This window comes from Ranitomeya imitator, chromosome 4, assembly GCF_032444005.1.
Source record: "Ranitomeya imitator isolate aRanImi1 chromosome 4, aRanImi1.pri, whole genome shotgun sequence".
Lineage (NCBI taxonomy): Eukaryota > Metazoa > Chordata > Amphibia > Anura > Dendrobatidae > Ranitomeya > Ranitomeya imitator.
The window spans coordinates 30,590,562-30,651,509 of record NC_091285.1 but is presented as its reverse complement, the minus strand read 5'-3'; the positions used below and the strand labels follow the sequence as shown (position 1 = coordinate 30,651,509).

Genomic DNA, 60,948 nt, shown 5'->3' with positions numbered 1-60,948 from the left:
AAAAAAAATGGCCTTCAGCAATCCAAACACTACAACACTGGTTCAACGCATGCGCGTTGCTAACGCTTGCAATCATTGCAACTATCAAGAGACAGCTGGTTGGATCCAGGCAGCAGGTTAGGCTGAGCTCCGCACTATGAATGATCATCTTGGCTTGCGCCTGCGCAGTCCGCCTTGTACGTAAGCGAACTAGGTAGAACCGTGAGCGGCAGTAAACGAGGGCTGGTCAGTGCGCATGCGCAAATGAGTATGTAAAAGGAAGAGAGGGAAGAAAGGGTTTTTCGCTTGCAACCTTAGCCGTAGTTTGCTTTAGCTTCTGCTCAGAGATGGACATGGACGTGCTGCTGACGAGAATCCGGCCGGGGAACGATGCGGAGACTGAAGCTGCCCTGAGACAGTTCAATGAGCTGGTGAGTGCAATAGCTTGCATTGTGTAGTGTGCAGCCATGACATGGTATATACAGTGTGCAGGGCTGCAGAGGGGTCTCTGGGCCTCAGGGTGGGCCCTGCCCAGTGCTAACATCATAATGGCTTCATTTCCATAGCCACTACCTAATTCCCAGTGCTCTACCAGCAGCAGACGTGCACCTACCTGTATATCTCCTGTTTCTGTAGCACCGCCATATGCTGTGGTGCAGTACAGGATGGGGCTTGTAATGTCATCTGTGTATTATACACAGGGATGCCATTCTCTTATAATGGGGGGGAGGGGAATAAACTGCAAGGTGGTGTGGGGGAGGGGTGCAATCCAGCCTCAGGTGGGATTTGAACCCAGGACCCCGGAGGGGGGTGTATTGGATGTCACTGCTGTGCCCTCTTTGCCCCTTCAATCGTTTCTGTGATGTAATTCCTGCCTACAGTACCAAGAACTGGTGTGCGGACGGGTGGGTTTCAGCATAAACACACCTGCACCATCTGCCCGGACTAGAAAAGTCTGATCTTGGCCGCGTTCACACTAGCGCATGTCCTGGCCTGACTGACTGCAGGTGTCCTGAGCCGACCTGAGCGCACAGCCTCGTAATGACATGTGACAGCGACTTATCTCGGATGCTGTTCACCTCTGTTATGTTATAGGGCCAGCAAAAAATGTGGGGGGGGGAAAAGAGGAACCCACTTTTTTTTTTGTTTTGTTTGTTTTTTTTTGCATATTTAATCACTCCATTGTTAAAAATAAAAAAAAATCGCTTGGTACTTACTCATTTCATAGAACTCAAAGATTGGGCATGTTGAATTTCAACATGCCCGATCTTTTGTCTTTCTGGTAATGACTGTCACCAGAAGTATTGATCAGGGGCTTGTGTGTGTGTGTTTTTTTTTTTTTTTTTTTTTTCTCCGCTTGGATAAATAATTATGGGCATAATCTGGAAAGGTTAGGTTTAATGTGCGGTCTGCGTTTATGGGTTTTTCTTATATACTGCTGACACTAGAACCAGTTGTTCTTTCCTGGCTGATATCTCCTTGCATTCATGTATTATTAAGGTGAAGGATCCAATTTCCAGGAAGAGACTGACTTGCCTTAAAGTATTCACGTACATGAGTACAAGTGCAGTTCCAAAATAAACTTCATGCCCTGGATACAAATCTAATTAGCTGGACAATTTTCGGAGTGACCCAAACTTCTGGTACTGACAGCATCTAAGTTAGTTCTTTTTCCAATATGCACCTATTGCCTTTTCCACTGCAGTAAACTCCATATTGAATGCGGATGGCCATCACCCTAGACGCACCATGCAGGCTATACCAGTAGGAGAGATCACATGAACTGGACACAGTTGCAATCCAGAAGATTTCTATATAGATGTTCAACAAATAGAACCGAGATTTAAAGGGGTTGTCTGGTCTAGAATGACTGTGTGACTGCAGATTTGCGAATCCTCCAGTGCAAGTACTAGACCGGTTCTGCCTGAGTATGCAGATCGTGTAACGGACATTCCCGGCCCAGACACCACTGCGAGGATTCGAGAGTCTGCAGTTTTGTTTTTCTAGACTGGACAACCCCTTTAAGCTGTAGAGGCTACCAACAAAACAAGATGCTCAACACCACAAACATAGTAACGCCGAATAAATCTATAAATTCTAACACAAATATCAAAACAACCAATGAGAATTTGCTGCCATTGGTATTGCAATATAGTAATCAACTTCAGAAAATTAAATATTTAAAAAAAAAAAAAAAAAAAAAAAAAATCTTGCAGTTTTGGAGGAGGGTGAAAACCAAGAATTACTACCAATGGGTGTCGGGTTGTTTCCAAATGTGCTGTTTCTCTGGGTAATATTTTCTCCTAGTATTTTAAATGGAACCAAACCTTTTAAAGGGAACCTGTCACTTGAAAATAAATAAATGATGATTTATATTTCTGCCAATATAAGGTTAATAGCATTCTGAACCTGCCTGTAATTTTTCCTTATGTAAAAAATCTCATGGTTTACACCCTTGTAAAATATGTACAAATGGTTTTTATTAAGTGCAAATTAAAATTTGTAGGTTGTGCTACACGACAACTAAAATTTATGTTTTAGCATAGCATCCTGAAAAACAAACTCCTAATAAGCGACAGTTCACACTCAAATATTTGGTGAATATTTTCTGCGTTGGTTACATGGACATGTTATGTGACGTATATGCCAAGCACTGTTTCACTTTACATTTGACAATTCTTCCAGTTCTGCGTCTTGCATGCTCCGCTATTTTGAGGTCTAGACACAGATTTTCAATGATGTTCATATCAGGGGACTGTGAGGGATCCAGAAACTGAACACTCATATTTTAGTGATGGAATATTTTTTTTTTTTGTGTGTGTATTTTAAAGGGTATTTGTCACCAGGTTTTTGGTCACCCAGAATGATGTAGGGCAGTGTTCCCCAAGTCCGGTCCTCAAGAGCCACCAACAGGTCATGTTTTGAGGCTTTCCTTAGTATTGCACAGGTGATTGAATGCTTGCTTGTCCAGGTGATGCAATTATCACCTGTGCAATACTAAGGAAATCCTCAAAACATGACCTGTTGGTGGCTCTTGAGGACCGGAGTTGGGGAACACTGATGTAGGGGATAAACCCTGATTCCAGTGATTACTGTATATCACTTACTTAGCTGCAGGTTGTGGAGCCCTATTTAATCCTGCCCATTCCACTGATTGGCAGCTTTGTGTACACTGGCAAAATATGGGGGTGCTGTTATACAGTGCCTGCTTTTCATTAAATCTACAGCAAGCAGCCCATTAACTCACACATCACTGTAATCTGGGTCCCTTTTTTCTACATTTTCCTGCTCTCAGATTAGCTGGCAACACATTCTCTTACAGACGTCAGTACCTCTTTATAATGCTGTTTGACAACCCCCCTCCCTGATACAACAGCATGTTTAGTTTGTGCACTCTTATTATTGATCGACGATGATTCTGCTTGTGGATGAATTCTACAGACGTCAGTGCTGCTTTTGCATAGAGGAAGTGTTTGATCTGTGCCAGATGACGTACTTTGTGATCTTTGCAAGCCCGGCCTACACCGTGAGAAGCTGCCATTTGAGATCCTGAATACCTATTTCCATAAAATATACGGTATATACTTTTATTTATTAATGTCTTTTAGTATTCATTTAGCTGGATATTTCCAGGCTTTATAAAGAGGAAAAAAAAATACTGTGTTAAATCTAAATGAACAGGTGATGAATATTTCAGGAGGATGTGAAACGTGTGGCTGGAATATACAGTGCGCTCTGCGGGGAGGACTCCTCTGTATAAATAAGTAAACAGGATTTTGGAATCCACTTTCATACTCTGTGAGAACTTGGCAGCGAAATATACTTCGGCTTGGCACTTGGATTTGGCTCTTTTTAGTTTTGAGGCTATGTGCACACGTTCAGGATTTCTTGCAGAAAATTCCTGAGAAAAACCTGAAGTTTTCTGCAAGAAATCTGCATGCGTTTTTGGTGCGTTTTTTTTTTTTTTCCAGACATTTCCAATGCATTTTATAGTGGGAAATCTACAAAAAAACACAATTGATGAACATGCTGCATTTTTTTTACCGCAATGCGGTTTTTTTTTTGCAGAAAAAAGCACATCATGTGCACAAATTGCAGAATTCATTCTAAATGATGGGATCCATATTGTATGCTGCTTTTTTTTGCGGTTTTTTATCGCAAAAAATGCACAAAAAACCACACAAAATCAGCAACATGTGCACAGCCTAAAGGGGAGGGGGTAAAAATATATATACTGTGTGTATAATTTTTTTTTTTTTTACATGACTGTATTGGAATTTTACCTCTTTAAAATGGTAACCAATAGAGCATGTGACTGGGGCCACTGCATGTGTTTGTAGTTTTCTGTGGCTGACATGGTTCTTACTACTTGGGTCTAAGTGCTGGGTTGTTTGGGAGGTGAAGTCATGTCTGCTGACATCGGTGGGCTCATGGGTGCGAGTGAGGGGTATCTTGTGTACCTGTGCTAGTTGTTATAATTGGATAGGTGTGCAGGGACCACCGCCGCTAGGCCTCGGCGCTCGCTCACCCGCTGCTTGCTCATTCGTATTGCCCATTAAAGAATTCTAGGTGCCCCTACACCAAAGTCTGAAATACCTCAAAACCTTCTTATCCCTTCACGCTTCCTTTAGGCATAGTTCACTATTTTTATTTTTTTATTTTTTTTTTTCCTTCCACTTATTTGGTGTGGTGTTCTCTCACTGGTGGCCGTTCAGACAACTAGTTGACATCACCTCAGATGCCATAATACAGGCTAGCTTCTTTGCCCCCTGCTCTGTTTACATTTTCTAATCTTTGCTTCTAAAATGGCCGCTGTCTGGTTGCTATGGGCAGTATCATGGATTCAGTCGCTCTAGTTTTCCTACATGGTTGGGGGGAGTGGGGCCTTGGTGTGCCTGCAGGTTTATCCAAAAATATTCGGTCTAGCTGCTGGGTCCCAGCCTATAACCCAAATCTGGGGAGCTCGCTGCACCCCTCAGGTCAGACAGCACCGCTGCATAGGATATGACATGGACAGCCGTTGTCGCTGCAAAAGGGATGATTTGAAGTAACTGCATCTAGTCTAAATTCCTTTAGTTAAGAATGTGGTAAAAAGACATCAAATCCATTCCCCATTATTCTGAGATTGTGTACAAATCCTACTTGCTTTATAGCAAGAATATAATATCAAGGGCTTAGTCCCATTTATTGGATATATTAATGTCTGGACGTTTACAGTTTAAAAAGGAGACTCGGTCACAGAAACCTATTAAGTGTTATCACTAGTAATTGATGGACTGGAAATCAGAATAACTGTAAAATGACAGCCTATCCACTCTCCTGACATGTCTGACATATAGAGGAGAAATTTTTATTCCTCAGCAAATTGCTGTTTCTCCTTTATTTCTCGGAGGGGAGGGAATATATATATATATATATATATATATATATATATAATTTTTTTTTTTTTTTTATTTAGCAGCATGGCTAAAGGGTGTGTAGTCGACAGGAGGTATGTCACATAGGTGGCTTGTCGCTGTGATGTAGCCTGGAGTATTTCTTTATTGCACATAACCGTGTGTGTGTGTATGTGTGTGTGTATATATATATATATATATATATATATATATATATATATATATATATACACACACACACACACACACACACACACACACACACACACACACACACACACACACACACACACACACACACACACACACACACACACACACACACACACACACACACACACACACACACACACACACACACACACACACGGTTATGTGCAATAAAGAAATACTCCAGGCTACATCACAGCGACAAGCCACCTATGTGACATACCTCCTGTCGACTACACACCCTTTAGCCATGCTGCTAAATAAAAAAAAAAAAAAAAATAGATAGATAGATAGATATAGTTATAGTTTCAGGACCTGTGGTGATGTCAGACCACATGGCTAATCATGTGGTGGGTTCCTGGGTGTGGTTATGACAGGCTAACGCTTTACACAGCAGATGTGTGGAGGTGAAACCCTCCTGAGTGTTAAGGCTCCAGGACTGAGCCTGAAGGACTGGACACTTGTTTTCTTCCCTGAGCCAAAGGCTGTTTGTTTTCTGTTATTTTTGCCATATGGTTTATGAACCAATAAACCCTGTGAACTTTTAAAGGAACGTGCCTCCTGAGTGGCAGCCGGCGCACCTGAGTGAGTGAAATCCCTACAATATATATTCTCTTGCTAATCTACTATTATCTCTCTATAGAATCTCGCCACATTTGATTTTGATCCTACCTATGAAGAACATAGAAAGGTGAGTTGCTAGAACAGTGTCGTTCCTTGGCATGTTTGTAAAAACTGTTCCACTTTTACTTTGATGGGTTTTTCTATGCATCTTTCAGAATTGCAGTATGCTGTGCATCTGTATTAGAATTATAAATGGGGTGTCCACCACTTTAACATGGCCTAGCCTCATGAGTCACTTGCTCCTGTACAAATGGGAGTGTCATACATGGCAGCCCAGACACCTCGTAATTCCCAGTTGAGAGACTGGAGAGATATATATTTAAATTTTTTTTTTTTTTTTTTCTTTTCAATCTTGCAGAAACTTTGTGAATACATTTTTGTAGTCCTGGATAAAGGAGCCAGTATATCCTGCCAGGTGAAGTGTTTGGAAGCTCTCCGCATCCTCTCAAGAGACAAAGCTATCTTGGCTCCAGTGGCCACAAAGCAAAATATGGAAATCCTAATGAGAAAGGCAAAGCTGGATCCCGAAACCAAAGCTTTGGGAGATGCCGCTGCCTTCCCGGTCATTGTGGAGGCTTTGAAGTGTCTGTGCAATATCGTCTTCAATAGTCCCGTTGCACAAAAGCTGAGTCTGGAATTAAACTTTGTTAGCGGGCTTTGCAACGTGTTGGAGATATGCATGGACCAAAGTCTGGTCATCAACATCCGCTGCTTCGATCTACGGTTGCTCTTTCTGCTTACGATTTTGCATACGGACATTAGGCCCAAGTTAAAACACGAACTTAAAGGGCTGCTCCTACTGACAAAGACCATGGAAAGTGTTCTGAATATTCAATGGGCCAAGAAGTATCAGACAATAACTAAAGAAAATGCCCCTGCGATCCCTCTGCAGGAGACGGACTGCACCATAGAGGCTTTGAAAGCGCTGTTTAATGTGACGCTGGACAGCTATACCATCCACAGCGAGGTACTGTATGGCTTCATTCTTGCACCTCTAATTGGCTGATAAAGGAGATGACACGGTACTGCAGATGCTCTCCTGTATTGGCCTTTGCAGTACCGCTCATGGCCACTATGTGAAGTCTTGCTGCACCAAAATTGTCAAATCTATCGTTGAGTGCCAACCGCCTATATAATGGTGTCCTGGGGGAGAAGGCCTTTACATCTAGCTACCGCCATCCTATTCTTGAAGACTAAAGGTCTCTACATGTTCATTAGAGGATGGCTTATCCTGCAACAGCACTCGAATTTATACGTAGGTGCGCCCCATCTGCACAGTATACACCTCACTGAGGTCTGTCTGTCCAAGTATATGGGATCGTTTTAATTCACAGTGAGGAAGAAGCGTGCCGGAGTACAGAATTGTCACTGTCGTAAATACATCTGGCTTATAAACAGGGCTGTGGAGTCAGTAAATCAAACCTCCAACTCAATTTCCATGACACCGACTCCACCAAAATGGCCTCCGACCTCACAGCCCTGCTTACAAAACTGCCACCCTTTAAGCACAAATTTCTAAAGGCACTGTTACACTTAACGATTTTACCAATGATCACGACCAGCGATACGACCTGGCCTTGATCGTTGGTAAGTTGTTGTGTGGTCGATGGGGAGCTGTCACACAGACAGCTCTCCAGCGACCAACGATGCCAAAGTCCCCGGGTAACCATCGGGTTACTAAGCGCAGGGCCGCGCTTAGTAACCCGATGTCTACCTTGGTTACCGTTGTAAAAGTAAAAAAAAAACACTACATACTTACTTTCCCCAGCATCAGCTTCCCTGCACTGTGTAAGCGCTGGCCGGAAAGCAGAGCGGTGACGTCACCGCTGTGCTCTGCTTTACGGTCGGCTGACACTGGGGGACGCAGGGAAGCTGAGGGAACGTGACAGGAATGTAAGTATGTAGTTTTTTTACTTTTACAATGGTAACCAGGGTAAACATCGGGTTACTAAGCGCAGCCCTAGTAACCCGATGTTTACCCTGGTTACCAGTGAAGACATCGCTGAATCGGCGTCACACACGCCGATTGAGCGATGACAGCGGGGAGATCCAGCGACGAAATAAAGTTCTGGTCATTCCCCAGCGACCAACGATCTCCGAGCAGGGGCCTGATCGTTGGTCGCTGTCACGCATAACGATTTCATTAACACGTCACAAAAAGCAACGATATTGTTAACGACATCGTTATGTGTGAAGGTACCTTAAGTGTTGGCCAATATATCTTCTTGTTCTCAACTGGCTGCCAAGGTTAACTTATCTCTAGCAGCTGAGACAAATTAAAATGAGTGGGGGTTTGGTCTTTGGCTCTGAAGTGGCACTCCTGACTAACCTTTTTTCAATATCTTCCCCCCCCTCTTAACCCTTTCTAAAAGGTCTAATATAGTTGTAGTAGAATATTGCCTGTTTGCAGCGTTGCTCCTCTCCTATGCCGAGATGGTTGTGCAAGTCTGTGCTTCCATCCATGTGAGGTTATGGACCCTCGGAACAATTCTTCATAGACTTGCATTGAAAAAGCTATTTTTGGAGCACAAACTACTGTCATCTGGCTAGACTTTTTGAAGTCGAATGAATCTGAAGAGGATCTGAGTGGCGCTGAAAACTGGAGAATATGGCAACGAACAAGTATTTTACTAGACCCTATTTAGTGGATAACACTTGTTGTGGGTGGTTTTTTTTTTTTTTTTTTTTGGAAGATGGACATAACATTACTGACTCCAAACAATCCCAAGGCCATTCTTCCAATATCTCCCTTCTCCTGTGATATTATTTATTTATTTTCCTTTTCTCGTTCTTCCTGTTATGGAGTCAAGGAAGTCATTGCTATGACCTTTCTGTACCACAGCCTAGCATTACATAACAATGGCAGTCTGTGGCACTTTCCATGTTCAGATTCCTGTTTATAGTGATACATACGGTAATTAATGCTTTTCAGTGTTTTTTGTCATAATGAATTCATATATCGTGTTTTTTTTTTTTTTGTTTGTTGTTTTTTTTCCCCTTTCCCCACTTTATGCTACAGGTTGAAGCTCATCAATTCCGTCTCCTGGCTTCCATTTTGCGCCATATTTTACTTTCCCGGGGTCCATCTGAACTGAAGACTGAGGAGCTGCATAGGTTGGTGTGAATTGTTTGACAATGCTGGATTAACAAAAAAGCCGGAGCTCGCTCATTTCACCAATTTACTTCTGGATTGGGAAGTGAGGGGCTGCTATTAACCCCTCTGTGACCTTAGACGTACTATCCCGTCGAGGTGCCCTGGGCTTATCTGACCCTGGACGGGATAGTACGTCATAGCCGATCGGCCGCGCTCACGGGGGGAGCGCGGCCGATCGCGGCCGGGTGTCAGCTGCTTATCGCAGCTGACATCCGGCACTATGTGCCAGGAGCGGTCACGGACCGCCCCCGGCACATTAACCCCTGGCACACCGCGATCAAAGATGATCGCGATGTGCCGGGAAGCACCGCGCAGGGAGGGGGCTCCCTGCGGGCTTCCCTGAGACCCCCGGAGCAACGCGATGTGATCGCGTTGCTGCGAGGGTCTCACCTCCCTCCCTGCTCCCTCCAGCCCCGGATCCAAGATGGCCGCGGATCCGGGTCCTGCAGGGAGGGAGGTGGCTTCACAGAGCCTGCTCAGAGCAGGCACTGTGAAGGCTGCAGCGCTGCATGTCAGATCACTGATCTGTGATGTCCCCCCCTGGGACTAAGTAAAAAAGTAAAAAAAAAAAAAATTTCCAAATGTGTGTAAAAAAAAAAAAAAAAAAAAAAAAAAAAAAAAAAAATTCCCATAAATACATTTCTTCATCTAAATAAAAAAAAAACCAATAAAAGTACACATATTTAGTATCGCCACGTCCGTAACGACCCGACCTATAAAACTGTCCCACTAGTTAACCCCTTCAGTAAACACCGTAAGAAAAAAAAAAACGAGGCAAAAAACAACGCTTTATCATACCGCCGAACAAAAAGTGGAATAACACGCGATCAAAAGGACAGATATAAATAACCATGGTACCGCTGAAAGCGTCATATTGTCCCGCAAAAAAAGAGCCGCCATACAGCATCATCAGCAAAAAAATAAAAAAGTTAGTCCTGAGAATAAAGCGATGCAAAAATAATAATTTTTTCTGTAAAATAGTTTTTATCGTATAAAAGCGCCAAACCATAAAAAAATGATATAAATGAGGTATCGCTGTAATCGTACTGACCCGAAGAATAAAACTGATTTATCAATTTTACCAAACGCGGAACGGTATAAACGCCTCCCCCAATAGAAATTCCTGAATAGCTGGCTTTTGGTCATTCTTCCTCACAAAAATCGGAATAAAAAGCGATCAGAAAATGTCACGTGCCCAAAAATGTTTTCAATAAAAACGTCAACTCGTCCCGCAAAAAACAAGACCTCACATGACTCTGTGGACCAAAATATGGAAAAATTATACTCTCAAAATGTGGTATTGCAAAAAAAAAGGTCTTTATCGCCTCTCATTGGGGGACACAGGAACCATGGGTGTATGCTGCTGCCACTAGGAGGCTGACACTATGCAAATAAAAAAGTTAGCTCCTCCTCTGCAGTGTACACCCCACCGACTGGCATTAAACTCTTCAGTTTAGCTTAGTGTCAGTAGGAGGTGGACACGGGTCTTTCATTAGACCCTTATCTACCTCAATGTGCGTCGTTTCTTTTTCAGGTTTTCGGAAGGGATACAGGGTGAGCAGTCACACCTGTAATCCCACAATAAGGACTATGAGTACGGTGTGTACTGCCACCCCGTATCCTCATAGATCCCTATCCAGGACCAAGATCCTAGCACACAAGCGTGCTCAGAAGTCCGGTCCTGGCTCCGTCCCCCACCCACTCTCCTTCCAGAGCCTGTCGGTAGGAGGAGACGAGGACGTCCATCAGCTCCAAGGACGTCTAATATCTTCCACGGTTTTTAAGGTTAGTAGACGGCGTGGGATATTAGGTGAGTATTTGGGGGGCCTCGGGATTCCCTTCTTCCTGCTATTTTTTTGCGGCGAGGCGCCTTACAGGCAGCCGCACTGCTAATTCTGCGGCCGCACTGCTATCCCTGCGGCAGCACCCTTCCTGTAGGCAATTAGGGACAATTTCCGGGGCCCATCTTTTGCGCGGCGGCTCTTAATTCCGGCCGCGCTACCTTCTCACGGTGGCTCTGCACCTCTAATCGGTACCGCAGACCCTTTCCTCTGCGGCGCGGCCACCACTACAGGCAGCCGCTCTGTTCTTATCTCCACGGCGGTATCTTTTTAAGTTTGCCGCGGTCCCTCCTTTTCAGCGGCCACGGTCGTCTCCTGCGGCGGCCGGCTTTTAATGTAGGCCCCGGCTCTTCCCGGGGGCCTACTTCCGGCGCCGACACCAGCGCTCCTCTGTTCATGCGGCGGCTGCCGCGCCTGTCAGACGGGACGCCCGCACCTTTTCCTCGGCGCCGGCACTCATTTCTGCAGTCACCGGCTGCTAATTTAGGCCCCGGCTTCCCCCGGGGCCTACTTCCGGTGACGCGCTCCGTCACTTCCGGTATCATCGGGCGGGCTTTCTCCCGCCCGACAAACTCTGCCCGGCATTCCCCACCCACCGGCGCCATCTGGGCTGGCTCCGCCCCTTTCTCCACGCCGCTGCTGGACGCTCACGAGTTTTCTTCATCGTGCCACGCTCCTGCGCCGGGGGAACTTCGCAGAGCGCTCCTTCTGGGAACACAGCACGCCATCTGCGCTGGGGATCCCCGCATCTTCCTTCAGGCCTGCAGCTCCTGGTATCCGGGGTTTTTTTCGTCTGCCGTGAGTAGCTCTGCACTGCAGACTGACACCCTCCTCTGCCCCACTGTCCCCTAACCTGCTGGCATTTTCTTCAGGGACCTCTTCAAAATGTCTAACCCTAAAGGGGGCCGCTCTCGTCCTCCGACTTCTTCATCTTCTGCCTTAGTCACGTACTTTGCATGTTCGTCCTGTAACAGCAAACTTCCCTCAGGTCAGTCCTCCCCGCTGTGTCAGTCCTGCAGCAACCCGATTGTTCCCACCGCCCAGGATCCCCCGGCTGTTCCGCCCGAGAGTGATCCCCCCCATCCCAGGCTGGGCCGCCTCTGTCACAATCGGTGGCCGATTTAACACGGGTATCTCAAACCCTAGTGTCCGCGCTGGATCGGTTACCCCTGCAGACCCCTGCAGTGGCCAGCGGGTCGCAGGAACCGCCGCCCGAGCCCTCCTTGATAAGCCACAAAAGGTCCAGACAGGAACGTCGGTCTGAGTCCTCTTCGCGCTCCATCTCGCCGCTTGGCCCTCCCCCGCGGTTGGTGTCCCACCGATCCTCCTCCCCTGAGTCGGGCGAGGCATTATCTGATGCGCCTTCGGAGGATATTTCGGAGCTGGATCCTAACCAAATCGCCACCATGAGTGAGACAGTACAGAACCTCATTGGGGCAATAAACCAAACCTGTGGCATCAAGGATCCCTCTACGGAACCCGCAGATCAGGCGGTTTCGTTTAGACGGGCCAAACCACCTTCTAAATTTTTCGCTCCTCATCCTGAATTCGAGGAAATCTTGTCCAGAGAGAGAGAGAACCCCACCAGGCGTTTTCAGAGGGGAAAACGCCTGGGTGTGCTATATCCTTTTTCTCCAGAACTTACCGCCAATTGGACAGTCTCTCCCTCAGTGGATCCACCTGTGTCCAGGCTGTCCACCAACACGGTGCTTCCTCTGTCCGGCGGAGCATCTCTGAAGGATTCTAACGACAGAGTTATAGAATCCTTCGCAAAATCTGCTTTTGAAGCGGCTTCAGCAGCTCTATGTCCAGCTTTTGCGTCCACTTGGGCTTCAAAATCCATTTCAAAATGGGCCAAGGATCTTCGGCGAGGGATCCTGGACGGGGCGCCTCCCGCGCAATTAGCGGAACTTGCCAACCAGATTTCCCACGCTGGTGAATACCTGGTTTCCGCCTCCCTGGATGTCGCGTCTTGTGCGGCTCAAGCTTCCAGCAATGCCGTTGCCATCCGCCGGACCGTTTGGCTCAAGGCCTGGCAGGCGGACTTATCCTCCAAAAAGTCCCTCACTAGTCTGCCCTTCCAGGGCTCTCGCCTCTTTGGTTCCCAGTTGGACCAAATAATTAAGGACGCCACCGGGGGTACAAGTTCTCTTCTCCCCCAGGCTAAGCCTCATCGCCCTCCTCCTAGACGACAGTTTCGTTCTTTTCGGCGCTTCGCTGCGTCAAACTCCTTTTCCCAGCAGCAACAGAGGCCACAGGCACGTCAAGAGAAGAAGGCGGTGTCCTTTAGGCCCACTCCGTCCTGGCGTCCTCGTTTCTCCCAGGGCAGATCCTCCAGGCCCAGGACTGGAAGATCCACCTCGGCATGACTCTCGGCAAGACTCCAGCCCAACTCCCAGATTGGGCGGCCGTCTTCTCCTTTTCAGGGACGTCTGGATTTCCGTAGTAGAGGATGCATGGGTCAGGGAAGTTGTATCCTCGGGATACAAAATAGAGTTCGCTTCCCGACCTCGGGATCGTTTCTTCCAATCCCGTCCTCCAAGAGACCCCGCTCTTGTTCCGGGCTTCTTCTCAGCCATCGCTTCTCTGCTCGAATCCGGGGTAATCGTTCCCTTCCCAGAAAAAGAACGCTTCACGGGTTTCTACTCGAATCTTTTTGTGGTACCGAAAAAAGACGGCAAAGTTCGCCCCATCCTGGACCTCAAATTGCTGAACAGGAGAGTTCGCCTGAGACACTTCAGGATGGAATCCCTTCGTTCAGTAATTGCTTCCATGGAGGCTCAGGAGTTTCTATGCTCAATAGATATCCAGGACGCCTACCTCCATGTCCCGATATTTCCCGGACATCACCGTTTCCTGCGCTTCGCAGTGCAACGAGATCATTTTCAGTTCGTAGCCCTGCCGTTCGGTCTCGCAACCGCGCCAAGAGTGTTCACGAAGATCATGGCGGCGCTGATGGCCATCTTGAGAGTCAGAGGCTTGGTCCTATTTCCATATCTCGACGACATCCTCATCAAGGCTCCGTCCTTCGCTCAGGCACACGAAAGCCTGTCCATTGTTCTCGACACCTTAGCCCGTTTCGGGTGGCTGGTAAACCGGAAGAAGTCCTGCCTTATTCCTTCTCAGCGCATCATCTTTCTGGGCATGCTTTTCGACACTCGTCAGAGCAGAGTCTTCCTTCCCAAAGACAAGAGATCCACTCTTTGTCGGGACATACGCTTGCTCCAGGGTCCTCGACCTCCCTCCCTCCGTTCGGCCATGAAGGTTCTGGGGAGGATGGTAGCTACATTGGAAGCAATTCCCTTCGCCCAATTCCATTCGCGACCCCTTCAGCAAGCCATTCTGTCTCAGTGGGACAGGTCGGTCTTCTCCCTGGATCGACCGATCAAACTCTCCTTTCGGGTCAGGCGGTCTCTCAACTGGTGGCTGACGTCACCTCTCATCTCCCAGGGCAGGTCCTTTCTTCCGGTTCACTGGCAGGTGGTGACAACGGACGCCAGCCTGATCGGCTGGGGTGCGGTTTTTCGCCACCTGACGGTTCAGGGCCGTTGGTCGCCGCAGGAGTCCTCTCTGCCGATCAACGTCCTCGAAATTCGGGCCATCTTTCTGTCCCTCCGCCACTGGGAAAGGATCCTCAGGGGCCTTCCAGTCCGGATCCAGACGGACAACGCCACAGCTGTGGCATATGTCAACCATCAGGGGGGGACTCGGAGCTCCTTGGCCCTTGCCGAGGTATCCAAGATCCTCCTTTGGGCAGAGGCAACGGTTCCGGTGATATCCGCGGTGCATATCCCCGGCGTGGAAAACTGGGCCGCCGACTTCCTCAGCCGCGAGGGCCTCGCGGCAGGGGAATGGTCCTTGCATCCGGAGGTCTTCCATCAAATTTGTCTTCGATGGGGAACTCCGGATGTGGATCTCACGGCGTCCCGAGTCAACAGGAAGGTTCCGCAGTTCGTCTCCAGGTCCCGCGATCCTCTCGCAGTGGGCGTCGATGCGCTGGCCATTCCTTGGTCACAGTTCGAGCTGCCCTACCTGTTCCCACCCCTTCCATTACTTCCCAAACTGTTGAAGAAGATCAAAGCGGAAGGGGTGCCGGTCATCCTGATCGCCCCGGATTGGCCCAGGAGAGCTTGGTTCGCGGAGCTCATCAACCTTCTCACGGACGCTCCCTGGAGCCTTCCAGACAGGCCCGATCTGCTGTTCCAGGGTCCGATCTGCCACCCGAATTCTCGGTCGCTCAGTTTAACGGCGTGGCTGTTGAGACCGCGGTTCTAAGAGCGTCCGGCCTTTCGGACCGGGTGATTCACACCATGATTCAGGCTCGGAAGCCTTCGTCTTCCAGGATCTACTACCGCACCTGGAAGGCCTACTTCCGTTGGTGCGAGTCCAACCGCGTTCCGCCTATGGTTTTTTCCCTGCCTTCTCTTTTGGCCTTCCTTCAGGCAGGACTGGATTCGGGCCTGGCTCTTAGTTCCCTGAAGGGTCAGGTCTCTGCGCTTTCCATCCTCTTTCAGAAGACCTTGGCCTCTCGGCCACAGGTTAAGACCTTCTTTCAGGGGGTAGCTCACGCTGTCCCGCCATACAGGGCCCCTGTGGAGGCATGGGACCTAAACCTGGTACTGGACGTTCTGAAGGTTTCTCCCTTTGAACCTCTTAGGGAGATTCCTCTATCAGTTTTATCATGGAAGGTAGCCTTTCTTGTGGCCATCACGTCCATTCGCCGCGTTTCCGAGCTGGCGGCCCTGTCTTGCCGTCATCCGTTTTTGGTCATTCACCAGGACAAGGTGGTCTTCCGGCCCCCACCTTTTCTTCCTAAGGTGGTTTCCACCTTCCACCTCAACGAGGACATCGTTCTACCTTCCTTTTGTCCAGCTCCGACTCATCCTTTGGAGCGATCGTTGAACAAGCTGGACCTTGTCAGGGCTGTGAGGATCTATCTGGACAGAACGTCCACTTTCCGGAAGACTGATTCCTTTTTCGTCATTCCTGATGGCACGCGCAGAGGCCAGCCGGCTTCTAAAGCGACTATTGGCTCGATGGATCAGAATGGCAATTTTGGAGGCTTACCGGGTCAAGAACAGAGTTCCCCCTCCTGGGATTAAGGCTCACTCTACCCGGGCAGTCGGCGCCTCCTGGGCGGTGCACCACAGGGCTTCCGCCCTACAGCTGTGCAAAGCGGCAACTTGGTCTTCCATCCACACGTTCGCCAAATTTTACAAGGTCCATACCTACGCATCGGCGGACGCCAGCCTAGGCAGAAGGATCCTGCAGGCGGCAGTGGTGAGTCCTCTGACCTGATGGAAGTCTGTTATCCCACCCTTGGGACTGCTTTGGGATGTCCCATGGTTCCTGTGTCCCCCAATGAGAGGCGATAAAGAAAACAGGATTTTTGGTTGCTTACCGTAAAATCTGTTTCTTGAAGCCTCCATTGGGGGACACAGCTCCCTCCCAATGTTTTTGTTATATGTTCTCTGACTGTTCTCACGTTTACAGTTCTCAAGTTTGTGGTTATGGTTTTTCAACCTTGTTCTTTCTCCTACTGCTTTCTCACTAACTGAAGAGTTTAATGCCAGTCGGTGGGGTGTACACTGCAGAGGAGGAGCTAACTTTTTTATTTGCATAGTGTCAGCCTCCTAGTGGCAGCAGCATACACCCATGGTTCCTGTGTCCCCCAATGGAGGCTTCAAGAAACAGATTTTACGGTAAGCAACCAAAAATCCTGTTTTCAGTGTGTGACGGCTGCCAATCATAAAAATCCGCTAAACTCGCTATAAAAGTAAATCAAACCCCCCTTCATCACCCCCTTAGTTAGGGAAAAATAAAAAAGGGTTGGGGTTAGGGCTAGGGTTAGGGTTGGGGCTACAGTTAGGGTTGGGGTTTAGATTACATTTACAGTTGGGAATAGGGTTGGGATTAGGGTTAGGGGTGTGTCAGGGTTAGAGGTGTGGTTAGGGTTACCGTTGGAATTGGGGTTAGGGGTGTGTTTAGATTAGGGTTTCAGTTATAATTGGGGGGTTTCCACTGTTTCGGCACATCAGGGGCTCTCCAAACACGACATGGCGTCCGATCTCAATTCCAGCCAATTCTGCATTGAAAAAGTAAAATAGCGCTCCTTCCCTTCCGAGCTCTCCTGTGTGCCCAAACAGTGGTTTACTGCCACATATGGGGTATCAGCGTACTCAGGACAAATTGGACAACTTTTTGGGTCCAATTTCTTCTGTTACCCTTGGTAAAATAAAACAAATTGGAGCTGAAGTAAATTTTTTGTGTAAAAAAGTTAAATGTTCATTTTTATTTAAACATTCCAAAAATTCCTATTAAACACCTGAAGGGTTAATAAACTTCTTGAATGTGGTTTTGAGCACCTTGAGGGGTGCAGTTTTTAGAATGGTGTCACACTTGGGCATTTTCTATCATATAGACCCCTCAAAATGACTTCAAATGAGACGTGGTCCCTAAAAAAAAAAAATGGTGTTGTAAAAATGAGAAATTGCTGGTCAACTTTTAACCCTTATAACTCCCTAACAAAGAAAAAATTGGTTCCAAAATTATGGTGATGTAAAGGAGACATGTGGGAAATGTTACTTATTAAGTATTTTGTGTGACATATCTCTGTGATTTAATTGCATAAAAATTCAAAGTTTGAAAATTGCGAAATTTTCGCCAAATTTCCGTTTTTTTTCACAAAAACGCAGGTACTATCAAAGAAATTTTACCACTATCATGAAGTACAATATGTCACGAGAAAACAATGTCAGAATCACCAGGATCCGTTGAAGCGTTTCGGAGTTATAACCTCATAAAGGGACAGTGGTCAGAATTGTAAAAATTGGCCTGGTCATTGACGTGCAAACCACCCTTGGGGGTAAAGGGGTTAATGGACCTTTAAATACTTGCACATATCTTGTGCACTTCTCCTCCCAACTAACCCCTCAAAGGGAACCTGTCTTCACATATTTTAAATGTTAAAGTAAAGATATGGCCATAATGGCGCTGTTATACTGATTTAATATATACCTGTATGGAACAAATCTGCATCCTGATTCTTGTTTAATTCACATTACAAGTTTTGGTGCAATATTCTTTTCGTGCGTTGGGGCGGGGTTGTGGGTAGGGGTTTGAGCCCTTCTGCATTTGCTCGCGCCTCCTTCTTTAAACTTCTCCCTAGTGCTGCCTTTGACGCAACGGCACTTGCACACATCCACCTCTGTAGTCGTCAGCAAAATGGTGGCAGCACATGTACTGAATCAGACCTCTGCTCAATGATGAACTGAGATCTCAATCTGCGAATGCGCCGTTTTGCTTGACTGCCGAGAGGTGTTTATGCGCAAGAGCAGCTTTTTTTTTTTTTTGTATTTTGCTTAATCCCCCTAAAGCAGGGGTCCCCAACTCCAGTCCTCAAGGCCCACCAACAGGTCATGTTTTCAGGATTCCCTTTGCATTGCACAGGTGATGCAATTATTACCTGGGCAAGACTAAGGAAATCCTGAAAACATGACATGTTGGTGGGCCTTGAGGACTGGAGTTGGGGACCCCTGCCCTAAAGGACTCAATACCACGACCATTTTACCACTGGTGCTATACGACAATGCTTCAGTACTTGAAGAGCTGAACTCTTGTTTAAAACCTTCAGCATTTATCTTGCTCAATTCCCCCCCCCCCCCCCCCCCCAGAATATCACAGGCTATTTTCCTGTCTGATGTCCATTGTTGACTGTCATCCGCGAGGCCACCTTACAGTAAAGGATTGCTGATGCACTTTAATCACAGTCCAAATAATCCCTCCACATCCATTGTCCTTTTCAGTCCTTTCTTCATGGTCATAAAGATCCTAATAAACCTCTTAATGGCTGAAAAATGTCATAATACAATATGGAGGACGCACCTTTTGGCCGCCTTGGTTCCCCCAAAGTGTATGTGAGGGAACCACTTATCTCCTCATTATCGCACCTTTCAAACTTCCATAGATCAGGATAACAAAAATCACAAAAGGCGGACTTGCTGTAATCGCCATTTCCGCTGCCGAATTTTTCTATTTTTTTTTTTTATATAGTCTGTTCTTGGTGCAGCAGTCTGTGTGTTTTTTTTTTTTTTTTTTTTTTTTTTTTGTTGAGAACTATGCAAGAAGCCAAAAACACTGCAGTAAATGTCACTTTCCCATTTAGCGCTGGCATCCTATTTTATATTCAGAAATGCGGAGTATCCTGTGGTAAACTCCCTTTCATTCCCACACGGAGGTGTCCCTGAGACCCCTGCATGGCAGGAGGAGGGGGGACGTGTCAGTGATTAATGACCGCCGAGGAGAGAATGGAGAAGTAATGTTATTATATACACACTGACTCTGGAATGCCAGTAACTATTGTCTTCCCCCGGCCGAGTCACCGCTACACAGAACATTATACACTTGTATGCTACAAATAAAACTGTCAGGAACCTGACAAAGATCACTGTGCCCTCACCAAAAAAAAACACTTGGGTTTGGGTACAGCCATGCAGAAAATGTCATTTCTGTCAGTGACGGGGAAGGGTTTCGGTTCCAGCCTATTAGGAAAACCACAATAAAGGAATTGGAACTCAAGGGAAACCTGACACCTTGGGCCTGGGTGAAAATGGTGCAGTTATGTGAGAGAATATGGTGAAGTCCCACCCCTCTTAATCTGAGGGGTGCAGTGTCTGAGACCCACAGCAATCTGGTTATGACAGGCAACTTTGTATTGCCTCTAAATGGCGGCTATGTAATCTCCACTTTTCACCAGATCAAGTGATCATTCTTTTGCTCTTATTTTATTCCTTCTGCTCCCAAGGCTTTTTTTATTTGACTATTTTTATGGTTTGGGCTTTCAAAGGAATCCTGCGAGCCATGCCCCCCTTGGGCAGAATACTTAAGGAAGCGGGGGGGGAATAAAATAAAAGTAAAAATCGGTCACTCTTGGCTTGGTGACCGATCGTCTATAAATAAATGGTCGACCATGTAGCCAGACCTACAGGAACATGGAAAAACCTGAGATAAAAATACAATGCGCAAATACCCTGTAGTAAGTAAAAAATCAAGGGGGAACTTGGTTAAAAAAAAATAAAAATAAATGTGTAAGTCATCCTATAGCGACAATGTGTAATTAACTCTTGTAGTTTACCTCACTATTAGCAGACCTAAAAATAGATGGGGGCACAGTAGGACCTGGTTACTTACTCTTGACACCTGCCTGTAAACAAAATGAACAGCCCCACCCAAAAAAATAGGGAGCCATGCCAGTTTGTACCCAAATCCAAAGCTGCCCTTATCTAGAAGTCTGACACTAAGGTGATCTACAAGAGTTGGTCACTGTCCCGTTTGGTGTACACCTTGTGGTGGGATGGCTTTTACGTGGTTTTTTTTTATTTTGTCTGACAACTTGGTACTTGCAATTACTCCATACGTCACACATGTGCTTTAGTACACTGGTTGAACCTAGATCTGTCTCTCCTCTTTAATCCCCATTTTATATCTCCATTTATAATTAGTTCTAGAAACATATATAATTTTTTTTTTTCTTTCAGCAATACGATCAATCTGTTGAGCAACGTTCCCATTTGCTGTCTAGATGCCCTCACATGCTCGTCAATGACAGAAATGGCTGCTTGTAAGGATGAACCTGACATGCAGGCCATCCACTGCATTCTGAAGTTCATGGAGAAGAGAATCGACAAGGTATCCGCATCTGCTGTCTCTTAATACTACGGATTTCACGAGTTGTTAGCGATTTAGATCTTGGAAATGTTATATACCGTTCTAACATTAATGATTAGATCTGTCAAAAGAAGTCTAACATTCTGCTGTACACGCTGTCCATACAGCTGGTTCTGATGGCGCCAGAGGAACCGAGGTCGGTTACTTCCAGTAAATGTTGTGGAATTGCCATGTCATTAATTGGTAAAATGGGGCATTGTCCTTTTGAAGGGAATGTCATGGAAAAATTAACTATTAATATTCCCCAATTTTTTTTCTTTATTATAACAGTGGAGTGGTGCTTCTAATCTACAATATTATACTCCGCTGTCACCTTTTTTGCACTGCTTTAGTTCCACGCTATCTCATGACCACAACTTCTGACTGCACAGAAGTCAGGAGTAATGTCACAAGCTTTCAATGTAAGCGAGAGCCAGAACAAGTCCCTCAAAGACTTGCATTGAGACGTGACCTCCATCAGGCACCTTGCATTAGAAGCACCACTCCATTGTAAGGATCACCTAGAGTGGTGCTTTTAATAAGAACCCCCCCGCCCCCCCCCCCCAATCGCTTGAGTCCATGATCATCCATGAACTGATGTCAAGGGTTCATTTTCCCTACACAACCACACAAACAGCATTGGGATATTGCAGTCTTTGAAGTGTACTTGGATCAAAAAAACTACACAGAAAGGACACCTCTCGTAGCCCGTGCACCTTCTGTTCCAGAGATTGCCCACTCTTCTTTGTCTAAAAATTGGATTAATATTTAAGTGGTGCAGACCTCAACTCTTCTCTACGGGCGGTCTCGAAGAGCCACAAATCTTAGTCAGCCAAATTGTTGTAAAGGGAAGAAGTTATATCAAGAACTGTAACACCGTGCATCAGGGGTTGTACATGCATGTCTCCAGACTGGCTGAAGGTTCTTTTGACATGAACTTGATGACCGTTATAGGAATGAGGCAACCAAGTTTGACCTCTGGCTGGTCCATGCACAGACCTTCTTTCAGCAGGAGAACAGCATCAACCACTGTCAGGATACTTGATGTTCAGGCCAGTACAGTGGAACGTATTTTGTGGGTACGTGAACTTGGCCAATGGATCTGTGGACTTGCAGTTAGAGCAAAAGGTTGCTAGAAAAAGCAGGTCTTTCTCTGGGGAAAGCTGTAGATGACCTAGTTGATGACCTTTAAAGAGGCCTTTCCATTTCCTAAAGTGGTGCTGATCTGTTAGATTCCTCCACAGATACTAAAAATATAGACATCTCTGACATCTTGGACCACCACTGATCCTGGGACTAAAGTGAGGGCACCGTGCAGTCTCCTCACAAGTACCCAGGACATTCTATATGCAAGTGACTAGACCTCCTATAGCAGTACCCCTGGACAGCAGTGCCACACACTTCATTGGGGTCCTAGAGGACAGATCCCACTAGTTATCCAGGATCCTAAAACTGGCTGAATAGACTAACAAGAATTGTCCTGTCTTTACCATCACGCCTTCATCAGTTTTGTTTCTCTCCATCTTATTTTAGGGATCCGACTTCAGAGAAGGCCTCACTCCTGTCCTTACCTTCCTCACTGAATGTTCCAGAGGGCACAGAAATATACGGAAGTACCTCAAAGCTGTGGTAACTTTTATATAACATGACTTTATTTATTTTACTGTGGATTATTGCATTCTCTCCAGCCCCTTTAATTTCTGGTTCTTAAATGGTAAAAAAAGTTAGTGTAAATTCAGGAAGACCTGAACTTCAACCCAACAATGTTTGTGTGGGGACCTTACTCTAGTTTGTCAACTACCAATCTCCCTCCTTTTATTAATGGACCTGTTGCTTTCACGTTCCCTTAGGTTCTCCCACCACTGAAGGACGTCTCCAACCGGCCAGAAGTAGGATCCACCCTAAGGAACAAGTTAGTTCGACTGATGACCAATGTGGATTTAGGGGTGAAGCAAGCTGCTGCTGAATTTTTGTTTGTTCTGTGCAAAGAGAGAGGTAATAGACTAGTACTGAGGGGATTATGGATTAACAGACTTTTTAATATTTTCCCCCGGCTTAGAATATAGTTCTGAATGTTTGTTTCTTTGTCTTGATAGTGGATAACCTTCTCAAATATACGGGTTATGGAAATGCTGCTGGACTTCTCGCTGCCAGAGGTCTTCTAGCCGGTGGTAGAGGTGACCGCTGGTATTCTGACGATGAAGATACAGACACCGAAGAATATCTCCAGGCAAAACCAAAGTAAGGACAACTGGAAAGTGCACAAATTATATATCCAGCCCTGATCATGTTCAGTGACTCAGATACAACCCCCTTCCCCCCCCCCCCCCCCCCCCAGTAGTCGAGACCCTGGAGATTTTCTGGGGAGTTCTATAGCCTTACTCCTGACTGCTGTTTTAAGACTGCAATGCAGGAATAAGTAGCCTTAGCTACCACTGTTTTTAATGTTTCAGTGGTCATTAAGAGGTTAATAGTTAACCACCATTGATTCCAGCCAATATTTTTGATCAAGTCAAACTGTGCGCCCTCCCTTCTGAGCCCTGCCATGCACCCAAACAGTGGCTTTCACCCACGTACGGAGTACTCGGGAGAAATTGCACAACACATGTTGTGGTCCATTTTCTCCTGTTACCCTTTGGAACAAAATACTTCTTTTTCACAAGTAAAAAATAATTAAAAAAATTTTTTTTCTTCCACATTGCTTTAGTTCTTGTGAAGCACCTGAAGGGTTTAATAAACTAGAATGTGGTTTTGAGTACCTTGAGGGGTGAAGTCTTTATAAGGGTGTCGCTTTTGGGTATTTTCTGTTATCTTTTATACACACCACCCTCTGATTTAAGGGGATAAAAATTTGAAGCTTCCCAATTTTTGCCAAACTTGCATTTATGAAAAACAGACATTATATCGCAGAAATTGTACCACTAACATGAAGAACAATGTCAAACGTTCTCAGAATCGGTGGGATACACTGAAGAGTTCCAGAGCTATAACCTCAAAGTGACAGTGGTCAGAATTGTGAAAAATTGGCTTGCTCAATAAGGGGTTAAATGTGATCTATAGAAATGTGAATTATACTGTTTTTTTTTTTTTTTTGTTTTTTTCCAGCATTAATCTAATAACTGGTCATGTCGAAGAACCAGCGCCAAACCCTCTAGATGAGATGACTGAGGAGCAGAAGGAACAAGAGGCCATGAAACTCGTCGATATGTTCGACAAGCTCGCCAGGTACTAAAGCCACGTACGGCCAGGGGTCTACTTAGAAGGGATCAATGGCTTCCATAATGTGATTGCCTAACAATATTTATGTGGGTTTAATGGCAAACCCCTAGTTGGGACAGTCAGACTGGTGTATAAATTAAAATGCAGTGCACGGAATGGCTGGCATCACAGCTGCGCAGAAATTTATCTTCAGGTTTTCTTCCTCCCGCTGCCCTTTGTTCGTCCACCTATAGCTTTAATAAGTGAGCCGTCATGAATGTGGTGCTTTATATATACCACAATGGCTGCAAGCGATGGTTTCGCGCTGCCAGCCAACCCTTTGTTGGCCCTTGGAATCCTACAGTGGGAGATTCGGGTCCAATTATCGCCAAGTTCTGTGATGTATTCAGTAGGAGGACAGGCTGCCCCACTCATTAAAAACACATAATTACAGGCTAATTGTTAAGGCAGTGCGGTTGTGGCTCTTTGTAGCAGGTGACAAAACAAAATCATGTAATAGAAAAGGAGTAGAAAGTATTGATGGTATTTAGACTTCAATTAACACAAAATATTAATGGTGGACGGGGCTCTCGGTTTGCTGCAGACGGTTGTTTAATTGTGGCCGGGAAGAGGCGCTTCGGTGTCTTTTGTTCCATCTCTGACCTTTTTCTTTCTGCCAGCCACAGTCCTTTTTCAGGTACGTATCTAATTAAAGCTGGAGGTAAATGAACGGCTGCTCTTGGGAGACATGTAAGTCGATGCAGGAATGTGGCGTGGACAGACATGTGGGCAAAATTGAAAATTTCCAACTCAAATGATATAGTAAGGCTATTTCCAGGCTTGTTGGCTCATTAAGGGGGTTCTTGGCTTTGGACCCTTCTAAAGGTACCTTCACACATAACGATATCGTTAACGATATCGTTGCTATTTGTGACGTAGCAACGATATCGTTAATGAAATCGTTATGTGTGACAGCGACCAACGATCAGGCCCCTGCTGGGAGATCGTTGGTCGCTGAATAAAGTCCAGAACTTTATTTCGTCGCTGGATCTCCCGTGGACATCGCTGGATCGGCGTGTGTGACACCGATCCAGCGATGTCTTCACTGGTAACCAGGGTAAACATCGGGTAACTAAGCGCAGGGCCGCGCTTAGTAACCCGATGTTTACCCTGGTTACCATGCTAAAAGTAAAAAAAAACAAACAGTACATACTTACCTACCGCTGTCTGTGCTCCAGCGCTGTGCTCTGCACTCCTCCTGTACTGGCTGTGAGCCGGAAAGCAGAGCGGTGACGTCACCGCTCTGCTTTCCGGCTCCCAGACAGTACAGGAGGAGAGCAGAGAAGCAGAGCACAGCGCTGGAGGACAGACGGCTGTAGGTAAGTATGTACTGTTTGTTTTTTTTTTTACTTTTAGCATGGTAACCAGGGTAAACATCGGGTTACTAAGCGCGGCCCTGCGCTTAGTTACCCGATGTTTACCCTGGTTACCGGCATCGTTGGTCGCTGGAGAGCGGTCTGTGTGACAGCTCTCCAGCGACCAAACAGCGACGCTGCAGCGATCCGGATCGTTGTCGGTATCGCTGCAGCGTCGCTTAATGTGAAGGGGCCTTAACAAGTAGGTATTGCTCAGTGAGCGGATCATTGTTCTCCTGCTGATCTGTAAAGAAACCTGACCACCAGTATTTTGAAGTGAGTGATGAGCAAACGTACTCGGATAAGGTGTTATTGGAGCATGCTTGTGTTCTAAGTGTCTAATACGTTGGGACGCTAACATATTTTTTTGAGCACACCAAAGTCACTGTTAGCACCAGAGCATGGAGGATAACGCCTTATCTGAAAAGTCACTCATCACTATTTGTAACTCTTCATTTTCCCTGTAGGCACAGTGGAACAGAGTGAAGCCACAAAAATTAACACTGGCCATACCCGGAATGGTTCAAGAGATGCCACCTAGACTGAACATATTGTTTTGCTACATGGGCATCATGCCACTATAGTATAACTTGCATGCTTTTTGAATAAAGGTTCCAATTCGCAATGTGTGATTTTTATTTTTTCTTTGTTTGCTTTGCACCATGTGTGCCACTTTTTATTAAAGGTGTTTTGTCTTGGGGTTCATGCAAACATCCCTAGATTTTAGTCCGATCACAGACCGGCTGCAGGCCTCCCAACTGGCACACGGCTTCATGTTTCTGAGGCTGTCGCTCTTTGGTCGGGAGACCTGCAGCAAGTCCATGCATGGCAGTCAGAGATCCAGACATCTGCGTGAGCACTTAAAATTTTTTTTTTTTTTTTATTCTTGGCGCCTTTAAACTCATAACTGGTTAAACACATTGGTTCTCAACTCTGCCTACCTCCACTCGCAATCAGAAATTTGCCTGGAGTTAAGAGACTGGGGTGAAATGTGACATTTTCCAAATGTTTGTTGCACAGTTCATCTGTTTAAAAACTCTGCAGAAGTAAAATTGTTAAAAGTGAGTGAGAACCTCTCGACACAATCTTGTAAGGACATGGAGGTAATGCTGATTACAGAAGAACCAAAAATACCAATTTAATCAGCATTTGAAGTTTTCTGACAAATAGATTTCAGTGCACAGAGGTCGGACTGTGCACCAGGTCTTCTCCTCCCGGTCTGATTCCTGGCCCCTACGTCTGCCTCCTGTCTGTGAATGATGTCACTGCTGAGATGTCAAACTGGGGAAACGGGACATCCATGGATGGATGGAGGGATTGGGAATCTGACGGGTAGAAGACCCAGTGCACAGTCCAGCCCCTGTGCACCAAAAACGTCAAATAATGATTGAAAAACAAGTATTTCAGCCATATCTTCCTTTTGCATCACAAGTGTGCCGATAGGGTTTTTGTTTGCAGAATCTATAACCAATAATCAGTCTTCTTCACTTAAGAAAGAATTGATATATTGGGTTCAAAGAGTAGAAGTTGAGTTAGAGCTCTTACTAGTGGGTTTTACTTGAGGAAGTTGCACCAGGACGTGGCCAAACACTTAAGTGCACTCTCCCAATGGCTCGTTGTCCCTCTATCGCTACCCCTTCCCTTACATTGTGAGCTGTGACTTCATTGAGCTAGGGATGGGGCGAGATACAGGGAGTAGGGAAACAAGCAGGTGTATTTAAATATCCATGATTCACTGAGGGTCTGTACTTTATTCAAACTAATCATTCTGTGCAGGCGAACTCTTTAAGTGAGCATAGCCTAGTGCTGACGACTTGTATATAGTGTGGGAAACTAAAACTTTTTTTACACTAGTGGTAAAATACACAACCGCTCTTCCATAAGCAAATTTAGACAAATCAACTTCATTGCTTGTAAAGGAGTCTCCTGCTTTTTGTACAGTAGACTCTGGAGAAATCTGGCACAAGTTGGGCATTAGTGTCCATTTCAAAGTAACGGTTTGGATGCATAACGATGGTCCTCAAGAGTGTTTTTATAACCACAGACCATGAGGATCCTAATCAAGGACCCCCTCATACTACAAACTATACCTCTAATTTGTAAAGTAGGTGTTACTGTATATACCAAATCTGTGAAATGTTGCCTAATTCTATAGACACTTTTTTTTTTTGCTTTGATAGGTGTGCAAAATTGTAAATTGGGGGTGGTATGGTAAATTAATCTACCCTCATGATAAAAGGAACAAGCCTTCCCATGTAATTGGTAATGCCACTTATCTAATACAGACCTTGCTGCAGTTTCATGGTTGATGCCATAAAGTCATAGAATTAATTTCCTGCGCTTCTTTATTGGCTCTAAATCAATATTTAATGATTCTTCAAGGAGGCCGAGCCAGCAGGGCAGATATAATTGGATTAATGTAGGAGAGTCTTTGGGAACTTTAAAAGGATTAAACTGATTGTCAGCTCTGTAATTAAACCTGCACAGACAAAAGGTTGGTTAATTCCTTGTGAATCAACTGAGTCTCGAGCACCACTAGAGGATGTGCTTGCAAAATGCTTCCCTCGTACAATCCAATCCCCCTCCTGTGCCGTTAAAACTGAAAACGGTATGTATTTAATAGGTGCAAAAGTTATGGTGTGTCCTTAAAAGTCATGGTGCACTTTTGACCAGTCGCTGGAAAAGCTTAAAAATGTGAAATCTGCTCCAAATGAAAAACTCTCCCAGTTTCATACCTGTGCAGTTCGATGTGGGCTCCATTTGTTACCCTACACACATCCAAACGATAGTGAAGTTCTTGCCACACACGGGTAAGGATTTCTGGTGTAACAGAGTGAATAATGTCTGTGATTTTGTTTTTACACAAAACCCAGTCTTCAACAAAAATATTGCGTCAATCTCATGAAGCATATCTGTAGCAAACATACATCAGTTGGGTCTATCTGCTGCTTTGACAGCGTGCAACAACCGCAATGTGTACCCCATAAAACAGAGGTTTCTTTAACACCTTGTAGCCTTGATTAGGTGTAATAGTCTAGCACACGTAACCAGGTTTGTCTTTTTTAGGACTCTTAGGTAGCTATCCCATATCGCCTTGTCACTGACTGACTTTCTCCACCAAACTGCTGATTTCCTTCAACTGCTTATCCCTCCCCTCCCCCCCCCCCCCCCCCCCCAAGTAATGTTATTCCTATGTGGTGGTGCTTTGTTGTAAATGCGACAATATTCATGTAGCACTTTGGTCACGGATTTGAATTTAGCAAGCCACAGAACACTGAGCTTTCCCCTGTACCATCCACAACTCGACTGGCATGGAAAGTCACACAGCTGGCGTAATCTTGTCACAGACCTGGCAGTGTATTAATCAGAGTTCAGTTTATCAGGGGTTAATCGGATTGGGGGGCTCAGCAACAGCTTACATGAGTTTGTGTTGTTTGGTTCTTCTCTCTCCTCATGAACTGGTCTGATATGATTGGGCCAGAGCAAGAGCGCCAAAATGTAAACTATAAATTGATCCTGTGACTGATCAAAAGTGCACCATGACTTTATGGACACAGTGCGTATATAATAGATATATATCTACTTTCCCTTCCAAAAAAACCCCCATAGACTCACGTCTTGTCCCCGACTTCATACCTATCACTTTTAATTGGATGTCAGCCACTGTGCCTGAGCAGCGCCCATTCTTCCTCCAATCATTGTGGCCCTTAATTTGCTAAACAACGTATGACTTTTTTTTTGTCTATGGCTGGAGCAGAGTTTTTCTTGTACTGAAATGATCTTTTTAACTTTTTTGTCTTTCAGGAAAAATATTATTAAACCGATGGCAGTGAGATCTGACGGGACTATGGCTCCGCTGGAAGAAGCCGTACACTACACAGAATTTGCCGAGCAAGCCAGTTCTGATTCAGACTAGATCTTCACTTGCAATTTTTGTTTTCCCTTTAGTGATAAATTGCTATTTGTACTCTTGATATGTCTACGTTTGAAGAAATGGGGGTGGGATGACTTTATAAAATATTGAGTTATTGGAAAAGAATCCCCCCCTTTTAAAAAAAAAAGAGGGGGGGAAGGTAGTGAGTCTCTTCATTTTGTTCATCACTTTTAGTAATGTATTAGTACTCTCCTTTCTGCAAATATATGGCCACCATTACTGCTGCCATTGTGGTGGGCACCAGCTCACACTTCTTACTAAAAAAATCTGGGTGTTGACCCTTCCTCGAAAATCCTGATTGCCAAGTTCACCTAGTTATTTAAAGAAACTGGGCAACAACCCTTTGGGATCCTAGAGAATCTGTCTTGTTTACTCTGTAATCGGTATTAAAAGGAGAACGGCAGGTAATATGGATACTGAGTCATTCCTAGTCCAAGCATGGGGCATGAACTTAGGATTCAAAGACCTCCTCGTCTCCATCGATTGATCAAACATTGCAGAGTGGACCTAATTTATCAACTCCTAACCTTGCTCTGTCGACAGCTCTCTCTGTACTCGCCCTACATGAGTTGAGAATTGGGATGGAGTAGGAAAGCCAATGTCAGGCTCCTCTGGGGCGTGGCTTAACTCACAGATTTAAAGGATTGGCTGAATCTTTTCCCACCTGCAAGAATCCTTGTTTCCTCCTCTCATCGTTAACCGCTTAAAAAAAAAAAGCCAGAATACATTCCAGGCTGACAAACCATTCTCATGTCCATATATACGCTTATATCTAGTAATGATTGATTGGTGGATCCCAGCTGTCCATGAGAACTGTCCCGTTTTGATTAAAGAATTGGTCACGTACACGCACTACTTTAAATTGTCTCTGGGACAGGAGTACAAAATTCTGCCATTGCCCTTACCGACATAGGAGCAGTAGAGGGTTGGGAGACAGGACCTCCATACAGTATCACCTCCTCCTGAAACCTGGATTCCATCCCAAAAAAACCTCATACCCACCAAGTGTTCGATGAATAGGAGTCCAACTGCTGAGACCACCATTTGTCTCTAGAATCAGGGGACATAGTCCTTAAAGAGTGAATGGTCTTGGAGTGAGGGTCAAGCACACTCATTGGGAGACAAATGGCAGCAATGAAAGTTTGTTGTTTTTTTTACTTCTTGATGAAATATTTAAAGATAAAGCTTTATAGCAAAATAGGCTGGCCCCTTAATAATGAGACATGAGAATACATGTTACGCTTGTAAAAAGTCACAGATAATTCCACACACTGGGACGTAAAATACTGTATTTCATTGTGATCTTCCAATCAGTATTAATGAATTATTTTCTGCCGTTTTGGATTGGTGTCACTTTTCTCACACTGGGATGTTGGTACATGACCACTAAGCCTCAAAAAGCTCTATGCATAGCCTACACTGGGGGGTTTATGTATACATATAAACACATTTATGTATTGGATAATAAGGAACTGTATGGCTGATTAAGAGAATTGGCAATAAAATTTCAAGTTTCTGTAAGTTTTAATTCTTGACATCTTATTTCTATTAGCATCTGATAGCCTTTCATAGACAAGACTTTGATGTATGTGTGTTAGAGTACAAGATACCCAACTACTAATAAAAAAAAAAAATTGACTGTTCCCACCACTAGAGGGAGCTCACTAAATATCCATACATCGAAGTAAAAAAAAACAAACCCCTTTTTACCACCACTAGAGGGAGCACATTGCATACTGTTGTGTACTGGATTTAGACACTATCCATTAAGCTCCCTCTAGTGGTGACAAGAGGCAGGGTTTTTTTTTAGCGCAGTGTATATATTTGCAATGTGTTCCCTCTAGTGGTGGCTGTAGCTAGCTAATAGATTAGCTTTTCCATGCGGGGCATTTGGAGCCCTGTATAAAAGGGAGGTTGGGGGAAAATTACAAAGCTATGTTAAATTAAAGATCTTCATGTCCCGTGTTATTGGTTCTCCGGACTCCAATTTTTCAGCTTTAGATATCAGGGTAACTTCAGGGCAAAGCAAATTGGCACAGGCACCACCTGGCCTTCAGTAGAGGCCATATTAGATGTGGTTGACCCCTAGCCCTTTGTGTTCAACAATACCATTTTCTTCATTCCCTTCCAAAATTACAGGTCCTTCTCAAAAAATTAGCATATAGTGTTAAATTTCATTATTTACCATAATGTAATGATTACAATTAAACTTTCATATATTATAGATTCATTATCCACCAACTGAAATTTGTCAGGTCTTTTATTGTTTTAATACTGATGATTTTGGCATATAACTCCTGATAACCCAAAAAACCTGTCTCAATAAATTAGCATATTTCACCCATCCAATCAAATAAAAGTGTTTTTTAATAACAAACAAAAAAACCATCAAATAATAATGTTCAGTTATGCACTCAATACTTGGTCGGGAATCCTTTGGCAGAAATGACTGCTTCAATGCGGCGTGGCATGGAGGCAATCAGCCTGTGACACTGCTGAGATGTTATGGAGGCCCAGGATGCTTCAATAGCGGCCTTAAGCTCATCCAGAGTGTTGGGTCTTGCGTCTCTTAACTTTCTCTTCACAATATCCCACAGATTCTCTATGGGGTTCAGGTCAGGAGAGTTGGCAGGCCAATTGAGCACAGTAATACCATGGTCAGTAAACCATTTACCAGTGGTTTTGGCACTGTGAGCAGGTGCCAGGTCGTGCTGAAAAATGAAATCTTCATCTCCATAAAGCATTTCAGCCGATGGAAGCATAAAGTGCTCCAAAATCTCCTGATAGCTAGCTGCATTGACCCTGCCCTTGATGAAACACAGTGGACCAACACCAGCAGCTGACATGGCACCCCACACCATCACTGACTGTGGGTACTTGACACTGGACTTCAGGCATTTTGGCATTTCCTTCTCCCCAGTCTTCCTCCAGACTCTGGCACCTTGATTTGCGAATGACATGCAAAATTTGCTTTCATCAGAAAAAAGTACTTGGGACCACTTAGCAACAGTCCAGTGCTGCTTCTCTGTAGCCCAGGTCAGGCGCCTCTGCCGCTGTTTATGGTTCAAAAGTGGCTTTACCTGGGGAATGCGGCACCTGTAGCCCATTTCCTGCACACGCCTGTGCACGGTGGCTCTGGATGTTTCCACACCAGACTCAGTCCACTGCTTCCTCAGGTTCCCCAAGGTCTGGAATCGGTCCTTCTCCACAATCTTCCTCAGGGTCCGGTCTCCTCTTCTCGTTGTACAGCGTTTTCTGCCACATTGTTTCCTTCCAACAGACTTACCATTGAGGTGCCTTGATACAGCACTCTGGGAACAGCCTATTTGTTGAGAAATTTCTTTCTGGGTTTTACCCTCTTGCTTAAGGGTGTCAATGATGGCCTTCTTGACATCTGTCAGGTCGCTAGTCTTAAGGCCCCTTCACATTAAGCGACGCTGCAGCGATACCGACAACGATCCGGATCGCTGCAGCGTCGCTGTTTGGTCGCTGGAGAGCTGTCACACAGACCGCTCTCCAGCGACCAACGATGCCGGTAACCAGGGTAAACATCGGGTAACTAAGCGCAGGGCCGCGCTTAGTAACCCGATGTTTACCCTGGTTACCATGCTAAAAGTAAAAAAAAAAAAAAACAGTACATACTTACCTACCGCTGTCTGTCCTCTAGCGCTGCGCTCTGCTTCTCTGCTCTCCTCCTGTACTGTCTGTGAGCCGGAAAGCAGAGCGGTGACGTCACCGCTCTGCTTTCCGGCTCACAGACAGTACAGGAGGAGAGCAGAGCACAGCGCTGGAGGACAGACGGCTGTAGGTAAGTATGTACTGTTTGTTTTTTTTAACTTTTAGCATGGTAACCAGGGTAAACATCGGGTTACTAAGCGCGGCCCTGCGCTTAGTTACCCGATGTTTACCCTGGTTACCAGTGAAGACATCGCTGGATCGGTGTCACACGCCGATCCAGCGATGTCTCCAGGGAGTCCAGCGACGAAATAAAGTTCTGGACTTTGTTCAGCGACCAACGATCTCCCAGCAGGGGCCTGATCGTTGGTCGCTGTCACACATAACGATATCGTTGCTACGTCACAAATAGCAACGATATCGTTAACAATATCGTTATGTGTGAAGGTACCTTTACCCATGATGGGGGTTTTGAGTAATGAACCAAGCAGGGAGTTTATAAAAGCCTCAGGTATCTTTTGCATGTGTTTAGAGTTAATTAGTTGATTCAGAAGATTAGGGTAATAGGTCGTTTAGAGAACCTTTTCTTGATATGCTAATTTATTGAGACAGGTTTTTTGGGTTATCAGGAGTTGTATGCCACAATCATCAGTATTAAAACAATAAAAGACCTGACAAATTTCAGTTGGTGGATAATGAATCTATAATATATGAAAGTTTAATTGTAATCATTACATTATGGTAAATAATGAAATTTAACACTATATGCTAATTTTTTGAGAAGGACCTGTACTCTTTTTATACTTGTAACCTATCCAGATTGGTGAGCGAGTGATTCAGCATACACTTTAATCCTTTCACTCTCTGCTAGTCAACCCTTCAGATCAGCCTCCCCCTAGATTTAACATGAGGGGAAGATTTGGGCATCACCATATCCATGGAACAGAGGGATAGGGTGTTGTCCTTGGCGCATAAATCTAAGTTCATGCCTGCAGGAATCTAATTACAAACTCTTCTCAAGGGTTCTGGATAAATTAAGTAAAAGGTTTCCCTCCATCAACAATAAGTGTTGGAGATGTGGATCACATGAGAGCAATTGCCTTCACATTGCTTGGTCTTGCCCAGTATTACCATCACATGGCCTTTCACCATCATCGTTCAGAAAGGCCTTGCGATGCAAGTTTCCCAGCTTTATAAAAACCCAGCCTCTAACTGTGTAAAAAAAAAAAAAAAAAAAAAAAAAAAACAGCAGCCATGGGTTCTTCTAAGCAGCTGCCTAGCACTCTGAAAACAGTGGAGGCTCGCAAAGTAGGAGAAGGCTAAGAAGACAGCAAAGAATTTTCAAGTTGCCCTTTCCTCCGTTTGAAATGTAATTAAGAAATGGTAGTGAACAGGAAGTGGAGGTCAAGATAAGGTCTGGAAGACCAAGCAAAAATTTAAGTGACAGCTGCTCATAGGATTTCTAAAGCGGCAAATCAGAACCTCCACTTGACCCTCAAAGATTTTGCAGACTGAACAGCAGAACAATGTACCACAACTCCAAAGACACCTGCACAAATATGGCCTTCATGGAAGGGTCACCAGAAGAAAACCTCCCAAGTCCTCACCATGAAAAAAATAAATTCAGATTTATGAAGTTGTGGGCACCAGCAAATGCAGAAAGACGAAACATCTCACCAACCATTAGGCATGGGAGTGGGTTCAGTCATGCTTTGGGGTTGTGTTGCAGCCAATGGCACAGGGAACATTTTATGGCTAGAGGTAAGAATGGATTCAATGAAAATTTCAACAAGTTGTTGATGCACAATAGGCTACTTCAATAGAAAAGCTGAAAAGTTTTACAGTGGCCCTCACAGTCCACTGATCAGAGCATTGAAAATCTGGCTAGACCTCAAAATAACAGTGCATGGAAGACGACCCAGGAATCTCACAGAATGAAGAATTTTCCCAACGAAGAATGGATGAAAAGACACCAAACAAGAATTGAAAAAGACTCTTCGCTCCCTACAAAAAGCCTTTCCAAGATGATATTTTCAAAAAAAAGGGCATTGCGCCCTAACTTTAGTATTGGCCCATTTTCCTTTTTGTAATTTTTATAATGTAAAAAAAACAAACAAACAAAAAATGTATAGAATTTTTCATGCTGGCATCCCCTGTCACTGGAGCTTGTATATTAGGCCCAGTTCTAGGAAGAACTTTAGCTTTCTGGGTTTCCTAGGACTCAACACTTCACTCCCTACACCCAGTAATCAGGTGTATACTTGGTACAGAGTGTAAAGCAAGGTCAGCGCTTACTAATCTATACACAAATAGCTAGTTCAGCGCTGTGCCTAGAGATGGATAACGTAAAAACAAACAGGTTTGTCTTTGTGAGGAGTCTGGCTGTGTCTGACAGCCAGCTCCTCGACCCCACAGCTGCATAATTTTCTGGCAATACACATACTCTGTCCACACTTTACTCTGCATTCCACTTCTAAAACATCAATCCAGTTTGTGGGCGGTCCAGAACTAGTGAAATTTAAAAAAAAAAAAAAACGTTTCACACAACACTATTAAAAGCTAAATATTTTCTTTATTGAAACCAACATTAAAATGTGTTTTTAAAATTTTTATTTAGACTTAAATTTACATTTCTGTAAAAGGAAAAGCAAAGACCGTATAAAAACCTCAAACAATTAAAAGGGTTATCTGAAACCAACAGTGAATACCATACTAAATGTTTATTTAATCTAGCCTGTTATGATGAGCAGTTGAGAGCGCACTGCCAGCATGCATTGAAAAAGAGAATGCACCAAGCACAGAGAGAAGACTAGCCCAAATGGACATCTTAAAACAGGGCTCATCTCCGTTCTTGGTGCCTTCTCTCCTTTTCAATGTACAGTGACAGTGCGCTCTTACCTTATCAATTTTCTCTTTTCAGAAACGAAGGAGCACAGTGTCAGTGCACATTAAAAGGATTATAGTGCAGTGAATGCATAAGGAGCATGTGTCATAATGGACAAGTTGCACATGCTCAGTGAAGCAGACATCTCATTTCAGGGTGGAGACAGCAGCTGGGGCAGTGGCCGCAGCGCTAGCCTTCTGATGACTTGCTAATGCATTCTGGAATATTTAAAAATGTCATCAGAAGTTTAAACAAATTAAAACGCGAAGTTAGAGGGGAGGGAACAGTGGGGGAATTTGTAATAATTACATTAGAAAAGTGGTTAGACACATTTTTAGCAGAACATTCACCAACTAACCGTTTCCGACAGCTAAAAGCATAAAAATTGATCCTCAAACTTTCACAGGATTTCTCCAGAAAGGGCGCCTCATTGGTGCATAGGCCGTATCTGGTAATGCAGGTTAAGAATTGCAAGACTGCAGTAGGGAACACGAGTGGCACCATTTCCGGAGAAACTTTTCTTATCCTGAATTATTAAACTTGCCATTGTGAAAATTGCAAATTTAGATCTTAAAAAAAAAAAAAAAACAAAAAAAAAAAAACACACACACACACACACACACACACACACACACACACACACAACTGAGGGTCCCCCCCCCCCCCTTTTTATTTTTTATTTATAAAAAGATCTATTAAAAACAGGTGGTGTTCTATATCTTCTGGTTCAAAAGACGCTCAGTGTAGCAGCTCTAATGTAGGCTGGTCCAAACTGAAAGGAAAGGAGAAGAAGTTACATTTTGTTTAGAGTGGATGTACACTGCAAAATTATTAGGCAAGTTGTATTTTAGAGGATTATTTTTATTATTGATCAACAACTATGTTCTCTATCAACCCAAAAGACTCAGATATCAAAGCTTAATATTTTGGGAAGTTGGAGTGTTTTTTTTTAGATTTGGCTATCTTAGGAGGATATCTGTTTGTGCAGGTAACTATTACTGTGCGGAATTATTAGGCAACTTAATAAAAACCAAATATATTCCCATCTCACTTGTTTATTTTCACCAAGAAAACCAATATCACTGCACAAAATTTAGAAACACATTTGACATGCAAAAACAAAACCCCCCCAAAAAAACTAGTGACCAATATAGCCCCCTTTCTTTATGATAACACTCACCAGCCTCCATCCATAGATTCTGTCAGTTGCTTAATCTGTTTACGATCCACATTGCGTGCAGCAGCCACCACAGCCTCCATACACTGCTCCGAGAGGTGGACTGTTTTCCCTCCCTGTAGATCTCACATTTTATGAGGGACCACAGGTTCTCTATGGGGTTCAGATCAGGTGAACAAGGGGCCGTGTCATTATTTTTTCTTCTTTGAGACCTTTACTGGCCAGCCACGCTGTGGAGTAGTTGGAGGCATGTGATGGAGCATTGTCCTGCATGAAAATCATGTTTCACTTGAACGATACCGACTTCTTCTTGTACCACTGCTTGAAGAAGTTGTCTTCCAGAAACTGGCAGTAGGTCTGGAAGTTGAGCTTCACTCCATCCTCAACCCGAAAAGGTCCCACAAGTTCATCTTTGATGATACCAGCCCAAACCAGTACCCCACCTCCACCTTGCTGGCGTCTGAGTCAGAGTGGAGATCTCTGCGTTTTACTGATCCAGCCTCTGTCCCATCCATCTGGCCCATCAAGAGTCACTCTCATTTCATCAGTCCATAAAACCTTTGAAAAGTCAGTCTGAAGATATTTCTTGGCCCAGTCTTGGCGTTTTATCTTATGTTTCTTGTTCACAGGTGGTCGTTTTTCAGCCTTCCTTACCTTGGCCACGTCCCCGAGTATGGCACACGTTGTGCTTTTTGTTACTCCAGTAACGTTGCAGCTCTGAAATATGGCAAAACTGGTGGCAAATGGCATCTTGGCAGCTTCACGCTTGATTTTCCTCAATTCATGGGCAGTTATTTTGCGCCTTTTTGCCCAACATGCTTCTTGCGACCCTGTTGGCTTTTTTCCATGAAATGCTTGATTGTTCAGTGATCACGCTTCAAAAGTTGACTTTTCAGAGGGATGCAGCAGTCGTGAAATTGCCAAGATTGTGAGAGGTCTTGCAGAGCCCATCAAATCTCTCTTCTGACCCATTTTGCCAAAGAAAAGGAAGTTGCCTAATAATTAAGCACACCTTATATAGGGTTTTGATGCAATTAGACAACACATCACCTGATTTACTTAATTGGTAGTTGGCTCTCCAGCCTGAACAGCTTGGAGTTGGACAACATGTAAGAAAAAAAAAAAAAAAAAGTATCGTGATCAAAATACAACTTTCCTAATAATTCTGCACACAGTGTATTGGGAAAAAAATGGCCGATTTCATAAAGAGCACAATCTCTCCCCTCAGGTTATGTGTGGTATTGAAGCTCTACAACCATTAATTTTTAATAGTGAGGTGTGGCACAATGGCTGCTGATTTTCCCTGTAACTGGGGATTGTACAGTAGCCTCAGTTACAGGAGGAATATCTTTCTGATTCTGGATTATGCAAGAACAAACCCATTTGACTCCATATGGCAACACCTAGTTGTCCATTTTGCTTATATTTCCAGTAGGAGTAACAGAAGAATGGCATAAGCAGTTCTGGAGTTCTCACGTGTGGAATACAAGTACCATTGAAGCTATAAGATTCTCTAATTACATTAGGCCAGAAAAAAAAAAATCCAGAATATTTTAAATAAAATCGAGACGACCATGCTTACCTAGTGCCTTTGAGATTTAATGACTTCATCCATATCCTTCTGCCAGTTCAGGGCACGCACAAACTTCCTGATGACCTCGCAGAGTTCTCCCAGCTCTACTACATCTGTGCCCTCAAAAGGCTTCTTAAAAGGACCAACAGGATCGCGGTTGATCAGAAGCCGCGGAACATTTGGTCGCAAGGAGTTTATGATACTGGCGAATGGTTCAATCTGAGAAAAATCAAAAAGTAGAGGAAGAAGGAAAACCTATGAGTTTCTCCTACATGGAAATGTTGGGGGATGTTCCAAGTTAGAAAAACAGGGCTTTTTAAAGAAACTACAGTTAATCATGAGTAATGTAGGGTACTGTGATGGGAAAAAACAAAAACAAAAAACACTGGATCAAACTATTTTTTTTCTCATCATGTGTAGGACCTTAGGTATCCATGGTTACGACCACTATCAACTAACTGTCAATATATCAGTGGTCGTAACCATGGATACCCAAGGTCCTGCAATGCCAGCACATGAGGAAAGTGCCCCTTTAGGCAACTGTATTCCCAGCTCAAAGATCCTATCACAGTATGTAGTAGGTGTAATATTAGCAAATACCTCCAATTAGAAATTTAGCATAGCAAATCAGAAAAACCTGTCTCTTTCCTCATGTTCTGCTATTGCAGGACCTTAGGTATCCACTTCACATCTGTCTGAAAAGACAATTTTTTTTTTAATGATTTCACTCAGATTGGTTTTTATTAATTAAAGGGGCTTCTCGTGATTACTATCCTAAAAAAAAAAAAAAAAAAAAAAGATTTGATACACTGCCAATTTTGCAAGTTTTCCTACCTACAGAGAATGGAGAGGTCTAATATTTATCGTAGGTACACTTCAGAGTAAAAAAAAAAAAAAAAATTATATATATTATCGTAGTTACTTACCGATAACGGTATTTCTCTGAACCCATGACGGCACTAACGAGAGAGAGGGATCCGCCCTCAGGGACAGGAAACCCACAGGTTAAAAAGGCGGGACCTCTCCTCCACCTCAGTTGGTTTACAGAGCCTTGCAGGGAATTTCTGCTGTAACTTAATTGGTTATTTTTACACAACAAAATATAACTGTATAACTTATATAAGCTCCTCTATATATATATATATATATATATATATATATATATATATATATATATATATATATATATATATATATATACACATACACTTTTTTTTTTTTTTTTTTTTTATGCACACCTCGTGACTTAATTTATAAGTAGTGTGGACACCCATACGTGAAGGGAGGGAATATACAGGTGCCGTCATGGGTTCAGAGAAATACCGTTATCGGTAAGTAACTACGATATTCTCTTACCCCATGACGGCACTAACGAGAGAATTTCAAAGAATGAAAATTTTAGGGTGGGACTACTGCCTCAAGAACTCTCCTACCAAAAGTTAAGTCTGAGGGAGAAGATAGATTAAGCTGATAGTGCTTGAAGAATGTAGAGGGGGAAGACCAAGTGGCTGCTCTACATATTTGATCTATTGATGCTCCACCACGTTCAGCCCAAGAGGTTGCCACCGACCTGGTTGAATGGGCCTTAATTGTGTCCGGAGCTTGTTCTCCGGAAGAGGTATATGACATCTTGATGGCATCTCTTACCCACCTCGCCAACGTGGCTTTCGATGCCTTGTGACCCTTATTTGGTCCCTGAAAGCAGACAAACAGAGCCCTCCCTTTTCTACACTCCCTTGTGGCTGATAGATAGTGTGTTAGACATCTCTTTACATCTAGAGTGTGTAGAGCCTCCTCTTTTTTGTTTTTTGGATTGGGGCAAAAAGATGGTAACGCTATCTCTTGAGATCTGTGGAATTTTGATGCCACTTTGGGAAGGTAAGAAGGGTCAGTTTTGAGGATTACTCTGTCATCTAATATTTGTGTTAGAGGTGGGTAGGCTGATAAGGCCTGCAGATCACTAATCCTGCGAGCTGAGGTTAGGGCCACCAATAAACAGGTTTTCCAAGATATTATTTTTAGTGAAGCCTGAGATAAAGGTTCGAACGGCGCTTTAGTTAGTGCTGAAAGGACTAAGTTCAGGTCCCAGGGAGGAGCGGTGAGATGTATAACTGGTCTGGACCTAGTAGATGCTCTAACAAATCTTTTTACCCAGTGATTCCCCGCCAAATCCTGGTTGTAAAGGGCACCCAATGCTGCAATCTGAACCTTCAGAGTATTTGTTGCTAGGCCTTTCTCTAAACCTTTTTGAAGAAATTCTAAGATTTCCTGAATTGGCATCTGATTTGATAGGATAACTCCTGACGTGGAGAGGAACTTTTTCCAGACTTTGCCGTAGGCTCTGGTAGTTATAGGTTTTCTACTGGCCAGCAGGGTAGAAATTAAATTTGAAGAAAACCCCCTTTTTGTTAACAGTTCCCTTTCAAAAGCCAGGCCGTCATGTGCAAACTTTTTATTTGAGGGTGATTCACTGGCCCTTGATGCAGAAGGTCTGGGATATCTGGGAGTACCCATGGATCCGCTATGGACATTAGGCGTAGCCATGGGAACCATACTCTTTTCGGCCAGAACGGAGCTATCAGTATCACTTTGGCTCTGTCTTCCCTGATTTTCTTCAAGACTAAGGGAATTAGAGCTATCGGAGGAAACACATAAGCTAGATGGAATTTCCATGGAATTAACAACGCGTCTATGGCCACTGGACTCCCCCGAGGATCTATCGAGCAGAAGGCCTCCGTTTTCCGATTTTGATTGTTTGCAAATAGATCTATATCCGGGGCCCCCCAAAGATCCACTATGCGTTTGAATATACTTGTATTTAACTCCCATTCCCCCTGTTTTAATTGGGTTCTGCTTAGAAAATCTGCAGTTTGATTTTCTGACCCTTTTATGTGAAGGGCTGTCAGGGAGGACAAGTTGGCTTCTGCTTGTGACATGATGAAATTTGTCACTTTCATTAGGGATTGAGACCTCGTCCCTCCCTGATGGTTTAAATATGCTACTACCACCCTGTTGTCCGTCAGTAGTCTCACGTGGTGGGAACGGAGGGAAGTTAAAAAATGATTGATGGCGTACTGAACTGCTAAAAGCTCCTTCATGTTTGAAGTAAGGTCTTTTTCTTCTACTGACCAAGGACCTTGGGCAATTTGCCTGTTTAGGTGGGCCCCCCACCCCCAAGGGCTTGCGTCTGTGGTCAGGATTATCGAGACCGGCCATACCCATGGAACCCCCCTCCTGAGATTGGACGGGTCTGTCCACCAAGCTAAGGAAGTTTTTGTCCGAAAGGATATTTTTAATTGCTTTTCTAAATTTCCTCCTGCGTGGGATACCGCCTCTAGTATTTCCCACTGGAGATCTCTCGAGTGGCTCTGAGCCCACTGTACCGCTGGGATACAGGATGTCATTGATCCCAGTATGGACATGGCTCTCCTTAGAGAGATCAGAGGAGAGATACTCAACTGATTCACTAGATGTATCATGTTGGATACTTTTTCTTCTGGCAGACGACACTCTTGCTTTGTTGAGTCTATTAATATCCCCAAGTACAACTGTACTTGAGATGGGATAAGCCTGGATTTTTCCAGGTTCAGAAACCATCCTAGATTCGATAGGGCTACCATCACTCTGTTTAGTTGCTGGCTGCAATGTAGAGAGGAACTGCCCATCACTAGGAGGTCGTCCAGATAAGGCACAATCAATATGTTTTGTTCCCTTATATGGGCCATTACTTCCGCCATTAATTTTGTGAATACTCTCGGGGCAATGGCTAGACCAAACGGAAGAGCCTTGTATTGGTAATGTTTCAGTTCCCCTTGTATCATTACTGCAACCCTGAGATATTTCCGGAAATCCGGATGGATTGGCACATGATAGTATGCGTCCTTTAAGTCTATAACAGTCATGAAACAAGACGGGATAAGGGATCTGACACATGATTTTATTGTCTCCATTTTGAATTTTTCTATTACCAGGTATCTGTTTAGTTGTTTCAAATTTATAATTACTCTGAAAGTTCCGTCCGGTTTTGTTCGAAGAAAGAGCGGAGAATAAAACCCCCTCGTCTCTTCCTGTTGTGGAACTTCCTGTAAGACTTTCTTCTCCAGAAGAGTGAGAACTTCTCTCTGGATGCTTAGCTGCTCGATCTCTGACTTTCTTCGTGGTGTGACCACAAACTGATTGTGTGGCATTGTGTGAAAGCTTAGTTTTAGGCCCGTCTTTATGATGTTTAGAGTCCAGGCACTTCCAGAAATTTTTTCCCAGGTTGGAAGAAAGTGGGTCAGTCTCCCTCCTACCTGGGGCACACCCTCATTGTGGCTGTTTTTTATTATCCGGCTTGTTGAACATGAAACCTCCTCTTTTGAATTTTCTGTCTTCCCACCCCTCCTTTTGATTTTTTGGGGGGCGTCTTTGTGTGAACCTCCTTCCTCGAAAGGGCCGCCTATAAGATTGATTTAGGAATCCCGGAAAGGCTTTCTTTTTATCAACCGCTTTTTCAAGGACATCGTCTAGGGTGGGACCGAACAAATATTCACCTTCACACGGAATGGAACACAACTTAGCTTTAGTTTGCAGGTCCCCCGGCCAGCACTTTAGCCATAATGCTCTCCTAGCCGCATTTGAGAAGGAAGCCGATCTTGCCGTCAGTCTAACTGAGTCTATTGAGGCATCTGCTAAATATGCAGCGGCCCCTCTCATCGCTGACACGGAGTCTAGTATAGACTCTCTCGGGGTTTTATTTTTTAATTGAGTCTCTAAATGATCCAGCCAGACCATTAGTGCTCTAGCTGTACACGTAGCAGCTATACCGGGTTTTAGCCCCCCGCTGGTGGCCTCCCAGGACCCTTTTAGGAAGACATCGGCCTTTTTATCCATAGGATCCTTGAGGGTCCCCATATCTTCAAAAGGCAGAGCGAACTTTTTAGAGGCTTTCGCGATGGCGACGTCTAATTTTGGCGCTTTTCCCCATGAGGCGCAGGCTGGGTCATCAAATGGGTATTTCCTTTTGGGTGTTAACAGTACTTTTTTGTCTGGTCTTTTCCACTCCTTTTTTATAAGGGCTTGAATTTTTTCATTTAATGGGAACACTCTGTACTTCTTTTGTTCCAGCACTAAACATAAGATCTTGTACAGATTTTTTGGAACGAGTGTCTGCCAGACCCATTGTCGCCCTAACCATTTTCACCAACGCATCCGTTTCATCTATTGGGAAACAGTTGCGACCGCTTTCTGAAGATGCGGAGGAGGATGATGAAGCTGTAGAGCTATCAGAATCCCCACTCGTACTATCTCCCTCGCTGGAGCTGTAATCTGGAGATTTTTCTTTATGTTTTCTTTTACGGTTTTTTACGCTTTTTAATGCGTCTGCTACTTGGGTTTTAATTAAATCTTTTAATTCAGATGTGAAACTTGGCGTCTCCTCATCAATGGTGTTCTTAATACATGGCGCACAGAGTTTTTTAACCCATGAATCCGGCAAATCTGCTGAACAAAGCGGGCATACTCTATGTTTACTTTTCCCCTGGCATTTCTTTCCCTAGGAAACAATAAACCCCTATTAGAATTTACACTTTCACGGAGGTCACTTACCCTCCTAATGTGAGGAAGATACCGGCTGTGGCTTTGAGGATGCCTCCTCCACTTGAACCACCGTCTCCCTCCTGGATCCACCAGAGCCTCTGCTACGCTGGGATCCTGAGCTGCTGCGCTGCGTGGGTTTTCTTGAGGAATGGCGCTCCTTCGGGTTCTTTGTCACAGGGGCCTGTGAAATTTCTTCCACCGACTGCTCTATTCCACTCATGGTGGTAATCTCTGAGCAGCGGTATACCCCTTTCCTTCTGGATATATACTAATGGAGCGGCGCCAGGCAACTTCCGGTTTACCCAGAGGTGCCCTGCGCCGTCCCGGAAGTGACCCCCACGCCTGCGCAGTAAGTCGCCGAACTCCCCGCGCGCGCTCACTGTTTGCCGGCTCACAGGAGGGACGGAGCTTCCGCAGCCGCCGCTGCTCCCAGCGTTCTCCTGTCGGTGACCGGCGTCACCACCTCCTGTGTGCTTTATGGATCGGTGGAGAAAACCTCCAGGTAGCCGCCGCTACCTATTGCCGATCATCCCTTTGAAAAGGAAGAGGCAGGCTTTCTCGGCATCCTCTTCACTGCCTCCCCTCTGCGCGCATCTACGAGGCCCGCCGACCCCGGATCGCGCCCTCAGGGAGGAATCCACCTGAGACCGTGGCAGGGCCCCCCGCTGCCTGAACTCGGCCTGATGGTCCCTGGACTCCTGGATGGTGAGTTGTGGGATCCCCGTCGGGGACAGGAAACCGAACTGAGGTGGAGGAGAGGTCCCGCCTTTTTAACCTGTGGGTTTCCTGTCCCTGAGGGCGGATCCCTCTCTCTCGTTAGTGCCGTCATGGGGTAAGAGAAATATATATATATATATATATATATATATATATATATATATATATATATATATATATTTTTTTTTTTTCCCAATGTATGATTTTTATATATTTCAGCAATAAAAGGCAAATTAAGTATTTGATCACCGACCAACCAGCAAGCACACCAGGGACAAAACTGTAGACCTGCAAGCAGCTTGGCGAGAAGGCAACAACTATTGGCACATTTATCAGAAAGCGGTCTGGAGCTCCATGCAAAATCTTGCCTCGTGGGCAAACAGGATTCTGAGAGAGGTCTGGAATTGGCTCAAGTACACAGGAGGACCTAGTCAATGACCAGGAGAGCTGGGACCAGTGACTCAAACATTACCATTAGTCACAGTATGCTGACCTGGATTAAAATCCTGCAGGGAACGCAAGGTCCCCATGCTCATGCCAGCACATGTCCAGACCCATCTGAAGTTCAATGACTATCTGGATGATCCAGAGGAGGCATGAAAGAAGGTCATGGTGGTCAGACGAGGACAAAACAGCACTTTTTGGTTTCATCTCCACTCGCAATGTTTGGGAGAAGGAGGTAGGGGAGAAGGATGAATACAACCCCAAGAACACTGTCCCAACCGTGAAGCATGGTGGGGGGAGGGGGGAGAATACTTTGGGGGATGCTCCTCTGCAAAGGAAGCAGGTCGAATGCAACATATTGAAGGGATGATGGATGGGGTTATGCATCATGGTATTTTGTCCAACAACTTCCTTCCCTCAGAGTATTGAGTATGGGTCTTCCAGCATGACAATAACCTGAAACACAAAGCCAGGTGAACGAAAGGAATGGCTACATAAGAAGTATTTCAAGGTCCTGGAGTGGCCTAGCCAATCTGTAGCCCTGAACCTCAATGTTGCCCAGTGAGCCCCAATACCTGAAAAGATTTGGTAAAGATCTGTATGAAGGAGGGGGCCAAAATCCCTGCTGCAGTGTGTGCAAACTTGATCAAGAACTACAGGAAACGTCTGATCTCTACTTGCAAATAAAAGGTTTCTGTACCAAATATTAAGTCTTTTATACAAATGGAAAACAGAACCCATTTCATGCAATAAAACGCAAATTAATTATGTAAAAAATCACACGTTTGTTTTTTTTTTTTTTTAGATTCTGTCTCAGGTGAAGTGTACCTACGATAAATGTTACAGACCTCTCCATTCTTTGTAGGTGGGAAAACTCGCAAAATCGTGCTCAATTAGATAGTCCCCTAACAAGGAAAGGCTTGCGTTCTGGGTGTCCATTGCACTTTCTAGTTCCTAATCTGGAAAGATCCGACTACATGACATTTCTGGAAGGGGTGCGCTTATTTAACAGTACAATACATAGGAGCCAGAATACAGTCACATGCAGATTGACAACTAGCACCAGAATTATAGGGGTTTATCCAGGATTAGAAAAACAGCGCTACCAACTGATACAAAAGATGGTGGTAGGCGTCTCCCTCCCCCCCCCCCACAAGAAAAGGGGTGCTCCCCACAAGACTGTGGAGTTTCCTGCCCCCTTCTAAAAAGGGTACCCCCAATCACCCTTTAAGGGGAAAGGTGGGGTCCCACCAAATCCGGCTTCCCCACCGTTAATCACCTTTAGTGATGTCCCCATTACAATCAGCAGATCCGCCTTTGGGAAATCCTCAGAAAAGCTGTAAAAACTTTTTGGAAGGTCTTCACCAAAGAAAACAATATCCGGTTTAACAACTCCATAGCAGACATTGCAATGAGGAAAGTGGCCAGCCATGATGCAATCCTTGTAAAGGAATAAAATATTTGTTATGAAAGCCACACTACACAAACCAAGAGGAAAATATATTTTAGAGTACCCCCCCAATAAAAGTGTACATTTAAAATTTTACTTGCTTCTCAGGAATGGAGGGCTATTCACTCCTGTAATTTACTGCATGTTGTCTTCCCTCTGCAGTGGCTGGCTTTCTAGACAAGCAGCGCCAAGCTTATGTAGGGGGTCAGCCCCTGCTAAGAACTGAATTTACACCGACTTTAAGAGAATTCTCCCCTCTGATTTGCATGCCCTTGGACTAGTTATTTCTCCCCTGCAGCTCTCCGTTTTTCAACAAGAAGCAGGAGGTGTGATGGTTCCACCAAAACCTGCTCTCTTGGCAGTAAAAATAGGTTTGCCTGTGGACTACCTGTGACTTATCTTCAGTACTTATAGTTTTCACTGCGTTTTTGAGAATAAAAATGTTTGCAGAGTTTTTTTGGGACTCATTTCAATGGGTGCGGCTTGCCCGAACTGTCAGCTTTGAGGGAGCGCAGGGGCACTGAAGCTGGCCGGAACCAGCAATCGAACTAGTACACCACATTTCTTAAGCGCTATAGCAAAGAGCTGGTCATTGCTGCATTTTTTTTTTGCCTAGGAAATTATCCACCCCTGATTATTGCAGAGGCGGCCGATGGCAAAGCTCTGCAGTAAGCTACAGAATTAAAAAATCCCTTTCTTCCTGAAAAGCTAACTGCAGTTTTAATGTTTGCTAGGGGATTGGTCTTTCATTTCTTTCTCAACTGCATACATTTTAAAAAGGTTTCATGCTGGACAAATTGAAAAAAATAAAAATAATTCCATTGTTCAGTACCCGAGCCACTTTAGCAGAGAAAGGTGAATAACACAGATGACACGAGGCAGAGGAGAAAGTTCCGTGAGCTTCAACGAGCTTTTCTGGAGGGATCCCAGCCACTGAAAGTAGAAAGAAATGGATGTGTAGAGGAGCAGACTACAGCCATGAAAGTTACTTAGAAATGTCTTCAGTGATGCCCTAAAGCTCCCCCTAGTGGTGACTGCTGGCAGACAATTATATTTATCTATGACAATATTAAAAGGGAAATGGAATTTGGAGCTATGGATCAAGAAAAAAAAAAATGGAGTACAGAAGATTTATAAAAGCCTTCTTCATGGTCAGTATATGGTCTTACTTCTCTCCAGTCCATCGATGTTCTGCGTGTAACATCTCAATAGTAGGCCCTTTTCATGCAGCAGCCTCAGAAAATAATGAACCACATTGGGCTTGTATTTTCCCGGATATAATTCCTTGGCAAGTGTAAAGAAAGGCAGAGGATTGTAGGTGAAGTAATCAATGTCAAAGATGGCTTCTGGGTACGGAATATTGTACTTTTTCAGGTTGTCGTACAAGCCGGAGGCCGGTGTCCTGTAATAAACAGGAAATAAATCAGAATTACTCACCAATAATATATAATAAAGAAAAGGGTTTGTATTTTATTGATTTTTTATTTTTTTATCCTGCATGCCCGAAATGTTAAATTGATGAATGTTCTTCTGTTTTTCCAAAAAAATGGCAGAACTTCGGGCATACAGGATGGAGAAAACAAACAAAAAAAAAAGCCCACTTTAAGAACCGAGCATTTACCTCTAGTTTACGACTGACCTTCTACCCTCCCTTCCACCACTCCAAAAATTCTGATTTCGTCATGGCATTGGCTTATTCCCCCCAATCATAACAAGCAGCCGCCACTCACCTGAAGTCGGGTATCCCACTTGCTGTACTAATTCCAGCTCCCACCATAACTATTATCTTTCTGCAAAAACGCTTTAAGATCAAATCAGCAATATCAAGTAGGCCAGAAGACTTTAGGCGTAATGGAGGACTTCGTGGTAGGAGACTTTTCATGCCCAGTGGTGTCTTTACTCTAAATAGAAATCTCGATTGGTAATTACAAAAAATGGAAAACTTCAAACAAATTACTAACCTGTAAGAACAAAAAAAACAAAACAAAAATCATTTAACCCCTTCACTCTAAAGCCAGCTTGCACCTCCCTGACTAGGCCTACATTTTCCCAATTCTGACCAGTGCCACTTTATGAGGAAATAACTCTGGAATGCTTCAATGGATCCCAGTGATTGAGATTTTTTTTTCGTGACACATTGTACTTTATGGTAGATTTATATTTTTGGTAGATATTTTTGTGTTCATTGTTAAGTGTCTTAAATTTGGGAAAAGTTTAGAACACTTTGCAATTCGTAAACTTCTAATTTTGATGCCCTTTAACGGTTTTGTATGATATAACTGGTTCAACATTTACCACATGCCTACTTTACATTTGCATCATTATAGGTTGTCAGGAAGTTAGAAGGGTTAAAAGTTTCAGCAATTTCTCATTTTTTCCAACAAAATTTTTTTTTGGGGGGACCACAGCACGTATTAAGTGACTTTGAGGGGGTCTATGGGAGAGAAAATAGACCAAAATGACACCATTCTGAAAACTGCACCCCTCAAACCCATTCAACATGTGTATTCATCCTTCAGGTGTTTAACAGGAACTTAAGCAATTTGGAAGGGGGGGGGGGGAAATATATGCACTGACCATTAATTTGGTTTCTAAGATTCTCCACGACAGAACCACGAGCAATACCAAAGAACAAATGATAGGAACAATTGCCTGAAGGACTTTCAGTCCAAAAGGCCAAATCCCTATTTGACATGAAATCTAGCCTATGTTTTGAGAAGGTATCGGCCGAGGAACAGGTAGCCGCTCTGTAGATCTGCTCGATGGGAGGTACTAGCCCTCTTGGCCCAGAAGACAGACATGGCTCTGGTGGAATGAGCCGATAGATTCTGGCTCTTATGATTTGCAGATTGCCTTCTTAATCCACTTTATTTAATGATTTTTTTTTGCTTTTCAGATCTTCCCTTTGTTGGGTCCACAGTATTGTACAATATTCCTCCGGACATCCAAAGCATGGAATTCTTCTTAGCTACTATTTGTCGGATTCTGACAAAAGGAAGGGAGGACCATCTGCTGAGACATATGAAAGTCTGTTGTGGCTTTAGGAAGAATGATGGTCTAGCTGGAGAACCACCCTATCCCCTTGGATCTTTTGGTAGGGCTCCCTGATAGAGGGCCTGGATATCACTCGCCTTTCTAGGTGTTTTGGAGACTAGAAATACCACTTTCCATGACAATTTATCTATGCATCAAGGACATTGGTTCGAAGGGAAGCCTGGTTAGACCCTTGAGCACAATATTCAAGTCTCACGATGGATCTTCTTGGATGCAATTGAGAGGCGTCAGTCATCTCTATACGTCGATGATCAGCGAGATTTCTATTGAAATAGGAGCTTAAAAAGGGAACCTGGTGACAACTAAAACCTTGACCTTCAATCAGCATCTGTGACGTAGGTCATCAATTGTTATATAACCCCCTACTATCAGTCCACTGTATACCCACCTAAAGAACCTTTTGAAGTTCTCCCACGCTGTATGTTAATCCTGTTGGTGCAGTCCAATGAATGTTTGTGGTCTTCATCCCTTCTCTCGGTTTCTGATAGTCTTCCTGCTGTAATTGATGTGGATGATGCCTTCTGCGTCATCCACATAGCTAGGCGATGCAGCAGGTCATGGACCAGAGAACGACCAGTGAGCCCTCTATCTTCTGACTGTTTAGTGTCTCAAGCCATCCACTTTTTGGCCAAATCCGTGCCATGAGGATAGTCTTGACACCTTCTGCCCCAAATTTTTTGCAGTGTTCTTGGCATCCAGGGATTTGGAGGAAACACATAAGAGGGATTGACCTTCCAATCGTGGGCAAATGCATCTACCCCTGCTGAAGTTTCCTTGGGATCCAAGTAAAAATAGGGTTTTACTTTTGCAGACAGGTTTACCTCTGGATAATCCCATCTCTCACAATCATCTGGAATATGGCTGTATTCAGACTTCATTCTCCGAGATGTATATATCCCTTCTGCATCAAAAAATAAATCTGCTTGTATGTTGTCGGAGACTCTAAAAGTGGAGAGCTGACAGACAGAAGGTGATGTTCTGTCCAGGTGAATCGGTCCTCACTGGTGTCAAAAGATGCTGAATCCATAGCATTCCTTTTGCCAAAATTTTCTAGATGGAGCCACCAATTCAGGGATGCTTTTACATGGTACAGCAGTAAGATTCTGTTGAGAGAACCCAGGAGATCTATCCCAGTGGGAAAGAATATAACATTGCAGGATTTGTGTATATGCAGAGACCAAGGAATGGCTTGGACACAGGATGCCATGGACCCCAGGACTGACATAGCAAGTTTTATAAAGGCAGTCTTTCGGTTCTTCAGAGAATAGACCCTTGATCCTAACTGTATTTGCCTTTTCTTTGGTAGAAAAGAGGTCTGCTTTTGGGAATCTAAAGAAAAATTTCCAGGAAAATCTTGGTAGAAGGATCCAGGTCTGATTTTCTGATTCACGAGCCAACGTGGTCTGCAGATGTAGGGGACAATACAGATGTTTTGCCTTATGAATTATATCACTTCTGCCATGACTTTTGTTGAGATCTGAAGATAAGAGATCCTGAAAAGGACGTTTAAAATGGTTAATGACAGATCTTGTGTCCTTCTATGACCGCAAATCTCAGAAATTTCAGGTAAGATGGATGTATGGGCACGCGGTAGTACGCCTCTTGCAGATAGATTGTCGCCATGATGAAATCCTTGCCCATCAGTGGAACTGTTGACTTTTATAGATTCCATTTTTAATCTTCTGTACATAACATGGTGATTCAGATGTTTTAGATCTAAGATTATTCTGCAAGTCCCAGTTTTGTTTTTTTGTTTTTTATTAAAAAGTAGTGAGAATAGTGACCCCCCACCTTGTTCCATCACTGGAACTGGAGAGATCACTCCCGACTCCGGTAGGCCTTGAAACCCCGATATCTGGATCTCTTGTAGTTTTGGGGAAGACCGGGATGTTGTTTCTAGCCGTCAAGGAGGATCGTAAACTATTTTTGCCCCTACTCCAGATTCTAGAATCTTTAGGTCTGATGAGATTTCTCGACACCGCGAGAGAAACTTTGCAATTCTGCTTCCTACATGCCTGGAATCATTGTCACCAGTTCTGAAAAATATCCTTTCCTCTTCGGTATAAAACTCTAGCATCCCAATTTACCCGTCCCTCTGTACTGTAAGGTTTGGGCCTGTGATGAAAGAAAGGATCTTTTAAAGATTTTTTGCTCAGGAAGTGATTTTTTTCATATCTGATGCCTTTTCTAATAGATAATCCATCCACTTAGATGGAAACGTCTGCCAGGCAGAACTATCCCTAAGATTGCACTTACTCTTTTTTGCCGATGATGGTCCCATAGAGACCGATTGAGAGAAGGAGGCAAGGGAAGACAATCTTCTGCTGTACCATTCCTCTTACGTCTTCCATAAGGGAAGGGTGTTCTTCTCTTATCTTCTAAGTATACCCCTTTCATAAAGGTTTTTTTTTTAAATGGATAGATGGGAACTTTTTACAACAGATGGCGCATTGTAGCATTTTCTCTCACTCTTGGTGCAAGAGTCTTGTCTCCCTAAAATAAAAGAGGGGAGATAAACTAAAATTTGGCTCCTGCCTAAAGAGTGGGAACTTACAAATACCTTCAATTACTGGGCCTGGGTTTATGCTGGGCTCTGTAGATGTAGGTCTTAGAGACACCACACCTTCCATAGTCAAAGACCTTCTGTCCTACCTTAAGGGGTCTTTATCAGAGGCAACCTACTGGGGTGCTGCCATGGAGGGGGATTGGAGAAATATTACAAATGTTCCCACAAAAAAAAAAAAAAAAGTTGCTTTAGTCCCGAATTCTCATTTTTACAAGGGTCAACGGAAGAAAACAAATGGTACAATTTCTTTTGAGTATGCCAATACCCCATGTGTGTTTAAACACTACTTCTGAGGCACAGTACAAAGCTCAGAAGGGAAGTAGCGCCATATTATAGTGCAGATTTGGCTGTTATTGTTTGCGGGTGCCACGTCACATTGGCAGAGCTCCTAAGTGACCCCATTTTGCAAACTACACATCTCAATGAATTCATGTAGGGGTGCAGTGATCATATTGACACCTCAGGTGGGTCACAAGACCATATACCGTTGGGCGGTGAAAAAGAAAGTCACAATATTACCGCAAAAGTTGTTTTAGCCCCAGATTTTACATATTCACAAGGATATATCTATAGCAAAAAAAAATTTCCAGATAATAAATGCCACAAAGATACTCACTTGCTGCTGAATGTTGCAATACATCTACAAAATATAGTGACAATTGACTCCATGGGCGTTTTTCAGAAGCAAACAGCAATAGACGTTGAGGTTTTTTTTTTCCTGAATCGAGTTGAAGCTTTTATTGGGAACATTTTACATAACATTTGAGATCACATTTATCCTGCGCTCTACACTGAGCACTTACATCGGGGTTTGCATCGAAATCTGGTGTGATTCAGTCGAGACCCCTGATAAGGTGCCGTACCTGTATGGCAGATGTAGTGAATGAGAAGAGTACCTTAATTCCTCCCCCCCCCCCACATCGGATGAGCAATTGTAAAGCATTCTACATTCTGACTGGAATTTATTGACTTCTAAACCTTCTAAAGAGACTGATTATATTGTGGTTCTGACCATATTCCAAGGAACCCAAACCGTAAAAGAGTCTTTAAAGACATTCTCATTTTGTCACAGGACCACTTAGAGCACTTTTACCCCCTACCTTGTATGATCCTGGTCCTTGGTCATCCATAATCCATCGGTGTTCTTTGCTGGGAGATCCTCGGAGTTTTTACCGGGTTTTGACGCTTTAAACTTTTGCTCTTTGGTTTTGAGATAAGATGAATTGGCTGAAGAACCGGGGGATTTTGTGCGCTTCTCACACTTCTTGTTCCATTTTTTGAGATATCCTGTGGTTCTGTTTGGAGAGGCGAGACTGGAGGTTTCATGTTCCATAGTTTCTGGCTTTGGCAAAGGGAAGGAAGAGAGAGAGGGTGGAGAACACATTTAGTAAAAAAAAAATAAATAAATTAAAAAAAATAAGCATCTAGACAATAGCTAATAATAATTTTTTTTTTTTACCTACTTATTTTCCATTTATCTCTGCCTTTCTCTTGAATCTTGTAAAGCCAGATAGGTCAATAATGGAAGAGGAGGGCGGAGAGATGGAAGACAGGTGGGTTGGAAGTTGCATCGAACCGTTTGGTCTCACCAAGGGTGCATTGGGCACCTCTACGTGGTTTGAACAGTCATCTTGTGCTGACAGACTGCCTTTAATAAAATGGGAATACTTGAAGTTGTAGATTAAAAGAGCTGGAGAAGCACGGGATGAAGATATAAAGCCATTAGGGCGCAGTCATACGGCCGGATGGAGATCAGAATGCAGTGCTCGGACTGGCTGGCGGCTCTCCTGACCAGAGAGTGACAGTTTCATGTATTTCTATGCAGCAGTCACACTTTGGTCAGGAGAGCCGCCAGCCAGTCTGAACGCTGCATTCTGATCTCGGTTGGATTTAGATCGCTGTCCGACTGTGCCGTTTGGGTAAGTAAAGTATCCTGGACCAACAAAATTTGTTGAGCTTTTTATTATCTAGAAACAGTACCACCGTTTGGCATGTCAGTTTTTGGTATTGCAGCCCCTTTTTCTCGTGAATTTAAAAACAAGCCGCAATTCCATTCACAGTCATACACAAAAGTGGCGCAGTTCCTAGAAAGATTTAATTAAAAAAAAAAAAAAATCCTGGACAATTTTCGATACAAGAGACCAAATCTATTTACAAGGAATTAAGAGTTTCTATTTGTATTCTTCTCAGTAGGGATTGGTCTCACAGCAGAACGTTTAAGGTGCGGCATCTGGAGGAATTGTTCTAAGCTTTGAACTCATATCTGCACCACCGATTACAGCCAAGTGACCTATAACGAGGATGCGAGCCAGAAAAGAAGAAAAAAAAAAAGTTTAAAAAACTTCTATTGTGTGAAGAGACTTTTTCCCCCCCCCCCCCAGTGAAAAGCTGGGAGGTTTTAAAATGGCCACCTTTTGACAGAGGTAATGACTGTAATATATCTTGTCTCTTCCCCCTTGTTGTGGAGAGAATGGCTAGGTTAATAAAGGACACAGCTGTAGACGCTTTATAACCTCCAAGGAAGGGGGGACAGAGGCGAGGGAGGAGAGACTGAAGGATATAAAAGGAGGAAGGGGGCGAGAGGGGGTCTCTTGCTGGATGTCTGCAAATACAGCTGGAAATGGCGAAACGCTACTAATTAAATGTGGAGATCAGGGCCGGATTGGGACTTAAAAAAGCAGCCCTGGCACAGAAACGCGAGCAGCCCACATACACCATGACCCTTCATCCCAACCATGAATGGTGGCACTGTGCAATGAAAAAGTTCAGGAAATATTGCTTTAGGCCTCATCCAGGTAGGCATTTTTCTCGTGCGTGGGGCTAAAAAAAAAAAAATAAAAAAAAAAAAATGCAGCATGACCAAGTATGATCTGATATTCAGATCGCACTTGGCCATACAAGTTTCATGTCCATAGTCACCATTAGGCTGCACTCGTATGACATCTGAGTGCAGTCTGATTTCTGAAGACTAAGAGCCCCACAGCCCGGGGCCACAGCGGGAGTGCGCTGGTATGTGGGTGCGTCATTCTATGCATCATCAGCACCCCTGACACAAACGCTTGACGCCACTGGGATGCTATGGCAGTAGGGGGTTCTAATGAAGACCCCCCCCCCCCATGCCTGCCGTCACTGCTTCGTTGACATCCAGCCCGAGGCCTGACTTCAAGAGACAAGTGTGATTATTACTATAAGAAGTTATAGTGTAGTACACATGATGTACAATAACAAATTGTATTGTGGTACCGTGTTAGCCAGAAAAATCGATGTGAATACTTTTCTGCCCAATGATGACAGAAGTATTCTGTCATCATTGGGCAGAAAAGTATTCACATCGAGTGGTACACATAATCAGATGATCTCAGGTCAGAGTCCCATAAGGGGACTAAAATATAGGAAAAAATATATATTTTTTTAAAGAACAGAAATTGGCTCTGGCAGGAAGGGGTTAAACATCCAGTTCAAAGGCAAGGTAGTCCAGCACGCCAAAATTTAAAAAAATAAATAAAAAATTTTGTGTTGGCAGATATGCAACAGATAGACTTTGTCTGCAGGAGGAGTTTACACTTTTCTGACAGTAGATGGCAATGTTACCGTTATACTTTTAGGTGAATGTAATGCATATACTGGTTGTACTTTGGTTTGACTCTCTGGTAAAAGATCCTTCAGACATCCTGTTATACTGTATTAAGAAGCTGATGCATGTACCTCATGTTCTGTGTAGACAAAAGTTGAATCACCCCATATAATCTACTCACAAGTTTCTAATGCGACCAAACTATGCAACACTTTGAACTGGCAAAATACAGGAATACAAATTTTGATAAGGTAATGAATATCAAATTAGATTGGTCCGACACATCCACATATCAGCTGTTGTCAGCTCTCACTGCAGCCAGATGCACACAGTGAATGGAGCCAAGGAGCACAGCGCCGTGTAGTGGCCATGATTGGGTACTGCATTATCTTGCTACACTCCGGCTTCCCCTCTTTGCAAATCCCTTCACTGGCTCCCAATTTCCCCAGCATATCCAGTTTAAACGAACACTGACCTACAAAGCCATCCATAACCTCTCTCCTCTGTATATTTCCACACTAATCTTTCAATATCTTCCCTCACGTAACCTCCGGTCCTCCCACGACCTCCCTCCCCAACGCTTATTTGCTCCTCACCCAATCGTCTCCAAGACTTCTCCCAGTTAGTTGCTATCTGAGCTTCGGCTCAGATAGTTGGTCCCTGACAGGTGTGGGATCCTGTCAGAGGCCTAGACAGAAGGCCACAGAGCTGCGCCTGCCCCACGTGCAGCAGCATCCTAAGGGCCCCTTTCCACTTGTGTGAGAAAAAAACGGTCCGATTTACGGACCGAAAAAAACTGATGTAACGTCTGCGAGTGTCATGCGATTTTTTTATCGCAACATCCGTATGACATCCGTATTGCTGTCCGATTTTTACGCACGGGTCTCCTTTGAAAAGCCGGTAATTCAGCGCAGAGTACAGTAAAATCACAGTGACAGGTTAGATGAGAGTAGATATATACACATAGAATAGGTATATATACATACATATATATATATATATATATATATATATATATATATATATATATATATATATATATATATATATATACATATATATATATATATATATATATATATATGTCAGGGAGACACATATATATATATATATATATATATATATATATATATATATAGCAGCGCGAGATAGCTTTAAAGCTGGTAATTCAATTACCGGCTTTTGCTTTCTCCTTCCTAAACCCGACATGATATGAGACCTGGTTTACATACAGTAAACCATCTCATATCACCATTTTTTTTTTGCATATTCCACACTACTAATGTTAGTAGTGTGTATGTGCAAAATTTGGCCGTTCTAGCTATTATATTTAAGGGTTAAATGGCGGAAAAAATTGGCGTGGGCTCCCGCACAATTTTCTCCGCCAGAGTAGTAAAGCCAGTGACTGAGGGCAGATATTAATAGCCTGGAGAGGGTCCACGGTTATTGGCCCCCCCCCCTGGCTAAAAACATCTGCCCCCAGCCACCCCAGAAAAGGCACATCTGGAAGATGCGCCTATTCTGGCACTTGGCCACTCTCTTCCCATTCCCGTGTAGCGGTGGGATATGGGGTAATGAAGGGTTAATGCCACCTTGCAATTGTAAGGTGACATTAAGCCTAATTAATAATGGAGAGGCGTCAATTATGACACCTATCCATTATTAATCCAATTGTAGTAAAGGGTTAAATAAAACACAAACACATTAAAATTATTTTAATGAAATAAAAACAAAGGTTGTTGTAATTTTTTATTTAACGCCCAATCCACTCAGTGAAGACCCTCGTTCTGTGACAAAAAAAAATAAACCAACAATATACTTACCTTCCACAGATCTGTAAAGTCCAACGATGTAAATCCTTCTGAAGGGGTTAAAACATTTTGCAGCAAGGAGCTTTGCTAATGCAATGCTACTCCTCGCTGCAAAACCCCGGGGAATGAGTCTAAATATAGATCAATGAGCTATATTTAGCTTCATTTGCGGTGAGGCGCCCTCTGCTGGCTGTTCATAGATCGTGGGAACTTTCCTTGAAAGCTCCCAGGCTTATATATATACCTATTCTATGTGTATATATCTACTCTCATCTAACCTGTCACTGTGATTTTACTGTACTCTGCGCTGAATTGTCCTTTTCTAAGGACACGGGTGCGTAAAAATCGGACAGCACTCGCATGGTGCGAGTGCTGTGCGTTTTTTTTCTCGCACCCATTGACTTGCATTGGCGAGTCTCGTCCGAGAATCTCAGCAATACGCTGCATGCTGCGATTTTTTTTCTCAGCTGACACAGATTTTTCTCAGTCCGATTTCGGCTGGGGAGAAAAAAAAAAAAAAAAGAATTGCAAATGGAGTGTCACATATTGATTAACATTGGTCCGAGTGCAATCCGATTTTTTATCGGATTGCACTCGTCCGATTCCTCACAAGTGGAAAGGGGCCCTAAGAAAGACAAAAACAGAACTGTATTGTAGAGAGGGTGAAGAAGTCATAGCAAAAGGAGAGGAAACCAGAAGGAGTTCTGCCCTGCACAGGCTGCCACCTTCTGAGGCGCGGGATCTGGTAGCCGGAACACTGAGGGAGAAAGTCCTTTATGCCTTGCTCCAGAGACCGGCAGGACAGCTAATTCCAAGTTACTGATTCGCTCTATACCCAGGAGGCACGGTGGCAACTTGTGGGGGCCGGGGTGTGCTAGAGTCCTTGTAAAAAGCCTCAGGCCACCAGTCATACGGGTTTGTTCCTATCCATCTGGGGGACAGAGAGAGACAACATCTAGAACATCTACAACAGTTGTGAGGACCTTATGAGAAGCTCAGCAGTAAGGTACTACAACACCCAGGTGCTAGAGGAAGGCTACCGATTTCCACCTGGATAAGGGGACTCTGGATTTGCCTCCAAACCGGCCAAACTCTGCCTGATCTGGTGCTCTGGACTGTGGATGCTGAAGCCTTCAGTAAAGGTAAAGAGACTGCAACCTTGTGTCCTCGTTCTTCACTGCGCCTCTCACCATACCACCATCTACACACAGGGAAGCCCTGGGGATACACTTCACTTGTGGGAAGGTATACCATCTAGCTGCCATAACATCACCCCAGCGGACCCCTAAGCAGCGTCGGTCATCCTGACCGAATACCACAGGTGGCGTCACAAACATTTCCCCTTTAAAGACCTTTCCCTTTTACAACGGACCTCGCGAGGGCCACGGACCGGGTCAGCCACCGTGACATCCCCCTTGAGAACTGAAGGACCCGGTACCGAGTACCCCACTGCCCTACGGGGGCGCTACAGAAACAACCTGCAATGACCGCACGGCCACCTCAAGGCCATCGGAGCTACCGCAACCCCCGACCTACTGTCTCCTGCCCCACAAGGGCAGTGTCCTCTTCCCTTTGTACCAGTCTGTCATTGTTAGTTTGCTTACTGTAAATGATATTTGTATTTTGATCATTAGCGTAGCTACCATGGGGGGTGGTGGCCCCGGGTCCAAGCTACGCTACTGTAACCATCACCGACACTGACCAGGGGCGCGATGTCACCACCCGGCACCCGCTGTCAGGAGATGAGCAGGAGCAGCGCAGGAACAAGGAGGAAGAGAGGTGAGTATTTTTTTTATTTTTTTTTTAATAATGGGGGCTGCCGTATACTAGAGGGTCTGCCTATGGGTAGTGCCGCTTTATACTACAGGGTCTGCCTATGGGGGTGCTGCCTTGTGCTATAGAGTCTGTCTATGGGGGTGCTGCCTTGTGCTATAGAGTCTGTCTATGGGGAGTGCATTATACTATATTTAGGACGATCTGGTGCATTATACTATATGGAGGCTATTTAAAGGGCCATCGTACAGTGTGGGGATTACAGTGAGGGGGTCATCTTACAGTGCTGGAGCCGTTAAACACTTTGGAGGCTACTATGGGTCAGTATACGTGTGGGTGGTACTATACAGTGAGGGGCATTATACTGTGTATAAGAGCATCATGCTGTGCATAGGGGAGCTGTACGGAGGGGGGGGGGGGGGGGGAGACTCGGAACATTATTAAATGTAAAGTGTGCACTTCTTGTTATAGGGGATCTCAGGTTACTGTGACTGTCCAAGGGACACAGAGGGCATTATTACTTTTTAGGGGGAAATGTGGGCACTGTTTTCTAGGACACTTGCACCGGCATTACTATATTATAGAGTGTTGCTTTAGAATTTAGAAGGCACAGAGAACCGTACAGCAGGTGCAGTAATAGGGACACATACGGCAGCAGCGGTTCAGTATTGGGGTATCAGGTGCAGTAATAGGGACTCATGATGATGATGTTCGTCCTTCGTTTTCGAAGATGACCATGACTTCAGGGTTAGAAGAGAATTAATAGTTATGGGTCCGGAGGTGGCTGATGAGTCCCAATCCGGGCCCTGAAGGTTCGCCCACATACTTGACATACGAAAGCAGATGTGGTCAGTACACCAGATTCTGCTTGTGCCTTGCGTACAGCACGCTTTCTTTTTGCGTCACAGATTTTCCTATCTTCAGCTGCACGTGCTCCTGAGGTGATCCTGCCCCGCCAACCTGGACGATCCAGGGCAAGCTCTTCCCATTCATTGGTGTTGACTTCCAGGTTTTTGAGAGACACCTTAAGGCAGTCTTTATAGCGCTTCTTCTGCCCCCCAACTGCTCGCTTTCCTTGGCACAGTTCTCCGTACAGCAGTTGTTTCGGTAGTCGGCTGTCCGGCATTCGGACCACATGTCCAGCCCACCTGGCTTGGACTTTCAGCAGGAGAGTGTAAACGCTGCAGAGCCCAGTTTGTTCCAGAATTGCTGTGTCT

At 44.3% G+C, this 60,948-nt stretch overlaps 2 protein-coding genes across 2 annotated transcripts; one reads left to right on the top strand and one right to left on the bottom strand.

Moving 5' to 3' along the window:
* Nucleotides 1-221: 221 nt before the first annotated feature.
* Nucleotides 222-30,984, top strand: RIC8B (RIC8 guanine nucleotide exchange factor B). Its single transcript, XM_069763461.1, has 10 exons — nucleotides 222-410; nucleotides 6,229-6,276; nucleotides 6,568-7,176; nucleotides 9,229-9,323; nucleotides 20,741-20,891; nucleotides 22,443-22,538; nucleotides 22,760-22,904; nucleotides 23,006-23,150; nucleotides 24,015-24,134; nucleotides 29,327-30,984. The coding sequence occupies exons 1-10, from the start codon at nucleotides 327-329 to the stop codon at nucleotides 29,436-29,438; spliced, it is 1,605 nt and encodes a 534-aa protein (XP_069619562.1). The 5' UTR covers nucleotides 222-326; the 3' UTR covers nucleotides 29,439-30,984.
* Nucleotides 30,985-38,774: 7,790 nt separating this feature from the next.
* Nucleotides 38,775-53,904, bottom strand: LOC138675343 (NAD-dependent protein deacetylase sirtuin-3, mitochondrial-like). Its single transcript, XM_069763460.1, has 6 exons — nucleotides 53,674-53,904; nucleotides 48,684-48,854; nucleotides 48,123-48,355; nucleotides 47,786-47,886; nucleotides 46,783-46,944; nucleotides 38,775-38,984 (listed from the first exon to the last, which is right to left on the bottom strand). Exons 1-6 carry the CDS (start codon nucleotides 53,697-53,699, stop codon nucleotides 38,775-38,777), a joined length of 903 nt encoding a protein of 300 aa, XP_069619561.1. The 5' UTR covers nucleotides 53,700-53,904.
* Nucleotides 53,905-60,948: the final 7,044 nt, after the last annotated feature.

Excerpts from the sequence above, each read along its gene's own strand:
- LOC138675343 (XM_069763460.1), bottom strand. The coding sequence starts at position 53,699 with ATGACCAAGGACCAGGATCATACAAG. Across the intron at positions 47,887-48,122 it reads CATCGATGGACTGGAGAGAA|TGGCTGGGATCCCTCCAGAA; the intron begins GTAAGACCATAT and ends TTCTACTTTCAG. Across the intron at positions 38,985-46,782 it reads TAATGGGGACATCACTAAAG|ATTGAACCATTCGCCAGTAT; the intron begins GTGATTAACGGT and ends GATTTTTCTCAG.
- RIC8B (XM_069763461.1), top strand. The coding sequence starts at position 327 with ATGGACATGGACGTGCTGCTGACGAGAATCCGGCCGGGGAACGATGCG. Across the intron at positions 22,905-23,005 it reads TGTTCTGTGCAAAGAGAGAG|TGGATAACCTTCTCAAATAT; the intron begins GTAATAGACTAG and ends TTGTCTTGATAG. Across the intron at positions 24,135-29,326 it reads ATGTTCGACAAGCTCGCCAG|GAAAAATATTATTAAACCGA; the intron begins GTACTAAAGCCA and ends TTTGTCTTTCAG.